The 72,089-nt window shown below is 39.2% G+C and overlaps 1 long non-coding RNA gene across 1 annotated transcript; it reads right to left on the bottom strand.

Moving 5' to 3' along the window:
- Positions 1-37,150: 37,150 nt before the first annotated feature.
- On the bottom strand, positions 37,151-47,922 carry LOC148002603 (uncharacterized). Its single transcript, XR_015633463.1, has 3 exons — positions 47,842-47,922; positions 40,321-40,501; positions 37,151-39,028 (listed from the first exon to the last, which is right to left on the bottom strand). It is a non-coding gene; the product is annotated as an uncharacterized LOC148002603 (long non-coding RNA).
- Between the last annotated feature and the right edge of the window lie 24,167 nt (positions 47,923-72,089).

Genomic DNA, 72,089 nt, shown 5'->3' with positions numbered 1-72,089 from the left:
TAAAGCAGAGAGAGAGAGAGAGAGAGAGAGAGAGAGAGAGAGAGAGAGAGAGAGACAGAGACAGAGAGACAGAGAGAGAGAGAGAGAGAGAGAGAGACAGAGACAGAGAGACAGAGAGACAGAGAGACAGAGAGTAGAGAGAGAGAGAGACAGAGAGAGAGAGAGACAGAGAGAGGGAGAGAGAGGGAGAGAGACAGAGACAGAGACAGAGAAAGAGAGAGACAATTCCCAGCAGAATAAAGAAAAGGAAGAGGAGAGGGGGATCTGGAGAGCTATCTCAGTTAGTAAAGTAACTTCCAAATAATCATGAGGGCCTCTGTTCCATCTCTAATACCTAGGTAAAAAGCCAAGCATGGTGGTATTATTATAATCCCAGAGCTGGGGAGGCAGAGACAGGAGGATCTCTGTGCTATCTAGTTAGCCAAGCAAGCACAGTCTGGGATCCTCAGATCCCCATGAGATGCCCCATGTTATCCCAAAAAGCAAGATAACTTGTCTTAAGGCAAGTATCCAAGGTTGACCTTTGACTTCTGCGTGCACATGTCCACATGTGTACCTATACCTATCCTAAGTGTAACTGTCTACACACTCACTTGCACACTCACTTGCATACAAAAGGACAGGGAAAGTAGTTCTTAGTTACTCATCTTTCCCAGATGTCCCACAAGCATTTAAAATTCACCTGATTTAAAGGAACTCATTTCTAATTCTATTTTGGTAAATGACAACTCCACTCAAGTACCTGATGCAAAACATGTAACAGCCTTTTTCTTCTTTCCCCCATATTTATACATTCTTGTTAACACATGGTTTTCAGAAACGTCCCATTTTTGCCGTGTTGAGACTAGAAGCCAGGCCTCGCTCATGAAGGCAAGTACTCTACCCCTGGTCTACAATACCAATACTGTCCTTAGCAATAAACGATGTCAGCACTACATCATACATCGCATCCCCTTGTTAAAATAGACTCTTTTCTCACACAATACATCCTGACCACAGTTTTCTCTCCCACCACTCCTCCCAGCTCACTTCAAAGTCCCCTTTACCCCAGATCCACTCCCACTCTGCCTCCTTTTCAGAAAGGAACAGGTCTCTGGGACATGAGAGGCAAAGATGACAAAATAAGGCATCAGCCACCTTCATATCGAGGCTGGACAAGGCAACCCAACAGGAGGAAGAGTCCCAAGAGCAGGCAACAGAGTCAGAGATATTCCCACTCCAACTCTTAGGAGTCCCACAAAACACCAAGCTAATAATCATAACATATAACACAAAAGACCTATGCAGGCCCATGCAGGCCTCAGGCTTGCTGTTTCAGTCTTTGTGAGCCCATGTGCACCCTGTTTGTTTGATTCAGGCAATGTTCTCCTGGTCTCCTCCATCCCCTCTGACTTCTATGATCTTTCCACCCTCTCTTCTGCTGAGGGTCCCTCATCTCCAAGGGGAGGGACCCAGTGGAGACCTCTAAAATTGAGACTCTTTCCACACAATATCTAGCTGTGGGTCTCTGCCAAAAGAAGCCTCTCTGATGTCAACAGGGCAAGGCACCAATCTACTAGTATCTGTTAGATCACACATCTATTAGAACACACATCATGTCTTCATTGGTTGCCTTCTTTGCAATTATACCAAAGTTCCTGGACTATAGGCATTTCCTACTGTTTGAAAGTTTCTGAACACATACATACACACAAACACACACACACACACACACACACACACACACACACACACACTCACACACACCTACCAGTATCCTCCTTTTCATATATATATATTCTAAATTGTGTGCAGCACTTGTAACATAGTGCCCCATATTTTCAGCTTGTGTAATTTCTGCTCCTCAAGAAACTCTGAATATTTTACAACTGACAAATTCTTACTAGATCTTTTAAAAGTGAGCTGACACATCATCTCTTTCCTCTTGACTTCAGTCATGCCTGGCCTGTGTAGATATGGGTACTCCCTCTTCTGTGAGTAAATACACCTCCTCAGTGATGGCTGCAACCTTCATCACCATGTCTTGAAATTGTCACTTAAAGCCTCCCCTTCTCTATCCAAAATTTGCAGAGAAGGTGGCTTTACTTTCCTTCTATTTATCCACATAACCTTAGTATATTGAATAGTAACTAGCACACAATAAACTTTCCATACATGTTTTATGAATTAATTAGCCAAGTCAGAAAATCATGTGATCATACACCCCACTCAAGTGTCAAGTTACAGAAAGATGAAGGTAGAGAACCCTGAAAGCAATCCACACAGCACTCCACTAGCAACTTAAAATGGAAGGGACCCTCTAGCTGATGCTCTGAGGGCCAGTAAACACCACAGTGTAATGCCACCTTTTCTGGCTCTGTAGCCATCTCCTAAAGTAACTGAAATGTAAATGCAACTATTGTAAAATGACTCTAATTCAGCGGCTCTGGATTACATGTGAAATGTTTGATGTGTGTACGTGGTTGATTTGTGATTACCTATTTTTAGAAAGCAGTGGGTTTCTTGTGCTTAAGCTTCACAGTCACTGGAAGCCCTGTCGCACTCAGCAGGGACATACTGCATCCTGAATAAATAAAGGGAGCCCAACTCTACAGCTATGACCCTGAAACAAGGGTATATATTTCATCTAAAAACCACCCACCGTCCCTGCGGAGACTCACAGGAAAGGTGCTCTTCTTCTACCGCTAGGCAAAGAAGAGCTTGTTTTCTGTAGGGGCCTTGAGGCTGCCATGACAACTCCCTTTTACCTGTATGTGCTTTTCTATTTTCCCCTACTGTGCAAACAGGTTTTACTAAAGGATATCTATAGTCGTCCATACCTGTTTAGTCAATCTAATACCTAATAGAGACTAAAAATACCTGGATTCTAGCTCCAGTTATTAAAACTGTCATGTTACCATGGTCCCAACCGTATCTACCCTATTTTCTAAAATGTAGCAGTGGGGGAGAATCTAGGCTAACATGGAGGGAAGCTAATAAGACAAACACTTCTATCAGGATATATTTACGAGTTTGCATGGCACATTTAAATTCAGAATTGGCAGAATGGTAAAAAGACTTAGAACTGGGCTTCACAACTCTTTTACACTAAAGTCATGGAGGGTAGGGAGTATTTAGAAACACAGATGCTGTTCCCTGGACTATATTAGAGTTAGGCAGCTAGAAACCCCATCAGGGCAGAACCAGGAAAAACAGAACACAAAGACAAAATGTACAAAATGACATTCCATGAGAGATAAAACCAAACCAAGGGACAGCAAAAGTCTGTTAGAAAACACTAGAGTAAGGTATCAGAAGAGAGACAAAATGGATTACTCTATTAATGCGGGAAAAGCAAGGAGTAAAAGGCCAGAAAGAATTAAGGTGAAAGTGAATGAGTTTCCTAACCCAGGTTAGAATATTCACATTGATGATTTACAGTCCAAGACCTTTGTGTTGTGTTCTCTGTTATTCTTAATTGAGCTCTATCAATTGATATTTTTTATTTCTGAGACAGATTCTCATTATGTAGGCTTGGATGGTCTGGAGTTCACTATGAAGACCAGGCTGGCCTTGAACTCACAGAGATTCTCATGCCTCTGTCTTCTGAGTGCTGGGATTAAAGGCATGTGTCACCACACCCAGTTTTCACTTACGACTTTCTGATTAGATTTTTTTTTGTTTGTTTGTTTCTATGGTTAAAGTTTAAAGGCCTAGGTCTTCCTTAAATACATCAGGACACACACAAACACACGCGCGCGCGCGCACACACACACACACACACACACACACACACTGTCTAATAGGGTATCTAATTATCTAATATTCTAATATTCGGGGTTGATGGAGCCATACATGGGAGTGTGTCCAAGACTACTGAATGAAGGGCCTTCTCTCTAATCTTGGGCAGGCAGAAATGAGATGTTTTCTTTGTTCTTCTAAAACCAGCACACTCACTTGTTGTTGTAAAAATATAAAAAATAAAAATGTTGTCTTTTATCCCATTCTAGGTCTGGCACTGTGGTGCCCCAAGATATCTGTTAGATATCTTAAGTCTCAGTCAGCAAAGCGTCTCACCCACTCTGCTCCACCCCATATCACACTGCCAAAGGCCTCTCTCTCTGAGCCTGGCAGCAATCTCTCTACCTATCTAGTTCCCAAGGCAGGTTTCCATGCCAGAAACACACATCCCAACTCCGTGGTGGCCCAGACCAGCCGCCCCACACTCCATTACCCTTAAATCTACACACAACACAATAACCTTTGACCCAATTGATATGATATAATTGCCCACCCAAACAAAGCCAGTACCATCCATTCCTTAAGAACATTAATAACAACCTGTAAATACACAGAGAGGAATCTTAACGTCACCTTCCAAGTTGTCTACCGGCTTCTCTCTCTCTCTCTCTCTCTCTCTCTCTCTCTCTCTCTCTCTCTCTCTCTCTCTCTCTCTCTCTCTCTCTCTCTCTCTTTCTCTCTCTTTCTCCCTCTCTCCCTCTCTCTCTGTCTCTTTCTCTCTCCTCCTTTCTGTTCCATCTCCTTTGCCTTCAAACTTTTCTCCCACCCATCCTTCCTTCTCATCCAATGACAGGCCTCCTTCTATCCTGTACCTGCTCTCACCTGTATTTGACAAATTAAATGGGGAGAAGGTTCTGGTGAAGTCACCTGAGTCCTGAGTATGTGACTAGGCAGCCTCCTTGAGGCAGAGGAATTAGCATCAAAATACAGATAACTCCAGGGCAAACCACAACACTTACTTCTAGGACATAATGACTAGAATTAGGTTGCAGATTTGGGCACCTGTTGACTTTCTTCTCATCCATTGAGAGTATTGGCAGTAACCACAAGTATAAAAGTATTAAACATTTTATAGCAGATAGTATATAATCTTTCATACAATTTTAAATCCATTCAGTCATTCAATAACTTTTTATTGGGCAAGTAATTTATAGCAATGGAGTGTATCATGGATATATTGCTTTACAACTATGTTTTAAAAAGATCTATGATAAATATAAACATGCATACTTATAGATATTAGTTTATGACTAATTATAACTTACAGGAGATAAAAGTATGTCAAGTACTGTTAAAAATGCAAGCATTTATTTTATAGACACTGGCAGAAGCCTGAGAATCTGTCAGAGAGACAAAGAGTTATTACCCACAGAACAGCAGGTAGCACAAGATTCATGTCTGTGCCAGCTCACTGTGTCTTCTAAGATCTCCTGCATGGCATAAGTAGGCATGGAGAAATATTGTGGGGTGGACGCTTCAGGTTAGGTTTTTGTTACATGTAAGGAACACTGAAATTAGGAAACAGTCTTCTGAAGGAGGTGAAAAGAAAACTTACCCAGTCTTTTCCCCACAGGAAGACATTGTCATTGTTCTAATGGACAACAAAGAAGGCTGCCTCTGCTCTAGAGCATGACAATGCTTCTGTTTTCCAAGGCTACAACAAACAAACATCCTTGATAGGGAGAGTAGAAAACAGAAGACTCTCAAGTTCTAATCCTCCCAAGATGTGCCTCAGTACACAAGGGCTTTTTGGAGAGCTACCTTTCAGTGGTACAATGGCGTAGGTTACTAGTAATATGGTGAATAAGAAGGAGAAAGATTAAAAAGTAGAGTAAGTTAAGAAAATCAGATACCTCTCTCACAATAAAGCCAAGAGCTGGGATGAAAGCCATGGTGTAATTACACCAGAGTAAGGGCTAACATAAAGCAGACAGGAAGGTTGACCTCTGCTTAATTCACAGAGAAGGGATAATTCGAAGGCTTTGAGTAAGAACTAGAGAACCTAAGAAATGTCTCAGAGGACACAGAGGTCATATGCAAGGGCATCTTTAGGTTGCAGGGGAGTTTGTAAAAGAACCTTGCTCCTTATAAATTATGCTGCTGAGAAGCTAATCTGCTGAGGGTATGATTAGGATAAAAAGGAAAAAGAGAAGCCCAGTTGCACTCTGTGGTTGTGCAGAGTATACATGAAAAATAGCCATTGTGAGACGTTGCGTTGTTGGAAATGCAGACAGTGGATGCTCACCATTGTCCTGGCTCTTTGCAGAGGTCTAAAGCTAGTAGTCCCTGTCAATCTCGAGATGTCAATCTCAAGTCCCTATCAGGATAAGAGAGAAGGAAAAAACTATTATCTCAGAGTAAATACAGTTGTAACCACTGGAAACCCAAGAGATTGACCCAATAAAGTCTACCTTTCCTTCACAAAAAAATCTTTGCTAGCATTCATGACCAAGTCATATTTTATCAGCTTTTGCTTACACAAAGCTACCTAGGCACTTAGTGGCAAAACAGACAACATGATAGAGTGGTGGCTACAGATGACTTGATTCCTCTTGGCTCTGCTCCACCTGTCTGGTAGTTCTTGGGTAAAATAATGAGAAAAAAAATCTGTGTAAATTGTACCATTTTCATGGCAAGAAAAACTAACAAAAACAATTGACAGAATCTTTGAAATGTTTCCCAATATTTCTAGAGGTGGGAGAATGGATTTACATTCCATGAGCTCATGTACATGGTACAGCTAAGGTCAACATCAACATCAATGGAGAAACAAATAAGTTAATAAATAAATAAGTAAATAAAAGCCAAAGGATTTACCGGGAAGAGAATGTACTTCCTAGTGATGATGTAACTTAAGACGAATAGTACTTTTCTTGTAAATTTCTTATCTCAAACTGTCAGTAAGGGGATCATCTTTTAATCTTGTTGACAGAACTAGTATAAAGCATCCCTCTGAGGTGGAAGAAGAGTTGCTAGGAAATCCACTACAAACAACAAACTGCTGTGTGCATGAGGAATAGAAGGGTCCTCATGGAAATGAAAGATTAAATAATAGACATCAAAGGATGTAAGAGAAGGAGTCAAAGGCGTGGTTTAGCAATTACCTCTGAGGGCTAGCGTGCCCTAGAAGATGGGCCACTCAGATCAGGAGAACATCCCTGAAAATAACAAGTTGGGGCTGGAGGAGCAACTGAAATTTGTTTCTGTGACTCTAACAGTTCACCAATAGCTTCTGGCAGACGTGAGTAGGCAGAATTCTTTTCTTTCTACCTGAGTCAGTCAGTGGCCATCTCATAGCTGACTGTGTTCTTGAGGTTCAGCACTCAGCATATAGCTATATGCACAAGTTCTTTCACTCAGCATGCCTGAGCAGAGCTACCCTTAAGTGGATGTTTGCTACACAACCAGGGTTGTCCCACAGGCAACAGAAATGTGAGAAAATGTAGCCTTTATTGATGGAAGGATCCCTCTTTTATCCTTGGGTAGAGGCAATAGAAAAAGCAGATTGACAACAAGTGAGTCATAATGTACCTAGGAGACTACTAATCCTTCAGAGGTGACGTTCACTTTAAACTGGGGCACAGTGTCCTAGTTCATTACCCAGGTGAATGAGAGGGCTGTGTAGCTAACCATTCAAATGTACATCAGGGCTTGATGATGCAGACCTAAAATCCTGACGCAGGGAGGCTGATTCAAGGCAATCACAATTCAAGGCTTGCCTGGGCTACAGAATGAGTAAAAGTCCAAGCTGAATAAGACTTCATCTTAAAAAGGAAAGCAGACTGGGGATGTAACCCCGGTGATGGTGGTGGTGGGGGGTAGAGTGTTCATTTAGCATATATAAATTGTCGGTTTAATTCCTACTATCACCAAAACAAAGACTGAAAATCAAAGGAATAATAGAACATGAGGAAATTCTCCCCCAGAATGCTTGCTTTAGTTCTTGTCTGGTCCTTGTCTAGTGTTAGATTCCCAGGATTATACTTTAGGCTTGCAAGGGATTCATTACTTGTATTAACACCTTATTCTATCATCCCCACCTTAGGTTGAAAGTTCAAAGCTGTTTCAATTGCCCCGTTATTCTAATTAAATCCCAGTGTTTTCAAAAGCAAAAATGAAGACTGCATGAACTTGCACCTTGAAATTAGTTAAAGCTACATGTATGCATCATTGTGCGGGGGGTGGGGGGGGAAGTATCATAATGACTAAACCCATTGTTCATTGTGTTTCTTCGATTCTTTTACCTTTTCTCAAAACAAAACAAAAAAAAAAAAAGAGAGAGAGAGCGAGTACCTCCGTTGACCCCTCAGCCATTTAAATGTCATTACTATTCTACCCACAAGTGCATTTTTGACATTCTGAATGAATAGATTGCTTGTGTGCCCGAATGGGAGGGGGAACGACAGGAAGATGCTCCAGGAGTGACAGGGAGCATTGGAGAACATGGTAAATGGGATCATCTGAGCCATATTTGTGAAAGGTTCAGAAGCAGAGCTATAGATCTCTGTTCTAACAGGTAAAATCCAAAAATCTCAGTGGCTTCATAGAAAGATATAAAACCCAAATGGCTATGAGGGCTACCCCTCATAGGACACTGTATGAATAGTTCATATGAGGACCCACACATTGTCTTGGGGCACCTTCCTGATACAGGATTAGATCCTTTTCCACTCAGTCCGTGCACAAAGAGAGAAACATCGCTGAATCCTAAAGAGCATATCAGTTTTGTATGCCTATCATCTAAGTCATCATACCTTCTACTCAAGAACAGCATGTTGAGAAAGAATAGCACAGGAATTTAATGAGTAAATCCCTTCCTATAACTGGCTAGTCCTCAAACTAAAACTGCAATTTCAGGGGCTGAGATGATATTCAGAGAGTCAGATAGCTGTGTAATCACGAGGACCTGACTGAATCTCCAGTACCCAGTAAAATCTCCATACCCAGTAAAAGCTGGGTATGGGGGACTTGTGACTACAGCATTGAAGGATGAAGATGAGTAGACCTTCAGAGGCCCCTGGCCTTCCAGTCTCTGTCTATCTGGGGAGTACCCAGGTCAGTGAGAGACCCTTGTGAAAGTTATGGATGCAATACACACAACACATTGCAACACACACACACACACACACAATATAACATTCATACACATACACACACACAAACTCACACACATACACATACATACAAACACACACAAACTCACACACATACACATACACACATACTAACACACACACAAACACAGGCACACTCACACACAGCACACATGGCATAGTACACCAAGCTCACACACAGTGAAATTTAAGGCATCTTGCTCTAACATTCCAATGCTCATAAATTGTTGCCTAGCACCTTCTTTTTCTCCATCTTCCTAAGCAAAGCTGCTGCCCAAGAAGATTCTGCAGCGCTCAGAGATGCTGATGTAAAGCCTCCATCCCTACTCCCATGCCCTGCCCTCCCAGACGGAGTAAGGGAAGCAAGGAATTTACTTTTAGGTTGGGATCCAGAACACTGGCTTACACTGCCTCCCTTTCCAGTTTCCTCCACACTTGTAGTATTCAGACCTAACATCTTCCTGTTTTCTTAATCTACAACATAAGCTTATTTTAAACACCAGTGCCCACCCTCAGGGGTTTCTGAGACATCCTATGACGAAGACTGCTTGCTAACTTGAGATCATCAAATGGGCTTAAAAATAGTCTTACTGTCCCACCCATACGTTTCAAAAGAATAGGTACAGGGATACTCTTGTGTGAGATAAAATTGGTGCCTATCCCCTGCCCAAAGCTTCCCCTCCAGTTTTAATTACTTCCTTCCTTCCACTGTTTTTCAGACTATCAGAATTCTATCAGTCCTAAGCATATGGAGAAGTGGGCACCACCGGATGGCTATTGTCAGTCAGGAAATAGCTACCATTCAAACACTGTTTGCTAATGATCACATTTAATGCGATAAAATGGATGTGAATATTAACTTTGAACCATCTCGGCACCATCTCAGATTTTAAAGACAGACTTGGAAACTGACAGCTTTGCACAATCCCCGTTCTTTCTATTTTCTGTGATTCTGACATATTCACATTCCACTAAATAGGAGTGAACACCATCTTCCACCCACACACCAGGCGTTCACTTTATATATAGCTATAGATACTCGATGCAAAACAAAGAAGAAAAATGCTCATCTGAGGTAGAACTTGTGGCAGGCTGCTGAGGAGACAGGGGCCCAAGCTGTCTATATTTCATTATCAGCCCTGGTCTCCTCTCTACAAAATTTCCTGGGTAGAGAAATTTTATTTGTTGCATTTCAGGTTCCTATTTGCTCTTTAGTTTATTCATTTCATGTTTGTTAAGTGCTTCATAGATACTTCATACTATAAGTTGTAGGTACCTAGGAAAAGGGCATGGTTCTTGTACAAGGGATTCAAATGTCTGGATGCTATTATACAAGTGTGAAAAGTAGCTGTTCTGTCTGGGGAGAGAGAGCTGGATGTGTACAGTTTTTCAGAAAGTGTGATTCAGATAGTAGACTGTCTTACAAACCTTTATATCCTGTCATTCCTTGATCCAGAAAAAGCTGAGATCACAGAGGTTCTCAAGGTTTCATTTAAGGGGACCTTATATGCCATGCACAGCTCTGAGGACTGTGAATGGAGAATCACAGCCTCAGTTCTCAAAACCGCTTTCCTAGTCAGCACTATAGTGAAGAGCACAGAGGAGTGCACCCATTCCAAAATACACAGATGCTTGAAAACTTCTCCCTCAGATCCTTCACACAGAGTGACAGTCCTGGATCCAAACCATCAGGGTCTTCACATCTCTTTGGGTTCTCTTCCTGAATACATTGTACATTCTACATTTTAGGAAAATTTGAAGAATATTGCTCTTAGTTTAAATTTCCATTCTCCATTTCTTCACTTATTTCCCTTAATTTTCTTTCTTTTTTAAATGTTACTTGTTTTAATTTTTACTTTGGAGGTGGGGGGGGGGTGATAGGTGACCGTGACATATGTGTAGAGGCCAGATTACTTGTGGGTGTTGGCTCTCTCTTTGCATCCTGTAGGTTCTGAGGATCATGAAAGTTGACAAGCTTCATGGTAAGTGACTTCACCTGCTGGACCATCGTAGCAGTTTTCATTTCATTGTCTTATTGACTCACAAGCAGCCAAGGCACAGACTCTGAAAAAGAAAGAGAACCTCACAGTGTGTCTTGGATTTCCTGTAGGCATCAAAGGACTGGTTATGAGAAGGAAAACCTTGAAGGCCTCCAGTTCACATGCTCTCTCCAGAGTAGGCCCATTTTAAACAAGTCACACTCATTTCCAACTCACAAAGGGACTCCACACTTTCTTTCCGTTTTGGTTATAACTAATTCAGTGATTTTCATAACTGACCTATAGCCATTTTCATCTCAAGCAATTCAGTCCAACTGGGCCTGGTAGATAAAGTCTGTGACCCAAACTACTTGACAGGCAGAGGCTAAAGAATCTCTTGTTCAAGGCTAGCTTTTTCTGTAGAGTGAGATAAAGGCCAGCCTGGGCAACTTAGCAAAATCCTTTGTCAAAATTAAAGTAACAGGGGAACTGTGATACAGAGTATTTGTCTACATGGTAGAGTATTTATCTAGCTTCCACAAAGCCTTGGGTTCAATCGCTAATACCATACACCACACTTGCACGTACACACATGCACACACATACACAAAGGAACAAAAGAAGACAAGCTGACCTAAGACCTATCCATTCCTGGTCTCCAAGATGCACATTGTCCATAAACAATGTCAAAACAATGATCTTTTATAGTCCAATACCCAGTAATAAAATGCACTTCCTGCTCCCAGTCCCGTCACTTCCACAGAGATCCTCAATTATCCTGGGAACATTTTAAACTTGAAAGACCCCCACAAAAGCTGTCCAGAAAGACACCATGAGACACTGGACCTTTCTTACCACCGACTCACTATGACTGCTCTCGATTATGCTCATGAGAATAGACTAGGCACCTTCTTTCTTGGTGATATATTGGGCTCCACTGACATCAGTGGCTATCTAATAACCTATGGTGAAGTGCACAAGCTGTCAGCTTCCAGAAACCCCATAAATCTGTGTTTGAGGTTTTTTGCTATTGTGATAATCTTTTACACTAGTTTCCATAGCAAAGTAGATGGGGAAAGTTTGTTTTTCAGGAAATAGTTCCATTTCCCTTTTTCTCCCTCACCCTGGCTGACGCTAATCAGATTGAAGGAGAACATGCTGGTTTAAGCACTGTTGAGGATGGGAAAGTCACGTAGAAACCCAGCCTACATTGATATTACATGGCTATCAGTAACTACTTCTCCTTAAAGTTCCCCTGGCTGCTATTCTCTAAGTTGGTTCTCCAGCATTATGGTACATGCAGCTTTCTTCCCAATAACCTCATAGATACTGAGGCGTGACACCTACCTCTATCTCCACTTCTTTTCTTGTGCACTCTATTTTAGCCATCAGTAAGAAGCCCTGAAATGTTAACCAGTGTGGGAAATCCTATAACCACAAACTCTGCAGCTGGACATGCAAGGGCTCTGTGACACAGCATTTACCCTCAGCACTTCTTAGGCTCACGAGCCCTGTGTTGTGTACGGCTGCAATGACTCACTGAACTGAAGACTTAAATGCTCCCCAGCGTTAGAAAAACAGTTCTCCCACAAACCTCAGCTCCTCACAGTCATATCCCTCAGAAGCAACAATGAAATTTTGATTTCAAATCAACTATAAGAGGTTATTTTTAATTGAAAATAGAACCCATCTCCCTAGCTGTATTTACTATGTCACCCAGGCTTTAGAATGAGATCATATTTTCGTGAGAGAGCCAGATAAAGAGTCTAGATTGTTTCATGGTTCTTAGAGGGAAACCAGTTAGGGTCAATTGACTGGGGAACTTTATAAAAATCACATCAGCATTGCTCCACTGATGGTATGCTAACCACAAGAAACACGCTCAGTTGTGTGTGACTCCTAGTCCAGATGTTATGATGCTAGCCACCTATCTTCTACTCTAGACCGCAGCTCGCAGCTTGTCATGTCATTCCAAGGAGGAAGGGATGACTTCTTTCCATTCTTCTAAACCACTGCTGGCCATAGAGCCCCACCTAGAATCAAGAATAAACAAGAGAGTACTTGATGCTAGTCCATACACGCCATGGATGGGATATAGCAAAAGTTTCAGGCAGACCCACATATTTCCATTATTACCCATGCTGCCTATATGTGATGAGATTACTCATCATTTTCTGGTCCTGCTCAGACTCCTCACAGATATCCTCAAGCCAAGCTCCTTGCAAATCTCCACTTGGTATCTAGGGACTGATTTGGGAGTTGTGGAGTTGAGAGAACTGCGGAATGAAAGTCCTAGGTGCAGATGGAAAGGGAGACCGTACTCTTCAAAACTAGCCATGGGCTCAGGCCCCAAGATATGGGTAACCCCAAAACTCCTCTGGCATGAAGAGAGTAGCTATCTGGAAAGAATTCTGATTTAACAAATTTCATAGACATTTCCACTTGCTCCTTCATAGCAATGGAGAGCCTTCCTATTTAATATCAATATTCATCCTTAGTTTTGACAGACTATTTCTTAATACCACTATATCAGAGATGTGAATCTAGGCCAGAGTGCTCCAACTTTGACCCACACGAGAAGTGTCCAGGGTGCATCGCCCAATACACCACAGTCTCTGACCACCAGATTCCTGATTCAGCACATCTGGAAGAAAGAACAAGAGTCTGTGCTTCGGCTGAGTTCCAAGTGACAATCATGCTGGCCTGGGATACATCTTAAAAGTCATAACTGTGCTTCCTAGAAATAAAAGTGACACATTTGGATTTGTAATCTCTTAAAATGTAATATTCTTTTTATTTTTCCTTCCCAACAGCAACTTCCATGGCTTCAAATCAGTTAAATGGTCCGTCAGTGTGAGAAAATATAGCTTGCTCTTCCTCCAGCGCAGGATGGGCTGTTAACTTCAGAACACTTAATATAGCTGCTCTCACTCTTTCCTCTCACTGGGCCACATCACTCTTCATAATGGTTTACAGGAGATAGCAAAATAACTATTAATTGTAGAAACACTCACTGTCCACTTCCTTTTACGTGCATCTGGAAAAGAATTGTAATGAAAGAAGGATTGGGAGACTGGAGGAAAATGAAAAATCACTTAGAGGCAGGTTCGTCCCCATGCTAAATAGTACCCACATAGTAATAGTGGAGAGAGGTCACAGGGCAGGCAGCTGATGAGAATGGCTGCAGCAGGAGAAGCAACAGGATGCAGAAGCCTGTCTAGTGGGTGACATGAAAGTGGGGCTGGTGGAAAGAGTGACTCTAGACCTTAGTCTTAGAAGTCACTCACTATAGTAGTCACCTGCTAATTACTACAGCCATTCACTAATATGTGAAAGAAGACAAGATTGTTGTGTGGAGGGAACCCTCAATGTTAGTAATTGCTCAGAACTTCCAAATGGTAAAGTCTTATCAGGGAATTGTGTCTAAGAAATAAGGGATTAGGACAAGTTTGAGGCTATAGGTACAAGTTACTCACAGAGGTTGTTGAAAATAATGCACTGGAAGAGAAATCCAGAGTTTGGAAGGCCATATGATAGGACAGAGCATTAGTAAGCAAGAAGGCAAGCAAATAAACCCACAGACAGGTCTGAAAAGGAACATTAAAGAGAAAAAAACAGAGAAAAGAAATGTTTTAGATGGTGTGGGAAAAGCACCATTGGGCAGGAAAATATATATTGTCTATTGCTATACACAAATGATTTGAAAATGGTGGGTCAATAAATCTGGAAGTTAGGTCATCATGAAGTTTTATTGACTCACAACAGAGTCATTTACTTTCCGTGGAACAGAGAGAGAAACTGAGACAAGGAAGAAGGTAAGTGTACTAAACTCCTCAAAGAGTTCAGCCGTGAAGTGAGGGAACTCAGAGAGCGTAGTTTTAGCAAGAAGGATTTCTCCATGAGAAGCTTAAACATGCTTATAAATTAAAATGAACAATAATCCAGGTAAAAGAATATGAGAACATGGAGGAAGAGGAAAAGAGAAAAATAACTTCTTTCTGAGCAAAAGTATGGTGCTCTTTGGGTCTAGAAGGAGAAGAAAGGCGGACAGCACAGATTGATCTAACATGTAGAAAGCTGGGGTCAACGGATGAGTGTTTGCTCATTAAATAGAAGACAAAGATATTTCCTAAGAGCGAGAGTATCTCTATCAAGTAGTTTGTAGAAAGAGAAGACATTTGAGTGAAACTGTGGGCCATGGTAGAATCCACCTAAGGCAGGTGAAAAAATAATGCCAGGGTAACACTGCTATCCTATGTAGCACTGGGTATGACACCATTGTTTTCCTCAACAATGTTCAATAGTCTGAGGAATAGAGCAATAAGGATGAGTTAATGGATGGTTGTATCCTCTGCAAAACAACAGGGCTAGGAACTTAAGGATGTTGCAAAGACTATGGACTATAGAGTCCAGGGTACTTAGGAAAGTGTTGAAAGTTATGGATGAACTAAGAAAGCAAAACATTCAGAAAGTTGAAGAGTAAGATACCAAGATGTTAAGAAACAAGAATAACGTTTAGTAGTTGATATATTTACTTTATATATGTAAGTATATCAAGTATATAAGTACTTGATATACTTACATAACAGTATAATCTTGATATTATTTAGTATCAATTTACTAAATCTATATAATGACCACATGGACCATTATTATTATAGTTACAGCCCAATTTGTAGTTTCTTCAAATTGCAAGTACACTGGAGTTATGGCAACGATTAAATCTAATGCGCAGAGAAATGCAGTTGCCTGTAGTCACACAATATTAAGTGAAAAACCTGGGAAATAAACTCAGGCTATTTGGCTACAGAGTGGCGATCAATACTGGATCCTGCTTCCTCTTGATGTTTTCAATTTCAGAGCTGCTCTGGGCAGATAGCTTTTAAACTTTGCTAAGATTTAGGTTTAACCAGCCCAACCCAGGCCAAAAAAAAAAAAAATCTCTGGGAGTGAGATACAGAGATCAGTGGTATTCGAAGCTCTCCTGATGATTGCAGTGTGCGGATAAGTTTGATAACTATGATGAGTAATCAGAGTGGACAATATGAGCCAAAGCAGTACAAGAAAATGCTGTCACTCTAGTGGGAGACCTGCTTGAAGTCAAAGCGGCCAAGACAATTAACTGGTGTAGGCTTAAGAATGGGAAGTGTGTTACTGTGTTTGTTGAGGTGACAAAATATCTGTTGGGAAGATGAAGAGAAGGAAAGAGAGACGGAGGAGGGAAAGAGGAGGGATGGAAAGGAGGAGAGGAAGGCAAGGAAGGAGGGAGGGAGGGAAGGGAATGAGGGAGGGAGTAAGAAAGGATTTATTTAGCTCATGGTGTGGAAGATAGTAGCTCTAGTCATGACAGCAGTGTGAAGCAACCCTTCACATTGCATACACACTCAGGAAAGAGAGACATTAATTCTAGTGCCATGCTCACCGCTTCCTTTTATTCTGTCAAGACTCCCCTCCCAATGAACTATGCTACCCACACTTGGGGTTGGGTTCACATAAAACTCTCTGACAGGTATTTACAGAAAAAAAATCCCTAAGTGATTCTAACTCCTGTCTAATTGACAAAATTAACCATCACCAGGACTAAGGCCAAGTCCAGATGGCAAACATCTTAGAGAACAGTAACAATAATTAATGTCTGATTTTAACCCCTGTCTCAGCATGCAGTAGAAAAAACTTGTCAGAATGAGAACCTGCATTTTAAAAGATGAAATGGTTCTTTTGTGTCTCACATTCTGGAACAAAGGTTTATCCATCTACCCTTATGCTTTCTCCACTCATACAACCTCAACTGAAGCTTGCCAATCGAAACCCACTATCAATGGCTCAAATCCCCAGGTATGGAAACCTAAATATCGGTCTAAAAACCCAGGGCAGGTTACAAAACATCATGGAACTAAAACCCAACTACAGATTGCCAATTCATTTGTTTAATTATAGCAGAAGTGATGTCTATAATACAACATACTGTTTTATATACCATTTGAGAAGAATGCATTTCAATGATGGTATGAAATACTATTAATTCAAAGACGATTCTTGATCCTAGAAGTATTAAAATGTTGGTTTCAGAAGAATTGATGAAATTTAGATTTTGAGGGGAAAATTAGCTATACAAAAGTAGGGGGAGGGGAGTACTAAAATACCTGATCTTATAAGGAATGATTCCAAATTTGAAAAAAATATTTTATATAGTGTGTTCAGAGAGATTAAAAAAATTATAAATTTGCAAAAAGTAAAAAAAAAAAACCCAAACCCTGCTATTTCAAAATAAACTACTCTATAAGAAAGAGTCTTGAGGAATTTCAAGCATAATTGCCTTATATTTATTATATTTAATTTTTTTAAATAAAGGACTCTTGCATGAAGTATGTCCTGCAAAGGTCCATACACTTGAATGCTTGCTCTCCAGGATGATGGAAGTTTTAAGGGATGAGACTTATTGAAAAGTACTTCAGGGAAGATAAAATTGTCATGGATGGATTCATGCTTTTCTCAGAAGACTGTGTTGGGTCTTACAAGTTAGACCTAAAGTAGTTATAAAAGAGCAACTTGTTGTAAAATCTCCTCTCTATTTTTCATAAACATTCTCTCTGTGTATGCATTCTCATTGTGTGATACATGTGCACACGATCTCCACAGATGACAAGCACCAAAGTCTTAGACATAAAGACCTACCAGCAATAAACTTTGTGTATAAGTTACCCAACCTCGGGCATTTTCTTATAGCAACAGAAAATATATGAAGAAGTGGGATACCGGTTTCTAACTGGCGCCCATACCTCGCTGGTCCCCGCCCACAGCTCCCTGCTCTCAAACCCCGTGGGAGAGAGAGAGGATCGCCCAGAAGTGTGGGCAGTCCTGAGACTGCAGGGCAGGAGAGACGCCACTTCTGCCCATCTTTCCCCACATCCTTGGCCCAAGAGGAAACTGTATAGTGCCTCTGGGCATGGGAAGATTGCAGCAGTCAAGCTGCAGGAGCCCTGTGGTCCAGACTGCTCCCAGATCTGAAAGGACCTGGTCAAACAGCTCGCTGTACCCAAATCCCATAGGAGGGAGAGCTAGACCTTTAGAGGGCCAGACATGCCTGGGAGAACAGAGGAGACTACTTTCTGCCCACATTTCTGACTCTAGAGGAAAAGACCTAGCACCATCTGGGCGCCATGTGAACAGGGACCTAGGAGAAGTAGGGGCAGGCCCGTCTGGTTCCCACCCACAGGGAGAGCTGACACCCAGTAGACAGGAATGACTACATATCTGAGAGCAGAACACTCTGTTCTCATAACTGGCTGAAAGAAAATAGGAAAACAACTCTACAGCACTCCTGACACACAGGCCTATGGGAAGGTCAAGCCACTGTCATAAATAGCAAAACAAGTAAAAACAGAGACAACCTGATGGCGAGAGGCAAGTGCAGTAACCCCAGCAACAGAAACCAAGACTACATGGCATCATCAGAGCCCAATTCTTCCACCAAAGCAAACACTGAATATCCAAACACACCAGAAAAGCAAGATCTAGATTTAAAATCACATTTGACCATGATGATGGATGAATTTAAGAAAGACATAAAGAACTCCCTTAGAGAAATGCAGGAAAACACAAATAAACGAGTAGGAGCCCTTAGAGAGGAAACACAAAAATCCCTGAAAGAATTATAGGAAAACACAATCAAACAGATGAAGGAATTGAAAATGGAAATAGAAACAATAAAGAAAGAACACATGGAAACAACCCTGGATATAGAAAACCAAAGGAAAAGACAAGGAGCCATAGATACAAGCATCACCAACAGAATACAAAAGATAGAAGAGAGAATCTCAGAAGCAGAAGATTCCATAGAAATCATCAACACAACTGTCAAAGATAATGTAAAACGGAAAATGATACTGGCCCAAAACATACAGGAAATCCAGGACACAATGAGAAGATCAAACCTAAGGATGATAGGTATAGAAGAAAGTGAAGACTCCCAACTCAAAGGACCAGTAAATATCTTTAACAAAATCATAGAAGAAAACTTGCCTAACCTAAAGAAAGAGATGCCCACAAACATATAAGAAGCCTACAGAACTCCAAATAGATTGGACCAGAAAAGAAATTCCTCCCATCACATAATAGTCAAAACACCAAACGCAAAAAATAAAGAAAGAATATTAAAAGCAGTAAGGGAAAAAGGTCAAGTAACATATAAAGGCAGACCGATCAGAATTACACCAGATTTCTCGCCAGAAACTATGAAAGCCAGAAGATCCTGGACAGATGTCATACAGACCCTAAGAGAACACAAATGCCAGCCCAGGTTACTGTATTCAGCAAAACTCTCAATTAACATAGATGGAGAATCCAAGATATTCCATGACAAAACCAAATTTACACAATATCTTTCTACAAATCCAGCCCTACAAAGGATAATAAATGGTAAAGCCCAACACATAGAGGCAAGCTACACCCCAAGAAAAGCAAGAAACTAATCATTTTGCAACAAAATAAAGAGAAGACAAGCACACAAACATAATCTCACCTCCAAATATGAAGATAACAGGAAGCAACAATCACTATTCCTTAATATCTGTCAACATCAATCGACTCAATTCCCCAATAAAAAGACACAGATTAACAAACAGGGTATGTAATAAGGACTCAGCATTTTGCTGCCTACAGGAAACACACCTCAGAGACAAAGACAGACACTACCTCAGGGTGAAAGGCTGGAAAACAACTTTCCAAGCAAATGGTTGGAAGAAGCAAGCTGGAGTAGCCATTCTAATATCGAATAATATTGATTTTCTACCAAAAGTCATCAAAAAAGATAAGGAAGGACACTTCATATTCATCAAAGGAAAAATCCACCAAGATGAACTCTCAATCCTAAATATCTATGCTCCAAATACAAAGGCACCTACATACATAAAAGAAACCTTACTAAAGCTCAAAGCACACATTGCACCTCACACAATAATAGTAGGAGATTTCAACACCCCACTCTCATCAATGGACAGATCATGGAAACAGAAATTAAACAGAGACATAGACAGACTAAGAGAAGTCATGAGCCAAATGGACTTAACAGATATTTATAGAACATTCTATCCTAAAACAAAAGGATATGCCTTCTTCTCACCACCTTATGGTACTTTCTCCAAAATTGACCATATAACTGGTCATAAAACAGGCCTCAATAGATACAGAAAGATAGAAATAATCCCATGCGTCCTATCAGACCACCACGGGCTAAAGCTGGTCTTCAACAACAATAAGGGAAGAACACCCACATATACATGGAAATTGAATAATGTTCTACTCAATGATAACCTGGTCAAGTAAGAAATAAAGAAAGAAATTAAAGACTTCTCAGAATTTAATGAAAATGAAGGTACAACACACCTAACCTTATGAGACACAATAAAAGCTATGGTAAGAGGAAAACTCATAGCTCTGAGTGCCTGCAGAAAGAAACAGGAGAGAGCATATATCAGCAGCTTGACAGCACACCTAAAAGCTCTAGAACAAAAAGAAGCAAACACACCCAGGAGGAGTAGAAGGCAGGAATTAATCAAACTCACAGCTGAAATCAACCAAGTAGAAACAAAAAGGATTATACAAAGAATCAAGAAAACCAAAAGCTGGTTCTTTGAGAAAATCAACAAGATTTTTTAAACCCTTAGCCAGACTAACCAGAGGACACAGAGAGTGTGTCCAAATTAACAAAATCAGAAATGAAAAGGGAGACATAACAACAGAACCAGAGCAAATTCAAAAAATCATCAGATCCTACTACAAAAGCCTATATTCAACAAAACTTGAAAACCTGAAGGAAATGGACAATTTCCTAGACAGATACCAGGTACTGAAGTTAAATCAGGAACAGATAAACCATTTAAACAACCCCATAACTCCTAAAGAAATAGAAGTAGTCATTAAAAGTCTCCCAACCAGACAAATAACCCAATTAAAAAATGGGGTTCAGAACTAAACAAAGAATTCACAGCTGATGGTACATCTACACAATGGAATATTACTCAGCTATCAAAAACAATGACTTTATGAAATTCGTAGGCAAATGGTTGGAACTGAAAAATATCATCCTGAGTGAGGTAACCCAATCACAGAAAAACACACATGGTATGCACTCATTGATAAGTGGCTATTAGCCCAAATGCTTGAATTACCCTAGATCCCTAGAACAAATGAAACTCAAGACGGATGATCAAAATGTGAATGCTTCACTCCTTCTTTAAAAGGGGAACAAGAATACCCTTGGCAGGGAAGAGAGAGGCAAAGATTAAAACAGACACAGAAGGAACACCCATTCAGAACCTGCCCCACATGTGGCCCATACATATAGAGCCATCCAATTAGACAAGATGGATGAAGCAAAGGAGTGCAGGCCGACAGAAGCCGGATGTAGATCACTCCTGAGAGACACAGCCAGAATACAGCAAATACAGAGGCGAATGCCAGCAGTAAACCACTGAACTGAGAATAGGACCCCCGTTGAAGGAATCAGAGAAAGAACTGGAAGAGCTTGAAGGGGCTCGTGACCCCTTATGAACAACAATGCCAAGCAACTAGAATTTCCAGGGACTAAGCCACTACCTAAAGACTATACATGGACTGACCCTGGACTCTGACCTCACAGTTAGCAATGAATAGACTAATAAGATCACCAGTGGAAGGGGAAGCCCTTGGTCCTGCTAAGACTGAACCCCCAGTGAACTAGATTGTTGGGGGGAGGGCGGCAATGGGGGGAGGGTGGGGAGGGGAACACCCATGAAGAAGGGGGTGGGGATTAGGGGGATGTTTGCCCGGAAACCGGGAAAGGGAATAACATTCAAAATGTAAATAAGGAATACTCAAGTTAATAAAAAAAAAAAAAAAAGTCTCCCAACAGAAAAGAGCCCAGGTCCAGATGGGTTCAGTGCAGAATTATATCAGACTTTCATAAAAGACCTCATACCAATACTATCCAAACTATTCCATGAAATTAAAACAGATGGAGCACTACCGAATTCCTTCTATGAAGCCACAATTACTCTTGTACCTAAACCACACAAAGACCCAACAAAGAAAGAGAACTTCAGACCAATTTCCCTTATGAATATTGACACAAAGATACTCAATAAAGTTCTTGCAAACCGAATCCAAGAGCACATCAAAACAATCATCCATCATGGTCAAGTAGGCTTCATTCCAAGGACACAGGGATGGTTTAATATAAGGAAAACCATTAACATAATCCACTATATAACAAACTGAAAGATAAAATCCACATGATCATTTCATTACATGCTGAGAAAGCATTTGACAAAATTGAACACCCCTTCATGATAAACATCCTGGAAAGAACAGGAATTCAAGGCCCATTCCTAAACATAGTAAAAGCCATATACAGCAAAACAGTAGCTAACATTAAACTAAATGGAGAGAAACCTGAAGCAATCCCACTAAAATCAGGGACTAGACAAGGCTGCCTACTGTCTCCCTACTTATTAAATATAGTTCTCAAAGTCCTGGTCAGAGCAATCAGACAGAGAAAGGAGATCAAAGGGATATAGATTGGAAAGGAAGAAGTCAAAAATCACTATTTGCAGACAATATGATTGTATATTTAAGTGACCCCAAAAGTTCCACCAGAGAACTACTAAACCTAATAAACAACTTCAGCAAAGTGGCTGGGTATAAAATTAACTCAAATCAGTAGCCTTCCTTGACACAAAAGTGAAACAAGCTGAGAAAGAAATTAGGGAAACGACACCCTTCATAATAGTCCCAAATAATATAAAATACCTCGGTGTGACTTTAACCAAGCAAATAAAGATCTGTATGATAAGAACTTCAAGCCTCTGAAGAGAGAAATTGAAGAAGACCCCAGAAGATGGAAAGATCTCCCATGCTCATGGATTAGCAGGCTTAATATAGTAAAAATGGCCATTTTACCGAAAGTGATCTACAGATTCAATGCAATCCCCATCAAAATTCCAATCCAATTCTTCATAGAGTTAGACAGAACAATTTGCAAATTCATCTAGAATAACAAAAACCCAGGATAGCTAAAGCTATCCTCAACAATAAAAGGACTTCAGGGGGAATCACTATCCCTGAACTCAAGCAGTATTACAGAGCAATAGTGATAAAAACTTCATGGTATTGGTACAGATACAGGCAGATGGACCAGTGGAATAGAATTGAAGGCCCAGAAATGAACCCACACACCTATGGGCACTTGATTTTTGACAAAGGAGCCAAAACCATCCAATGGAAAAAAGATAGAATTTTCAGCAAATGGTGCTGATTTAACTGGAGGTCAGCATGTAAAAGATTGCAGATTGATTCATTCTTATCACCCTGCACAAAGCTTAAGTCCAAGCAGATCAAGGACCTCCACATCAAACCAGATACACTCAAAGTAATAGAAGAAAAAGTGGGGAAGAATCTCGAATACATGGGTGCTTGAGAAAATTTCCTATACAAAACCTCAATGACTTATGCTCTAAGATCAAGAATCGACAAATGAGATCTCATAAAGCTACAAAGCTACTGTAAGGCAAAAGACACTGTTGTTAGGTAACCAACAGATTGGGAAAAGATCTTTAGCAATCCTACAACTGATAGAGGGCTTACATCCAAAATATACAAAGAACTCACGAAGTTAGACCGCAGGAAGACAAACAACCCTATTAAAAATGGGGTTCAGAGCTAAAGAAAGAGTTCACAGCTGAGGAATATTGAATGGCTGAGAAGCACCTAAAGAAATGTTAACATCTTTAGTCATTAGGGAAATACAAATCAAAACAACCTGAGATTCTACCTCACACCAGTCAGAATGGCTAAAATAAAAAACTCAGGTGACAGCAGATGCTGGCGAGGATGTGGAGAAAGAGGAACACTCCTCCATTGTTGGTGGGATTGCAAACTGGTACAACCACTCTGGAAATCATTCTGGAGGTTCCTCAGAAAATTGGACATTGCACTAATTGAGGACCCAGCTATACCTCTCTTGGGCTTCTTACCCAAATATGCTCCAACGTACAACAAAGACACATGCCCACTATGTTCATAGAAACCCTATTTATAATAGCCAGAAGCTGGAAAGAACCCAGATGCCCTTCAACAGAGGAATGGATACAGAAAATGTGGTACATCTACACAGTGGAATACTACTCAGCTATCAAAAACAATGACTTTATGAAATTCATAGGCAAATGGATGGAACTGGAAAATATCATCCTGAGTGAGGTAACCCAATCACAGAAAAACTCACATGGTTTGCATTCATTGATAAGTGGCTATTAGCCTAAATGCTTGAATTACCCAAGATGCACAGAACACATGAAACTCAAGAAGGATGACGAAAATGCAGATGCTACACTCCCTCTTTAAAAGAGGAACAAGAATACCCTTAGGAGGGGATAAGGAGGCAAAGTTTAGAACAGAGACTGAAGGAACGCCCATTCAGAGCCTGCCCCACATGTGGCCCATACATATACAGCCACCAAACTAGATAAGATGGATGAAGCAAAGAGGAGCAGTTTGACAGGTACTGGATGTATATCTCTCCTGAGAGACACTGCTGGAATATGACAAATACATAGGCAAATGCCAGCAGCAAACTACTGAACTGAGAACGAGACCCCCGTTGAAGGAATCAGAGAAAGGATTGAAAGAGCTGAAGGGACTTGAAACCCCATATGAACAACAGTGCCAACCAACCAGAGCTTCCAGGGACTAAGCCACTACCGAAAGACTATACATGGACTGACCCTCGGCTCCAACCTCATAGGTATCAATTAATAGCCTAGTAGGGGCACTAGTGGAAGGGGAAGCCCTTGGCCCTGCCAGGCTGGACCCCCAGTGAACAGGATTCTTGGGGGGAGGGTGGTAATGGGAGGAGGATGGGGAGGGGAACATCCACATAGAAAGGGAGGGGGAGGGGTTAGGGGTATGTTGGCCTGGAAACCGGGAAAGGGAATAACATTTGAAATGTAAATAAGAAATACCCAATTTAATAAAGATGGGAAAAAAAAAACAGAAGTGGGATACGGTAGAATTGACTTTTTACCTTAGGATTTTAAAACAATATATAAAAACAGTAGAAAATAGCATGGAAATGTTCAGTTATGAAGCCATTAGGGGTTGTATCACACAATGCATATTTTATAAAGAACAAATTTGGAGGAGAAGAATAAAATTTAAATTAACGCAACACATCATCATTTAGAACTGAAATGGATCTTCTTAACTCAGTGCTAGCTCAATGTGGAGCAGGAGAGTAAAAGAATTCAAGTTTCAAAGATGGAAGAAAAGTTTATTTCTAAACTTTCGAGAACAAAGGTAAGAAGGTATTATTAACAAAAGCAATGATCAAATCGTCGCCACCTAAGACACCAAAAGACAATACAGGAAATACTATGAAACTTGTCCACACTGGTGTCCATGTATGTACCCATACATATGTATATACACATGATATTATACATATATATATATGTGTGTGTGTGTGTGTGTGTGTGTGTGTGTGTGTGTGTGTGTGTGTGTGTGTGTGTCAGCACAGTACAGGGGGAAAGGGAGATATTCTCAGTCATACAAATACTTCTAATCTTTTACCCAGTATTTCTGAAAAAAAAAATAGTATTTCTAGGGTAAGCAGTAAAAACTGAAAGAGAATCCAAGAAAGATCAGCATAAGGGTTTCTACAACTGTGGAATTAAACTAGATATGACAAAGCTATGAAGAGATAAATCCAGAAAATGGGTTAAGAAACATCAAAGCAGGTAGTTAGAGGACATTGAAAAACAATGTTTTCAGGAAGAAAATGAACTCCTGTTACATACAGAGTACAAGTAATTTTGGAATTAAGTGAAATTGTATTATTCTTTTCCTATAAAAGTCCACAAATGCTGAAAGTTTTAATATCTATTATGCGTGAAAGTACTAAAGAATTTTTATATATTTATAAACAAGTTAAAACAGAGCATGATTTTGACCATTTCAGCAACAATTCCTCAGAGAGTTCTGATTTTGATACAGGGAAAATATTAACATTTGCATAGGTTTCTTCCTGCTGAATTATGTTAAATGAATATTTATACAATTATTTAACTTTGTTTTTTTAAAGATAAACTCTATAAAGCAAAGTATAGATAAGCAATAAATATTCATTATTTATCTTACATGGTAGAAAATAAAGAAATAACCTAGAGTAGATATATGCAAATAGGTTATAGATGGCTAATATATCTACATATGAATATATATTAAATATATTTTCATAAGCACTTACAGCATTCATTTAAAATACACTGTTTGAAATTGCAAAAGTAGCCCATGAAAGAGCTAAACTGTTAAATTGAAGCTGAACGAGGAGAAGCCTAGTTGTGTAAGTGGGCTGAATTCTTTGGTTCCTAGTCGAAAAATAAGAACGCTATTGCTATCAGTAGAGATCATTAACCAGAAATTTAAAAACAGAAACCTCTCAACTCAGATTACTTCTTGGGAACAGGACTGTGGGAGAGGGAAAGGTTTGTTCTTATTTCATAACTACATATCACACTTGGGCTTTCACTACCACCACTTTTAGGATTAAAGAAAAGTGAACAGTCAAGGTGATAGCCAAACAAATTCATAAAGCTGGATGTTTTTCTTCCTAGACATCTCCCAGCTCCCCGCAGAGGAAAGGTGAGCCTTGATCACCCAGGCACAGATAATCCATAAACCTCATTACAGCCAGGAACTTCCATGTCCTCTCCATCATCACAATAGCTGATTTTATTACCCACAACCACCAAAATAGAATTGATTTTTACTCATTTTGCCACAGCCACCTGCTGGGCTCTTGTGAGAAGCAAAATGACCAAAAGACACACTGCCACAGGAAGAAAAGAACAATCTAAAGACACCACTGGCTTCTGACTTGAAAATAGTCCCCGAATAATGGGAGCTGCTCCAGGGAGCATGCCCGCCACCATTCAGGACTCTGTACAAATGGAACGCGGTATTTCTTTGCAAACCCGGTAGGAATTTACCCCAGTCTATAGCATAATGAAGCCAATTTTCATACCAATGTTAGGGGAGACGTAATGTAAAATTTCACACTGTGGTCCAATAGCTCGGTCTGGGGACAAAACAGAAGAGATGAGCTGTGAAGGCAGTCTGTCAAGTGTAGGGCTTGAAAATCTTTTCATGGTCGAGGCTTTAAGGGAAATTAGTAAATGAATTCACGAATGATGTTTTCAGCTGAGTCTTGGGTAATCTCTGATGCAGATCTTTGTCTTGAACAAATACCAAATGCCTCCCTCTCACTGTACCTAATTGTTTAGTGATCAGCTGAATGGGGTATTATGGGAAATAACAAGAAATCCTACCGGCTAATATAAGAGTCAGACAGGGGAAACGTACCAGCCCATCTGCTAACTCTGGCACTCATTAACCATACTGACATTTACGAAATGGCAGCCAGGTGCCCAGGAAGGTAGAAAAGGAAGGAAGGGTTTGGGTTCTTTTTTTTAGCGCGCCCCCTCTCGATGCATGTTATAGAAAGGGATTAGGGGAAATGGCCAATCTCGGTGATTACTACTTTTATGTACCAAGTTCCTGTCTTCATTCCCAGACCTGAGGAAGCAAGTGCGTGGAAATGTTAAGAAAACATTTTATCCCTATTCTTAATGATTAATACTTCATAAACTTGAGAGTCTTCTCTCAAAGGAACGTGATATTGAGTAAGCCTGTTTTTAGCAATTAAATGATGGCTATTCGCATCTGTTTTTCTGTTTCTGTTACTTGATAAAAATTCCAAATCCCAGACTGTCTGACGTGAGGCCCTATGCCTGGAAATCTTGTTCCATGTTACTGTGTGGGGAAATTCTTCCATAGTAATTACTGAAACACGTGCACGCGAACTACATGACAAGGGAATGCTAGTACATCGATGGCAAGAGGAACAATATGGGCTGACACTGGGATCATCCTGTTAGTGTCTGCGATTTCTGATCTCATTTTATAGTTTTAGAGATGAGCTAGGTAAGCTGTTATTCTTTACATCTAAAATACCACAGGGTAGTATGTGTATTTTGAAAGATTTCCATTTTCACTGTGTGTGTGTGTGTGTGTGTGTGTGTGTGTCTGTGTCTGTGTCTGTGTGTGCGTGCGCGCGTGTATGTGTCAGGCTTGCATGTGTGTATTTGTTTGCCATATGTGTGCACATGCCAAGTAGAGGCCAGTGGTTTGTCAGATGTCTTCATCCACCATTTTCTACTTTATTTACTGGGACAAGGTCTCACTTGGAACTGGAGTCTTGGCTTGCAAAGCTTGGAAGAGATACTTGGTAGTCTAATGTGTAACTGTAATTTAATCCAATTACAAGTCCAGCCTCCAGGTTCCTTTGCACTAAAGTAACAGAGTAACTCCCATTACAAGAGAACATGTAGAGTAATACATGACGAAATACTAGATGAGGGAGATTTTGACCAAAGACAAGTAATGGCAAGGAGAAGATTAGAGTGTCCCATATGGTCCTACCTCATTTAGAGGCATTTACTGAGCACACACAAACCAGTTAGGTCCACAGCATAGTGTAAACTAACCTTGACGACAAATGCTTGCAATCTCAGCACTCAGGCAGTAGGAGCAGAAGATCGGAAGTCCATGGTCACCCTCAGCTACATTTGACAACTTTGGGTATATGAGAGCCTGCCTCCTGTCCCCTTTGGTTGTGAGGAATGATGGAAAATGGGGAAGACAAGAAAGATGTTGTTCAATCTGAATTCATTACTTCAGAATGAAGAAGAGAGCAAAGAGGATGGATTATCTCAAGCTAAAATCCTTGACTAGAGAAATCAGTCGCATCCTGTCTACCATAGTGACAACCCCACCAATTCACAGCCTTGTTATCGGTCCCCACCCCCTTTTCAAAAGCCTTCTGATTGTATTTATTCTCTAATTAACTTTTTTTCACTTTTTTTTTATTAACTTGAGTATTTCTTATTTACATTTCGAATGTTGTTCCCTTTCCTGGTTTCCGGGCAAATATCCCCCTAGTCCCCCCTCCACTTCTTCATGGTGGTTCCCCTCCCCACCCTCCCCCCCCTTGCCGCCCTCCCCCCAACAATCACGTTCACTGGGGGTTCAGTGTTAGCAGGACCCAGGGCTTCCCCTTCCACTGGTGCTCTTACTAGGATATTCATTGCTACCTATGAGGTCAGAGTCCAGGGTCAGTCCATGTATAGTCTTTAGGTAGTGGCTTAGTCCCTGGAAGCTCTAGTTGCTTGGCATTGTTTTTCATAAGGGGTCACAAACCCCTTCAAGCTCTTCCAGTTCTTTCTCTGATTCCTTCAACGGGGGTCCTGTTCTCAGTTCAGTGGTTTACTGCTGGCATTCGCCTCTGTATTTGCTGTATTCTGGCTGTGTCTCTCAGGAGCGATCTACATCCGGTTCCTGTCAGCCTGCCCTTCTTTGCTTCATCCATCTTGTCTAATTGGATGGCTGTATATGTATGGGCCACATGTGGGGCAGGCTCTGAATGGGTGTTCCTTCTGTGTCTGTTTTAATCTTTGCCTCTCTCTTCCCTGCCAAGGATATTCTTGTTCCCCTTTTAAAGAAGGAGTGAAGCATTCACATTTTGATCATCCGTCTTGAGTTTCACATGTTCTAGGCATCTAGGGTAATTCAAGCATTTGGGCTAATAGCCACTTATCAATGAGTGCATACCATGTGTCTTTTTCTGTGATTGGGTTAGCTCACTCAGGATGATATTTTCCAGTTCCAACCATTTGCCTACGAATTTCATAAAGTCATTGTTTTTGATAGCTGAGTAATATTCCATTGTGTAGATGTACCACATTTTCTTTATCCATTCCTCTGTTGAAGGGCATCTGGGTTCTTTCCAGCTTCTGGCTATTATAAATAAGGCTGCGATGAACATAGTGGAGCACGTGTCTTTTTTATATGTTGGGGCATCTTTTGGGTATATGCCCAAGAGAGGTATAGCTGGATCCTCAGGCAGTTCAATGTCCAATTTTCTGAGGAACCTCCAGACTGATTTCCAGAATGGTTGTACCAGTCTGCAATCCCACCAACAATGGAGGAGTATTCCTCTTTCTCCACATCCTCCCCAACATTTGCTGTCACCTGAGTTTTTGATCTTAGCCATTCTCACTGGTGTGAGGTGAAATCTCAGGGTTGTTTTGATTTGCATTTCCCTTATGACTAAAGATGTTGAACATTTCTTTAGGTGTTTCTCAGCTATTCGGCATTCCTCAGCTGTGAATTCTTTGTTTAGCTCTGAACCCCATTTTTAATAGGGTTATTCATCTCCCTGCGGTCTAACTTCTTGAGTTCTTTGTATATTTTGGATATAAGGCCTCTATCTGTTGTAGGATTGGTAAAGATCTTTTCCCAATCTGTTGGTTGCCGTTTTCTCCTAACCACAGTGTCCTTTGCCTTACAGAAGCTTTGCAGTTTTATGAGATCCCATTTGTCGATTCTTGATCTTAGAGCATAAGCCATTGGTGTTTTGTTTAGGAAATTTTTTCCAGTGCCCATGTGTTCCATATGCTTCCCTAGTTTTTCTTCTATTAGTTTGAGTGTATCTGGTTTGATGTGGAGGTCCTTGATCCACTTGGACTTAAGCTTTGTACAGGGTGATAAGCATGGATTGATCTGCATTCTTCTACATGTTGACCTCCAGTTGAACCAGCATCATTTGCTGAAAATGCTATCTTTTTCCATTGAATGGTTTTGGCTCCTTTGTCAAAAATCAAGTGCCCATAGGTGGGTGGGTTCATTTCTGGGTCTTCAATTCTGTTCCACTGGTCTATCTGTCTGTCTCTGTACGAATACCATGCAGTTTTTATCACTATTGCTCTGTAATACTGCTTGAGTTCAGGGATAGTGATTCCCCCTGAAGTCCTTTTATTGTTGAGGATAGTTTTAGCTATCCTGGGTTTTTTCTTATTCTAGATGAATTTGTAAATTGTTCTGTCCAACTCTTTGAAGAATTGGATTGGTATTTTGATGGGGATTGCATTGAATCTGTAGATCGCTTTTGGTAAAATGGCCATTTTTACTATATTAATCCTGCCAATCCATGAGCATGGGAGATCTTTCCATCTTCTGAGGTCTTCTTCAATTTCTTTCTTCAGAGTCTTGAAGTTCTTATTGTACAGATCTTTTACTTGCTTGGTTAAAGTCATACCGAGGTACTTTATATTATTTGGGTCTATTATGAAGCGTGTCGTTTCCCTAATTTCTTTCTCGGCTTGTTTCTCTTTTGTGTAGAGGAAGGTTACTGATTTATTTGAGTTAATTTTATACCCAGCCATTTTGCTGAAGTTGTTTATCAGCTTTAGTAGTTCTATGGTGGACCTTTCGGGATCACGTAAATATACTATCATATCATCTGCAAATAGTGATATTTTGACTTCTTCTTTTCTGATCTGTATCCCCTTGACCTCCTTTGTTGTCTGATTTCTCTGGCTAGAACTTCAAGAACTATATTGAATAAGTAGGGAGCGAGTGGGCAGCCTTGTCTAGTCCCTGATTTTAGTGGGATTGCTTCAAGTTTCTCTCCATTTAGTTTAATGTTACCAACTGGTTTGCTGTATATGGCTTTTACTATGTTTAGGAATGGGCCTTGAATTCCTGTTCTTTCCAGGACTTTTATCATGAAGGGGTGTTGAATTTTGTCAAATGCTTTCTCAGCATCTAATGAAATGATCATGTGGTTTTGTTCTTTCAGTTTGTTTATATAATGGATCATGTTGATGATTTTCCGTATATTAAACCATCCCTGCATACCTGGGATGAAGCCTACTTGATCATGGTGGATGATTGTTTTGATGTGCTCTTGGATTCGGTTTGCCAGAATTTTATTGAGTATTTTTGCGTCGATATTCATAAGGGAAATTGGTCTGAAGTTCTCTTTCTTTGTTGGGTCTTTGTGTGGTTTAGGTATAAGAGTAATTGTGGCTTCATAGAAGGAATTTGGTAGTGATCCATCTGTTTCAATTTTGTGGAATAGTTTGGATAATATTGGTATGAGGTCTTCTATGAAGATCTGATAGAATTCTGCACTAAACCCGTCTGGACCTGGGCTCTTTTTGGTTGGGAGACCTTTAATGACTGCTTCTGTTTCCTTAGGAGTTATGGGGTTGTTTAACTGGTTTATCTGTTCCTGATTTAATTTCGGTACCTGGTATCTGTCTAGGAAATTGTCCATTTCCTGTAGATTTTCAAGTTTTGTTGAATATAGGCTTTTATAGTAAGATCTGATGATTTTTTGAATTTCCTCTGAATCTGTACTTATGTCTCCCTTTTCATTTCTCATTTTGTTAATTTGGATACACTCTCTGTGTCCTCTCGTTAGTCTGGCTAAGGGTTTATCTATATTGTTGATTTTCTCAAAGAACCAACTTTTGGTTCTGTTGATTCTTTCTATTGTCCTGTTTGTTTCTACTTGGTTGATTTCAGCTCTGAGTTTGATTGTTTCCTGCCTTCTACTCCTCCTGGGTGTATTTGCTTCTTTTTGTTCTAGAGCTTTTAGGTGTGCTGTCAAGCTGCTGACATATGCTCTTTCCTGTTTCTTTCTGCAGGCACTCAGCGCTATGAGTTTTCCTCTTCGCACAGCTTTCATTGTGTCCCATAAGTTTGGGTATGTTGTACCTTCATTTTCATTAAATTCTAAAAAGTTTTTAATTTCTTTCTTTATTTCTTCCTTGACCAGGTTATCATTGAGTAGAGCATTGTTCAATTTCCACGTATATGTGGGCATTCTTCCCTTATTGTTATTGAAGACCAGTTTTAGGCCGTGGTGGTCTGATAGCACGCATGGGATTATTTCTATCTTTCTGTACCTGTTGAGGCCCGTTTTTTGACCAATTATATGGTCAATTTTGGAGAAAGTACCATGAGGAGCTGAGAAGAAGGTATATCCTTTTGCTTTAGGATAGAATGTTCTATAAATATCCGTTAAGTCCATTTGGCTCATGACTTCTTTTAGTCTGTCTACGTCTCTGTTTAATTTCTGTTTCCATGATCTGTCCATTGATGAGAGTGGGGTGTTGAAATCTCCTACTATTATTGTGTGAGGTGCAATGTGTGTTTTGAGCTTTAGTAAGGTTTCTTTTACGTATGTAGGTGCCCTTGTATTTGGGGCATAGATATTTAGGATGGAGAGTTCATCTTGGTGGATTTTTCCTTTGATGAATATGAAGTGTCCTTCCTTATCTTTTTTGATGACTTTTAGTTGAAAATTGATTTTATTTGATATTAGAATGGCTACTCCAGCTTGCTTCATCCAACCATTTGCTTGGAAAGTTGTTTTCCAGCCTTTCACTCTGAGGTAGTGTCTGTCTTTGTCTCTGAGGTGTGTTTCCTGTAGGCAGCAGAATGCAGGGTCCTCGTTGCATGTCCAGTTTGTTAATCTTTGTCTTTTTATTGGGGAGTTGAGGCCATTGATGTTGAGAGATATTAAGGAATAGTGATTATTGCTTCCTGTTATATTCATATTTGGATATGAGGTTATGTTTGTGTGCTTTTCTTCTCTTTGTTTTGTTGCCAAGACGATTAGTTTCTTGCTTCTTCTAGGGTATAGTTGCCTCCTTATGTTGGGCTTTACCCTTTATTATCCTTTGTAGTGCTGGATTTGTAGAAAGATATTGTGTAAATTTGGTTTTGTCATGGAATATCTTGGTGTCTCCATCTATGTTAATTGAGAGTTTTGCAGGATACAGTAACCTGGGCTGGCATTTGTGTTCTCTTAGGGTCTGTATGACATCTGTCCAGGATCTTCTGGCTTTCATAGTTTCTGGCGAAAAGTCTGGTGTGATTCTGATAGGTCTGCCTTTATATGTTACTTGACCTTTTTCCCTTACTGCTTTTAATATTCTTTCTTTATTTTGTGCGTTTGTGGTTTTGACTATTATGTGACGGGAGGAGTTTCTTTTCTGGTCCAATCTATTTGGAGTTCTGTAGGCTTCTTGTATGCTTATGGGTATCTCTTTCTTTAGGTTAGGGAAGTTTTCTTCTATGATTTTGTTAAAGATATTTACTGGTCCTTTGAGCTGGGAGTCTTCACTCTCTTCTATACCTATTATCCTTAGGTTTGATCTTCTCATTGAGTCCTGGATTTCCTGTATGTTTTGGACCAGTAGCTTTTTCTGCTTTACATTATCTTTGACAGTTGAGTCAATGATCTCTATGGAATCTTCTGCTCCTGAGATTCTCTCTTCTATCTCTTATATTCTGTTGGTGATGCTTGTATCTATGGCTCCTTGTCTCTTCCTTTGGTTTTCTATATCCAGGGTTGTTTCCATGTGTTCTTTCTTGATTGCTTCTATTTCCATTTTTAATTCCTTCAATTATTTGATTGTGTTTTCCTGGAATTCTTTCAGTGATTTTTGTGATTCCTCTCTGTAGGCTTCTACTTGTTTATTTATGTTTTCCTGTGTTTCTCTAAGGGATTTCTTCACGTCTTTCTTGAAGTCCTCCAGCATCATGATCAGATATGATTTTGAAACTAGATCTTGCTTTTCTGGTGTGTTTGGATATTCCGTGTTTGCTTTCGTGGGAGAATTGGGCTCTGATGATGCCATGTAGTCTTGGTTTCTGTTGCTTGGATTCCTGTGCTTGCCTCTTGACATCAGATTATCTCTAGTGTTACTTTGTTCTGCTATTTGTGACAGTGGCTAGACTGTCCTATAAGCCTGTGTGTCAGGAGTGCTGTAGATCTGTTTTCCTGTTTTCTTTCAGCCAGTTATGGGGACAGAGTGTTCTGCTTTCAGGCGTGTAGTTTTTCCTATCTACAGGTCTTCAGCTGTTCCTGTGGGCCTGTGTCTTGAGTTCACCAGGCAGGTCGCTTGGAGGTGGAAGGTTGTCTTACCTGTGGTCCCGAGGCTCAGGTTTGCTTGTGGGGTGTTGCTTATGAACTCTCCGAGGAGGCAGCAAGCAGGAAGATCTGCTCCGCCCTTTCCGGGAGCCTCCGTGCACCAGGGTTCTAGATGGCATTTGGTGTTTTCCTCTGGAGTCAGAGATGTGGGCAGAGTGTAGTCTCCTCTGGTTTCCCAGGCTTGTCTGCCTCTCTGAAGGTTTAGCTCTCCCTCCCGCGGGATTTGGGTGCAGAGAACTGTTTATCCAGTCGGTCCCTTCAGGTTCCGGCAGTGTCTCAGATGCAGTGGATTTCCTGCTCCTGTGCCCTTATCCAAGGGAACCCAGAGGCCGTATACAGTTTCCTCTTGGGCCAGGGATGTGAGCAGGGGTGGGCAGTGTTGGTGGTCTCCTCAGCTCTGCAGTCTCAGGAGTGCCCACCTGTCTCAGTGGTGAGCTCTCTCTCCCAAGGGGTCTGGGAGCAGTGAGCTCTTTTTTTCACTTTTGAGATTATAATTACACCAATTCCCCCTTCTCTTTCCTCTCACCGAAACTTTTCATATAGCATTTCCTTGCTCTCTTTCAAATCTGCGACCTCTTTTCTTTAATTGTTGCATATATATATGTGTTTGTGTATACATATGCCTATGTATATTCATAAATATATACATATTCATAAATGCAATTTGGTCAGTCTGTATAATTACTTGAATGTATGCTTTCAGGGCTGACCATTTGTTATTGGATAAACAATGTTGTGCTCTTCAGTAGGGAACACTACTCTTCCCACTCTTCACTCCTTAGTTGCCTGTAGTTCTTTCTGTCCCGTTGAGGCTTCCTGGGCTTTCCCTGTCCACTTTGGCATGGAGGCTTTGTTACCCTCACTCAGCTCATGCTTAGGCAGTCATCCTGGTGAGACTTTATGAGTGCAGCTTCTGATATTACCAGGAGACACAGTCTCACAGCAAACTCCCTGATCCTTTGATGCTTACAGTCTTCCAGTCCCACTTCTGCAATGTTCCCTGGGTCTTAGGTACAGGAGTTGTGTTTTAGATGTATCCCTTGAAACTAGGCTTCACAATTTAGCATTTTTATTGGCTGTGGTGTTCTGTAACATTCCACGTCTGTTGCAAAGAGAAATTTTCTTGGTGAGACATGAGCACACCATTATTTATGGGTATAAGGACAAGGATTTAAGATGTAGTTTGGGATTATGCTAGTTTAGAAAAGTATTGATCAAATGTTCTTCTCCAGTATCCTCTAGCCCTGGGCAGTAGTCTAGGTCTCCAGTGTCAGGCATGGTCTTCCTCTTGTGAGTCTTCAGTCTAACTAGAGATGCTAATTACCACCAAGGCATGCATGCCACTATAATACACTTAGGATTGTTGGGTTATGCTGGTAATTGATTGGGTTCATGGGTATCATAGCTTGATAGGACTGTTGGTTGCTTCCCCCTTTGAAAGCCTGCATGGTACTTCTAGCACCATGAAAGCTAGTCTTGAGGGAGGGGAGAACTCAGGTCAGTTTTAGCTAAGAGCTCTGTATCTGAAGTACATTGCATCTTCAGCAATAGGAACTTATCTTCCTTCTCTGTAGATTGTTTCCAGATCTTTACAGTAGCATGCTTCAAAATCTTAGATTTGAAAAATTAGAAATCTGAAAAATTAGAAAGCTACAGTTGGTCAACTTTATCCCCACCTCTTACGTTAGCCTGCATCCTTTTGTGTAATATCCAATTTGCTCAGCCACCTGAGCTATGATCTTCTCTTTGCATTTGGTCCTCTTTTCATCCTTATCTAGTGTTGGCTCATATATTATGCCATATTGTACTACAATTCTTGTATCTCAAAGTAGGATTGCTTAACACATAACTTCATATTTAATGTATTCAAATTTGCATTTCATCACTTAAATTGTCCTTTGTTGACATGTCATCTAAATATCTAAATTATGAGAGCCAAGATTAATTCTCAGAAAGGTCTGATGCAGATTTTAAAGCACAGAGATGTAACTCACCTCATTATCCATGGAAAAGAAAACAGTTTTCCCTGCAAACAATATGTTGATTGTTTGATTATTTTCACATTTGTTAATACAACTCTTGGACTATTATCTGTGGTTGTCTTTTCAAATAAACTTTGAATTTTTCTGGTAAGTTTCCTATGTAATTATACCTGGCTTCCCCCCAACCTTATTGAAAGCTATGGCCTCTTTTTGCTCTGCACCGGAATCCTGTGTAAGAGCAATGATCAGAGATTAGGTACCAGTTGTGTGTTTGGGGATCCATCACTTTTATAACACTTCATCACTTGAGCGATTCCTTAAACTGATTTGTTCACTTACAATGATATCTGAATATTGAGTTTGTGGAATTCTTTAAATGAACACAAGACTCAATTTTGTTTATTTATTTGTTTATTTTGTCCATGGACTTGCATAGAGAACACATGATAATACATTGTCTTCTCTAGCACTACTTAACATCAAATGTTTAGCAAACATTTTCACAGATGTTAATAAACTTTCAAGACCATGTGTTTAAACTACTAATTTACAATTTATCCATGCCAGAATTAGCTATTTTTACTGAAATACACGTACCTTGATCCTTAACCCAAATAACAAATTATAATTAGCAGTTTTACTCAACTTTAAATTTACATTAATAATTCTTAAGTAGGTATAAAGTAGTGAGAACTTTCCGAAAAAATACAATATATACTTTAAAACAAATGAATGAGTATATAATTAATGTGTCTTGTGTCATTGTATCAAATTCATAATGACATATTACTATTTGTGTATGAAATACACCATCAAAAGGCTGATGTACTGAATGCTGGGTTCCCCGATGGGGAACAACTGAGAGGTGACTGGATCAATAGAATCATTCGTAGCTTAGTGGACAATTAGGAAGCAGGGTATGATTGACAGAAGCACATTACAAAACTCAAGATTATGTTAAGCATATCTTCTTCCAGGTTCCCTCTTGTCTGTTTCTCTACTTCCTGTCTATCATGAGGTAAGTAGTTTTTCTTGACTGTGTCCTTCAGTCATGATGTCTGCACCTTAGTAGGACAGACCTAAAGCAAGGGAGTCAACTAGCTATGGATCAAAACATCTGAAAACATGGCCCAAAACATGGCTTTCCTGTTTTAAAATTGTTTTCTCAGGTATTTTGATATGAAGATGACAAATAGAACTTATAAATTGTAACTTCTAAGTTTGCTAATAGAAAACTTTTTTGTGAACATAAGAAATTTAAAATAGTAAATCTGAGTCTCACTAATGTGTTCCATATTTTATTTTTAGTATATGATAGAAAAAAATCTGAAGGACAAAAGGCCATGATTGGTCTCCTGGCCCCAACCCATCCACGCACCAAATCCTTCTTTTTTATCTAGGACCCATCTAGTAACTTGAATTAAAAGTCTTTTATCCAGGAGGCAAAGAACTGAAGTGGTCAAAACAGTAAGATTATGCTAATGGTATGTTTTTGACAGCTCCTTGACCAGACTTAATCATTGTGGAAGCACACGGCTGATGTCTATAATAAAGTTTCCAGAAAGGTTTATCTGAGGAGGGAAGATTCCTTTTCAATGGGAGTGGTACCATCTCATAGGCTGAGGTACAGGGACTGAACAAGAAGGAGAAAGGGAGCTGAGAGTCCCTTTGCCTCACTCTCTACTTTATGATTGCAGATGCAACGTGACCAACTACCTCATGCTCCTGTCACCGTGCTTGTATAGACTAGGCCCTCAACCTGTGGGCTGAAAGAGCTCCTCCTTCCCTTTGCTTTTACTATGTATTTTGCTACATAAATGAGAAAAGTAACTACTATAGCTACCATAATAAGATGATTGCAATTAATTCTTGAAAACCCTGCTATAGCAATAGTTAACACATTCGCTAAAATGTGTGGCACATTTTTGGGTGAGTCTATAAATGGCCCACCAGTGACTAGGCCCTGACAAAATGTAACCAAATCGAGTGGTCTAATTCAGTATTGGTTAAATCATAACACTCTGTTTGAGTCACTTGCATGTTTAGAACACAGGTTATTTGTCTCTGGAGTAGTGATGGTAGGCTTGTCCCACTAGAAGGCAGACATCACAGCAAACACTGCAAGAATAAACCTTGGGCATGCCACATGTAACCCTTTCCAAACATTGGTTTTTTTGCATCTTCTCCTTTGGCTAAAGATATCAATGCACATATCCATGTGAAGGTTTTCCTGTTCATAGGACAAGGATTTTTCCGCAACTGGAACTCTCGTTAAAGATCGATTGCATGCTATTTCTGTAATGATTAAGAAAATAAATAGACATTGAGAATTTTGATTTAGGCCAAGATTATTGATTATCAGAAGCATGCCATTTGAATTTTGTTTATCATATTCCTATTATTAAATGCCTAGGATGTGTTTCCTTAAAATGTGGTTTAGTTAAAAACTAAACCAGGTATTTATTATGGGATTGGAGGAAAAATTATTATTTCATTCATCTTCTAGCTAATTGTCCTGAGTTTTGTGTATTAAATTACAGGTTTTCTAAAACATCTGTGCTTCACAAAATTCATTTGATACTCACGGTACCTATGTCTAATGATCTGAAAAGCCATTATCCAGCCAGGCATAGCAACAACACTGGTAATTCTAGCACTTGAAAGGCTGGGGCAGGACAGTCAGTCTTGGGTTCACAAAATCCCAACTCAAAATAAGTAAATAAAACGTTACTATCTGTGAATCATCTTGGGATGGAATCATGTGTGTGTGTGTGTGTGTGTGTGTGTGTGTGTGTGCGCGTGTGTGTGTATGCACACATATATGTGTGCACACTGTTTATGTGTGCATGTGTGAGCATATGTGTGCATGCATGTGTGGGCGTGTTTGTGTGTGCATATGTGTGTGCATGGGTGTGTTTGGATGTGCATGCCTGCATGCATGTGTGTGTGTTTGTGTGTGTGCATAATTGTTTGTGTATGCATGTGTGTGTATGAATGTGCATATATGTATGTGCCTGCTATGAGTGCATGCCATGTGTGCATGCCTGCATGTGTATACGTCTTTGGGTGTGCATGCCTGCATGCATGTATGTGTGTGTGTATGTGTGTGCATGTATGTGCACACGTATGCATGTGTGTGATTGTGTAGAAAGTTGTTACTTTACTGTTACGTTTGTCATCTGCCCTTGGTTTTCTACAGCTGTGGTAGTACTGACTCCCTGTGTGAGGAACACTCTGCACTGATCCCACACTCCCTCTACTTAACTGTTGAAGATCGTCCACCTGAGGTTACCTTGACAACACAAACATATCCTACCAAGTTGTTCCCTTTTTCTTTCATTAGCTCACCAGACAAGTTCCATAAGGCAGTTATGACCAGGTTCTTATAGACAGTCCCTTCAAACCCATGAAAAGCATCCTTGTATGTTTGACCTATCAAGTTAGGGACATGGAGAACGTTCCATCAAACTGACCTATTTACTTATTCTGGGTACAAGCAGCTATGAACACAGCCACTTGCTCAGTTCTTGAGTTTTCATCAAACATAACTTTACTCTTTCACACCACATGAAAATTACATAAATTACCTGACTGGTCCAATGAAGTCCCCACACCTGTAGCATGTGGACTAAGCTCCACTCTCCATTTGGACAGGGTGAGAAGTATGAATTTGCATCATGTATTTGATATGGAGATCAAATCCCCTTTATATATGATCAGTTATCAGTCACAAAACCATTCGCCAAGTCTCCTTGATGAATCAGCTCACTTTGGAATATAAATTGGGAAAATACTGATCAAGCTAAACAATGAGTTTAGAAAAATTGATTTTAACATCTTGCTATATACTAATATCATCTATGTAATGAGTGTCAGATGTACAAATAGTGTATAGTGGCTTCGACAGACTTCTTCTATGCATGAGTGACTGCTAAGCCAAGATGAAAACTTGTACCAGCTATGATCCTGAGTCTGGCCTAACCTGGAAAGGAGCTATGCTAGACGTGTACTGTAGATCTATAGGCATCAGTGTTCTAAAATTAATATGAAATTTGGTTTTGGTATTCCATTAGATACTAGTCAAAGCTGAAATGTATAAAAAGCATCGATGAGAGAAACTTTTTTTCTGAAGATACCTACTATCCAACTCACTTCACAGCATAAGGGTGTGATGTCCTCTTTCTTTACATAAGTGTATGTCTCATACTCAGTTGTGCTTGGCTTCATTCACTAGAAGTTCATTGTTTTAACAATTAAAATACACTTGATGAATGAAAGTATAATATGACATCTGGGAAGAAAGATACTGAGGTAAAAAGATAATGGTTCCTGGATATTTAAATGTTAAGCTGAGTAGGTTTTCTATTTTGCTTTTTTTCTCCCATATTTCCTGCGACAATAAATGCTGCCTATTAAACCTGTGCTAGTAGAGACTTACACATGTCTAAAAGTTGAGGTGTGTAAGTGTGAGTAAATTGTCAGATTATGGAAAAGAGGACATGAACAGTACTTTTATTTCCAATTTATGTATTTGATAATATGCCTTCCCTTTTACAGCGCTGAGCATCATGGAATGCAGAATGTTATAGCAATTCAAAATGGTGGTTAGATGTAGCAAAACTCAATCATCTGATAGGTTGTTATAGGAAGAGGTGTGGGAGTGGGGAGAGGTCAGAATCTCTGGAAAGTCCTCTTTCTGGTATCTGTAGTACACGCAGACGTTTAAACAGTATTGCAGTGAGATTAAAAATCACAAGCGACGAGAGTTGACATTCCAATGTGGGTACAGGAAATATCATAGGGCTCTAGAGTGTAGACGAACAGCAACAGGCAGCTAACAGCTTCTGAGAGAGGGAGAATTCCAGGGAATGTGCCCCCTAAATCATTATCCAATAGCAAGTGGTCAGCCTTGACATTGTATACATAAGAGCAACACTAGACAGACTCAGCAGGTTACATATTATTTGTGCATATTTATCTAACAATAATACTTTTTTGTCTTTGTGATGGCTTTTTTTTAAATTGAATTCTTTTTATTTACTTTTCAAATGTTATTCCCTTTCCCAGTTTCCCAAACATAAGCCCCCTATCCCATCTCCCTCCACTTCTTCTATAAGGGTGTTCCCCTCCCCATCCAACCCTCACCCCTTCCTGCAACAATACTTTTTAAAACAGAGGCCATGAATTTGAAAAAGAATGAAGGGAGACGACATGAAAAGAGTTGGAAGAAGGAGAACGATAGAGAGAATGTTGCTGATGTGTTCTAATTAAATTTTGAAAATGGACACACTTCAAATAATCTCAGAACTTGGTTAATTCCAGTTTTAAAAATACAATATACATTAGTGTAAACATGTTAGTAAAGCCTAAAGTCTCTGGAACTTTTCTTTATAATTAACTCTGGAAAGAAGAGATCATTAACAGCTTTTGCATAATGAAAAGTTGCGGTAGGCTACCTGGGAAGGACATCTCTACAAGGGAGTCCCCAAAAGAGGCAACAACCAGGTGAGGATCTCAGAAACATAGAGAGAGATCAGAAAAAAAATGAGATAGAAGTTCAAAACTTTCCATCTTCTTTTTTTAATATTTAATTATTTTATAAATATAAGTACACTGTTACATTTCAGATGTTTATGAGCCACCATGTGGTTGCTGGGAATTGAACTCGGGACCTCTGGAAGAGCAGTCAGTGCTCTCAACCACTGAGCCACATCTCCAGACCCCAAAAGTTTCACCTCAAAATAAACAAGTTTCTGGAAGTTCTTGTGAACCTTAGACTCTCAGTGCTTAACTTTCAAAAACAATCACCAGAAAATGGGACTGGAGTAGAAGATGAGGTTTTCTGCCACTGCTGTACACTTTTGACAGTCTTGTCCCTGCCCTTCTGACCTTCGGTGTGTAATAGCAAGAGAAAGACTGGAAGGTACCATTGTGTCCAATACTAGCTAGAGTGAGAAGCCACCATTGCCGCCACTCGTCCCCCATTCCTGAAACAATAATTGCTTTCCACTTCTTATTTTGGCTCATAGTTGTGTCTTCTGATTTGAATATTTACTATATTTGTTTTTTAAAAAGTCTATCCCATTTCAAAATGATAAACATTCTGCCATTGGATCAAAGACACCATTTCCTCATTCCTTGGGATAATTCAGCCATTTCCCACTTGTCTCAGTTACCTTCCAAGTCATCTGGCTGTTAGGAAAGAGAGAAGTAGGAGAGGAAGCTTCCCCAAGGTCTATGATCATTGACACTGATAATGGACTGGGTGGCTTGAGCTCACAGGGTGCTAGCATGACACATGGTAGCATTAGCTTCTTTTAAGGCTGGTCTCAGTAGTGTCCAACCTCCCTGTCCCCTCAAAGACATACACAGAAGTCACAAATGTCTCTCAGGCTTGTACTTTCAGCCAAATAACTAGCCTTGGAAATGAATTAACATGCTGGATTCCAGGACTATCAAATATATATGACAAACTGTTATTTCTACAAGTAGGTAGGTAAGAACATGTATGTTATAGTGACAACGGAAGGTGCTGTGTGCACTCTTTATGCTTTTTTTATTTAACAGGAACATTAAGGAGTAAAGGAATGGACTTGACTTCTTGGAAAGAAAGCAGCTGAAAAATGGCAGAGCAAAAAATGCAAATAGATTCAACAGATTCACTAGGTTTAAATTTTTGTGAAACTATATAAAAGGCTGATATGGCATTGTGTGTGTGTGTGTGTGTGTGTGTGTGTGTGTGTGTGTGTGTGGTGTTGTGTTATGAACCCCTCTCACAGCCCTTGCATTTGAATGTATAGTGAGGGATAAGCCTATCAAGAAAGGCTCAATTCCCATTTCCACCTCAAAGGACTAGAAATGGCAAGCGCCGTTTCTATTTCATTTCATGCTTATTTATTGCTGAAGAGCATAAGCAAAACAGAAGGATAGTGAGTTAGCGTGGGGGAGGGAGCGGAAGGCTTGCTTTGTCTTGAATGACTTCAGTGTACCAGTACTGCTTCGGTATCCTGCCTGTCTGATGCCCTTTGTCTTGGAATGACTAAGCTGGTAAAGGGCTTGACTGAGTCCTCAAAGGATGTTATAGCAATAACAATCTAGATATGACATTGGCTATGACAGTCTATATGACGCTGGCTTTAACAACCAGCGCAGTTCTTCTGTGGCTAACGAACGGCTAAGGTCATTGAGACATACTGTATGAGCAAGCGCCCTCCCATCCCGCTGCTTGTAGGATTAGCCTAGCTCATATATATGCTCCTTCATGCCTGGCATTAAATCTTTGCAGGAGCACATGATTTCCACCGTTGAGACATTCACATCTGTCTTAGGTCAGCACAGAAAGAATGCTTCTCTCAAAGGTCGCCAATCTCAAAATGATTCAGTCTCAGTTTACCTTTTACACTGTCTGGGAAGAATTTCCACCACTGTCTCCTTGATATTGGATATCAGGTTGAGAATTCAACTGCACAGAATAATAATTTTACAAAGCTGTCTGGAGCAGAGTTTCTGTTAAGACAGTGAGTATAGCAGAAATTTTCCAAAGGGAAAGAAAAATATATGACTTCTGGAAGTTAAAAAGAGAGGGGTGATGGAGGGATCCATCCTTTAACCCTGCAAGTATGAAATGTCAACAGAGTTATAGAGATTCATAAGAAATGGAGTTTCAGTTTGATGTGGTGATGGGTAGGGAAAGAAGGCTGAGAAATCAGAATGGTGTGAGATTCTGTTCAGTTTCCTTTAATGCCAATGTGGTCCTTTATTTTATTCTTGCCAATGTGTTTTAAATGTTTTTAATGTAGAAAATAAATATGGTTTAAAGGCACATCTAGGATCCATTACTGCACAGAACAGCGGGAGCACTGGTGTCTAACACTGCAAAGTGCATGCAGGGCTGAGTAAGGGAATCACATAGGGGTCATGCCAAAGAGTTTTTGTTTTTTATTTTAATTTTATTTTTAGTGCTTTGGCTTGGCTTTTGGAAATGAAAAAAAAAGACATTGAGAAAAATATCCTCTCTGAATGATGGACTCAGAGCTGGGAGGGTCCTGGGAGGGAGCTGGGAGGACTGTCCTCTGCTCTGACACTACAGTACAAGCACCCTTTTTCCAGGAGCAATGACAAATGGCCACCTCCTACCTGGATGGTTCCAGGGATTGTCACATAGTTAGAGTTATTAGAAAGGGCTTCCACATGCTGTTACAATTTTTCTTCCTCTTACTTCCCACTATTAATCTTCATCCTGCTCCATGGAGTTCCACAGAACAATCACATCCTTCCTTTTGAGGGTGAAAACCCAAACAACCTTGGAGAGAGAAGTCAGGGTATAACAGAGAAGTGATGGGCCTGTCAGTTATAAAGGATTGTTAAGCAATTCCTTGTGTGGCTCTAACTTTGAAAGAGGGAGTTGGAAAAGATGCTTGGTGAAAAAAGAGGAAGCTAAAAGTAGACTCCATTTCCAAGTAAAGACTCACAGGAAAACACATGAATGAAAAGTGACATCCTCAAAATATAAGTTGGAAATAAAAAAGATATTGATTGCAGGAAAGAAGAAAGAAGTACGTACTGTTTTGTTTTTAAACATGTGGATGAACATACATTGAATTTTATAGGACTCATGAGTTGTGAGCAGACATATTGCCTGGATTGGCCTTTAGTCGTTCAGGGCTTCGATTTCTGGCTTTCATTCTCAGCCTCTCTCTCCCTTCAGTCTTCTTATGTGTGTAATTTGGGAGTGGCCTGGTCCTGCTGATGTTGTTATATCACTGTGATACTTACGTTCAATATGACAAGCAATAGCTGAGGCACTATAGTCAATAGTGGAAAGCTATTTTCACAAAAGAAGAAAGTTCTACGTCTCTCTAGCTTTTCATGTTTTTCTCTTTCTTCTTCCTTCCATCTTTCCTCCCTCCCTCCCTTCCTTCCTTCGTTCCTTCCTTTCTTTCCTCCTAATTAGCAGTACCTGCACAAACACGCATAAACTGCCACTGGCCACATTCCCAAGAAAAGTGCTTTTCCTCTGCAGTGGCAAATCACTTGCCAATAGATCTTCATTGGGTGTCAGGCTTTATTGGCCTCTTCCCCATCAGTGCAGAAATGGTGTATAGCTGAATTTCGTAGTCTGGCAGGCAACCATCGCTGCCATGAATTCATCAGTTCTGTGAGCATGCCATGTCCAGATGACGTAATTTCAGAGCGTTCCCCCGTATCCACTCTTCTTAGCGTTTTTTTTCACTCAGTTTCCAGTGTTGTTACCCAAGCCTTCAGGAGGTTAATGCAGATGTCCCATTCCTGGCCTAGAATACGGAACTTTGACCAGGTTTGTCTGTTTATTGACTGCTATCCACTGTAAAACACACTTACACACAAAGAAACTTCTCTGCCAAAGGTTGAGAGGAACACTGACCTGTTGGTATGAATATATATAATAGTCATTTATTATCTTTTTCTTAGGTTTCGAAACTCAGCTCTTGGGAGCATCTCTACTCTTTTTACCAAGACTCAGGAGTTTAGGAAAGAGCTCAGAACTCAAAAAGATGACATTTTCTAACTCTATGAAGATGAGAGAGAATCAAAGTATTTGTCAGAAGCAGCCTTCATGTAAATGTCAGTGCAGAAAGGAGTTTAAAAGACCATTCTATTTTTTGTTTTTAAGAAACTTCCCAACTTGTCTTCACAATGGTCAACGTTTTACATTGTTACCAAAAAAAAAAAAAAAAGAATGCATGCGCAATCTCTTTCTATCTTTGCCAATGTTATTCCATGTTATTTGATAATACCCATGCCAATGCGTATGAGATTGCATCTCATTGTGGTTTTGATTGCTTTTTGCAAATGATTAGTGATGTCAGCCAATCTCACGCACTTATTGGCTATCTGTATATCTTCCTTAGAGAAACTTCTGCTTTAGTTCTTTGTCTATTTTTACATTATGCTAATTTCTTTGTTGTTGAATTTTAGACATTGTTTTGAATAGTGCTTCTTTTATTGAAGAATAGCATTCCATTAAGTAAACATGCTACATTGTGTTTCCATGCCTAAAGTTTTTAGAGCAAAAGGCCTTTTACAGTATTAGTATCAGCACAAAGAAATGGCTGGTAAATATCTATGGGTAATCATTACTTCAAGAAAACCACTGACTTATTCTGTGAACATCTGCAAAACACCTTCACTATATTAAGAACACTTTTAGAAGAAAAATCTTTCTAAGAGCAGGGAATTGGGTGTGATATACACGAGCATTCTGAATATTTCATACTTGTACAAATAGCATATGCTTCAGAACCTTTATTATTAGTACCTGCAAGTACATATCTTAAACAAAATTTCAAATCTATGCAAATATTATGGCAAAATCTTTAAGAAAAAATTTTAACATCTGAGCAAGAAAAATGTAGAATTTGTGCTGAAGTAATCAATGAGTCTTTTTATCTTATGGGACCTGCAAATGGGTAGACAAAGATTTAGAGAATGCCATTATAAAGTTGTATCTGATAAGTTAGTTTTACCAGAGAATGTGAAACACTAAGAATGAAAATTATAATCACTAGCATACAAAATACTTATATAAATAATAAGTAAGAGATATAAGGTATCTGAGTAGCTTTGTGATGTGACCAGTCAGATGCATGCCAACTATTATGAATAAACCATTTGCTGCATTCAAACAGAATGTACCATTGCTGTTTAATGACATGATGTAATTAAACACAGTAAGACATTTCAAATATAATAAAACCCCAAATCAATATGCTTATATAGTCAAACTGTCTCCCATTAGACAAGAAAATAAATTAATAGAACAGGAATCCTCTCTCTTAAAAAACACAAAGCTATTTTTTAAAAACAAAAGAAAAACAGAATAACAATAGTGAAAAAGGTTACACAATGAGAAACCCTGTCTACAAGCACTCAAGTGTGCGCATGCATACACAGTGCGTGCACACATACACACATACACACTAGCTAGTTCTTTAGGGGCTCACTCAGATATTCAAATCCCCGGCTGCTTTCTACTTCCTTCCACATAATCCTAATCCTGTCTCTAGTCTAAGCACCACTTGTCTCTACACTGTCTTTTCAACCTAATGGAAGACCCCAGCAGCGTTTACCTGACACACAGCACCAGGTTCCAATCTCTCTTCTTCCTGTTTCAGCGAGACTGCATGCTCACATTACAAGTGAGCAGACTCAGTTGTCTTCTGAAGATATAAGCCAGATAACACACACCCTTCTGCCCGGCGGCTATGACCTGTCCTTCAGAAGGCCATTTACCACCTGGCCCAAGCTCATCTCTTGTTTCTCTTGCCTTGGATCACAAGGTTCCAAAGACACCAGGCTTCTGTCAGTGCCTCAGCAGGTCTCAGCGTTTCCTTCAGCCCCAACTGTTGTCCATGTCCCCTTTCCCAGGATTAGATCTTTTAGATTTCATGTTCTCAGAAAGGTCTTATGGAACAGATCCAACCAAGGTGACATCCCAGCATTCCTTTATTATTAATAGTACAACAAATTATGTGTCTTGAAATTTTCCAAATTTGCAATTATTTTATTTATTTCTTAATTTTTCTCTCTACACTTCAGATTCCACAAAACTAGGCCTTTTTCACTTTAGCATCCTGAGAGCTTACCATATAAAGATAATGATAATTATTTATGAAATCAATATTTTGTGATGTCTATGTAATCTTGATTTACCCACAGAATTCTCCCAATAAGATAACTAGCTGTAAGACCTAAACCAGAGTGTATAATTTTCAGACATTTTTGTTGACTCACCCAGACAAAACAGACTCTCCTGGAGCCTCTCTGTCTGCTGACAGCCGACTCACTGCTGTTTCATAAGGTGATTGTCCTCCATCTTTCTATCCTTGAAGATAAATATTAATATAGAGAGCTGAAAACTTATTTATCCCAATAATAAAGCCAGTATCTTGATTTCTATTGGATATGGATGAAAGGCAGCAGGTTGCCTGCTCCACTGTACTGCCCAGAGTAGACAAGAACCATCTTTATATCTCTGACAACCAAAATCAAGTGGAAATAGCTAGATTAAAGTGTCTATTAACACGCACAACAACTTAAGGTCCAACTCTAGTGGAACACTGTATTTACTCAGTGAAAATTAACATCATTGGTTTTGTTCCATCTTCTGGATCTTCATATGAGTGTGTCAGATTAGTTACTTGTGAGGAAAATATTACATCTAAAGGGCACTCATCCAGGACAGTGACATATAACTTAAAGGGTCTTTTCATGAAACACGGTTTTTGGTTGGTTGGTTGGTTGGTTGGTTTTGTTTCTGTTCTTTATCTGTTTTGGAATCTTCTACTTCAATTAGCACATGAAAGAAAACAAGTCTATTTTGAATTAAGATCTGAAATGAAAAGGCATCCATTGGATAAGTAAAAACTGAGTAAAGCACATAATAAAAATGGAAAGGAATAAGAAATAAAGGTAGTGACTGACCTGATAAAGGGACTGTGCTCTTTAGGCATCATGGCTTTTACTCAATGACTCAGGTATTTCATTTTCTTTCTTTTTAAACTTCTTTCTTTGTAAATTATTTTACCTACCCACTAAGGAAGCTCATTAATTTCTAGATTATCACTTTGCTGACACTCTTAGGTCTTACCCACAGGGTTCCTAGTGAACCTGTCACAGCAATACTTTCATGGTAATGTTTATACAACACTAGGTATATAGGAAAATATGGGAGTGACCTAGGTATTCTGTCACAGTCATCAATAAGGCATATGTATATGCATTGTTATAGACATTGGAGTTCTAATATTTATAGGAAAATTGATACAACTAAAGATAATCACATTAAGAAAATTAAACCAGTCTCACAAAACAAATATTTTATGTTTTCTCTCATACAGCGTTCTTAGATTTTTAATGGACATATAGAATCAGTTATGTGTGCATGGAATTAAAGTATGGCTGTTATAAAGGAATAAAAGGGAATAATAGAACTGGAATGATGAGAAGGGATAGTGTTGGGGGAATATAAACAATGTAAAATAGATATGTATAAGGAAATATTGTTTAACAATCATATACAATGAAAAAATTATAAATATGGAAAACTCACATAAACAGTTTATAACTTTTCAAAGGAAATCCTCTTTTTCTTTTAAAATTAATATATTAAAAACTATATTCATATTAAATTATGTGTCTGAGCATATACATGTATATGCATATGTATGTACACACATGTGTTTGTATGTGTGTGATGCTCCTAAGCTTGAGATGATTTAACATCCCAATGAAGCAAAATTAGACTTCCTACACCTATCAAACACCACAGTTCACCCTTGTCATTGCTTAGCTGAGGGAAGCTGTGGCTCTCTGTCATTGTCCAACATCAAGGCACAGTATTGCCCAGCACATGACTACTCTGAGGAAAGATGACAACTTGAGACACAAAGAACAATTTCCACTTACTTATGAATGAAGGCTGAAAATGCTGGGCCATGGACATGTAGTCTCCAGCAGAAACACATACGGCTCTCCTTAATGTCCTGGTTACACTTACAATGTGTGAGTCAGATGTTTTCCAGTTCTCCTAAGTGGACAAGTGAGTCCCTCAGCCAGGTGTTTCTTGCTCTCAGTCTCATCAGCTTAGCCTCTTCATGAAGCAGAAAGACAAATATCTTCCTGCATTCTTGTTGGCTGGCAGTTAGCCTTCACGACATCTAAGATCCTTCATACCACTGAGACGTTTTAAATAAGGTACCGTGGAATTCAGATTTCTTCTAGTGCTCAGAATCTATGTTAAGCTTCGTTTCTGTAGTAAAACAGTCACTTAACACTGATTTGTGCCCTAAGGACGGGCACAATCTTAGCATGAAGGGCCAGATAGTAAACCCTATGTTTTATTGACCAAGTAGTCTCTCCTAAAATCTTTACCTTTGTTGCTAATAAAAGGAAATCAACCCCCAACCCTCAAATGGCATAAGATGCTTTATGTTCTAATGAAACATTTTTTATATGAAAACAAAATGCTGGGCTGACTGCCTGGCAGTCCATGTTTTGTATCTTCTTTAGACCATACCCTGTGCAGGAGTGAGAAGCATTTGTGGAGCCAGGAGCACTTTGTCAGAGGCGCACAATACAAGAACTACTTTAACCTGGGCCACAATTCAGTGTGCTAACACAGGCAGGGCAGAGTTCCTTTTGTCCAGGAGAGTCCTTACCTGTTTCCCAGAAGATAAAATAATGGCAAGAAGAAAGGTCAGGGTTGAGAAAACATCATTAAAAAAAATCTGCTTATGAACATGATAGAAGAGATCTCATGTATTAATAGCATTTGTAGAACAGTGTGTACCTTCTTTGGTCAAGAACACAAAATGAAAGGCTAACTTCCAATGGCCTAGAAAGAGTTCAGCTATAGATGCATTTATAAATATGCAAAGTATGCTGAGTGGACATTTATATATGCATCCAGTTTTTTCTCAGAAGTTGTTTGAGGGGAACAGTGCATAGATTGGTCCTATGCAAAGATAAAATGGACATGTGTGCTTTGCCTTCTGGGAGACATCTAAGAGAGAACAGGGTCTTCCTGGTATGGAAATTATAATCTAAATATTTTTAAAATGGCAAAAATAAAATTACATACATGTAGTATATAGATATTTAATTCTTTAGAAGTTTGTGGTCAGCATGTCACCATTTTAGAAAAAAAGATAGGCGTTGCATAGTCTAAGGTACACACATTTTTAGTTCCAATTGAGACAATATGTACCATTCTAATGAATTTAGTTTGTTTCACAGAAGGTGATTCAAAGATAGAGACATCCTTCCTCCAGCACACTACAAGCAAGGTGCTTCTAGAGTTATAGACTATAAAGTAAGCCTTACGCAGGGAGAATGGGAGGATGTGTGGTTGGATCCAGTTAGGTACCATTCTAACTTAGATACGCATAGTGTACAAAGAGTTTAAGCTCAAAAGGGAAAGCAACAGAGTGAACTGTTTGCAGCCAACTTCTAGAACGATATTCTGAGTCACTAAGGCTTAGCGGTCACCCTCTGGAATGTGGCCATCCCTTCACGTGTAAGAATAAACTTCAAAGACCCCAAGAGAAACTATTATTTCAAACATTTGCTGTGAACTTGGAAAATGAAACACAATAGAATTCAAACTCTGAAGAACTGATCTAAGCTGTTTGTTCTCATTTTAAAGGGTCACTGAACAGATCCAGTCTGGGCCCCTTAACCAAAGAACAATATGGGAAAGAATAAAAGATCTCCAAAGAGCTTGCTCATGTCAGAATGCTTGGTATGCAATGTCCTCCTGTCCACTGCATTGCTCACCTGCCCTCTTAGCTCTTTACAAAACTTTGGGGATATAGACGCTGGACATGTTCAGTGTCAGTAGTGGTAATATCTCTCATAGCCATTCTTCATTCTTTCTCCTTTGTTTTGTTTCTTAATTTTTCCCCTTCCACTCCCACTTTCTACTTTATATATCTACTGCTTCACTCTTTTCATTTTTGCTTTTGATCTCTACTCCTTAAATTTCTTGATATGTTTTTCTTTTTCCAATTTCAAGGCTATACAATGAAATAAATATATATTTCTACCTGTTATGGTTTATAGAATTTATTTCCTGAAATGGGCTTCTATTTTAAAGCTAATAGTAGTAATGTTCTACATATGTGTACACATATATAAATACATATGCACATGCACACATAAACATATGTAATCCTAGCTGCTTCACATTTTAAAAGGTCACAAATGTTCTTGATTGTGCACATGGAATATTCCTTTGTTTTTATTTTAGTATATTTTCCCTATGGACCATCCCTTCACATCTCCTCTTAACTGTTCAGAAGTAGCACCTTGACCTATGAATCTTCACCTGACCTTTCCAAAGATCAATACATCTCTACAATGGCCTTTTCTTTCATCCCTTGAAATGAATAGAAATGGATGCCAAATTTTCCTTCTGCAAGGCTAAGCATTTTTAGAAGGTGAGAGGAGTTACTGGGTCTCATACTTTTCACAATTAAACAACGTGCTGCCTTGGCATAGCATGCTGGGAAAATATATCATGCCACTGAATAGCTCTTTTCTAACACCATTATGTACTCTCCCTATCCGGTGTCCAAATTCCCCCTCCACCAGGGGAGTACAGTCCCTTTGCACAGTGCACAGTTCTAGCAACTGCTCCATTTTTTATCTCTCAGCCTATTCCTGGCCTCATTCATATGCATGCAAATGTGGGTTTCTGCCCTCTGGAGAGCTGGCAGGCACCCCGTGGTCTGAAGCCTCTTGTCCCTGAACATTAGACACTCTGTTACCCATGAAAAGCCAGCAGAGAAATGGTGTAGATAGGCAGTCTTAGAAATTCCATGTTTATTTCAGTCAATTAGCATGGTTTTTTTTCCCCTCTTCTTCCTGTCAGCACAGAAAGAAGACATGCTAAGGAAAATGTAAAGTGAATACTGATGAAAAGGCGACTTAGGGAACTGTACATTTTAGTTTGCAAAGCTAAAAAGACACATTTCTACCATCAGCTTATCTTCCACAAATGATGAGAAAGTTCTAGAAAATATTATTGGGACACGAAATTCTCTTAGATGAATCTCACCTCCCCATTGTTTTTAAATATGAATAAAGAGTGTGGTTCACTAAAACAGGTCAAGTTCTTGCCTTCCGTTGACTATACCCTTAAGGCACAGACCAATATAATTACCTCCTCATTCTGATTGAGCAACAAATTCTTTCTCACCTGTCCCAGTAACCTCGATTCATCAGGCCCTCCCTGTGCTCAATCTTCTGTCTGTCTGACGTCCATCCTGTTCAGCACCAGCCCCTTCATGCTCAGTCTTCCCTTCGCTCTATCACACAGCTCTCTTCAGCTCTCTAACCCTGGTGAGGGGTCCTTTGTCTTCATGGCTGGCTCTTCTCTCTCCTCGTATAGTCGAACTGTGAGTTTCGGTAAGAGCTACTTTCTTAGGCTTCTCCTCATTTATCATCACCTCACCTCTAACTGTCAGTCACAACCCCCATGCTGTTCATTCAGACGCTACTATCAAAAGTCAACTATTCGAACTGGCTACAAAACATACTTACCTGGATAACTAGGACCCAACACTTTAGTTTCAGTGTGTACTCAAAACTTAGTTAATTTTTAGTTCAATTTTACTTTTTAGTTCAATTCTCCTCCCTCTTGCAACATTGCAAATAGCTATTCATGTGGTTTCTGTGTGCATGTGCATATGTGTGTGGGGTGGGGCACGTGCATATGTATAAGTCACTTGTTACTTGGTAGGGACTATAGTTGGTAAAACACTGTTGTGAGGTATGCTTGTGAAGATGGATTTAAGAGACTAGTATTGGCTTCCTCTTCTAAGATTAATAAAGTTGGTCACAGTAAAAAAAAAAAGAGAGAGAGAGAGAGACTAGTGTTTTCATTAGTAGACTGAATAAATAAGACCACACTTGCCATTCAGTCTGTTGAGGTTCTAAATAGACCACGAGATGAAAGAAAGTAGATTTTCTCTCTCCTGTCACCATGGCAGCATCCATCTTTCCCTATCATTAGATAAAAATAATCTGTATTCTTGGCCCTGGGACTTAGGATTAGTTCCTCTGGTTCTCAGGACTTTGAAATGAGACTAGATTTCCTCTGAGTGATATGAAGTTTCTCCTTCATAGACAACAAATCATGGCTCTTCTCAGCAACCATAATCTGATAAGCCAGTACTTCAAAATGTCTGTCTGTCTGTCTGTCTGTCTATCTATCTATCTATCTATCTATCTATCTATCTATCTATCTATCTATCTTATCTCTCTACCCATCCAACTATCTATCTATCTATCTATCTATCTATCTATCTATCTATCTATCTATCTATCTATCGCTTCTATCCATCTGCCTACCTATTTCCTGTTGGTTCTGTTTCTCTAAGAAATGCTGACTGACTTAGACATTCTTCGTTTAAAGTTTATTTTGTTTATTTACATCCCAAATGCTGCCCCTTCTCCTGGTTCCCCCTTGCAGAGTTCTTCCCCCATGCCCCCTCCCCTTTGCCTCTGAGAGGGTTTCCCAACCCCACTGGGTATCCCACCACTCTGGATCATCAAGTCTCTATAGGATTAAGTACATCCTCTCCCACCCACCCACCAAGGCTGGACAAGGCCGCACATATGTGCTAAGGACAGATCAGCCCATCTATGCTCTTTGGTTGGTGGCTCAGTCTATGGGAGCTTCCAGGTTAGTTTGAATCTGTTACTATTTGTTGTCCTGTGAGGTTGCTATCCTCTTCAGTTCCTTCAATCATTCACCTAACTCTTCCAAAGGGGTCCCGAACTCCGTCCAGTGCTTGGCTTTGGGTACCTGCATCTATCTCAGTCATCTGTTGGCTAGAGCCCCTCAGAGGACAGCCATGCTAGGCTCCTGTCTGCAAGCACAACAGTAACAGTGTCAGGAAATGGTGCCAGCCCTTAGGATGAATCCCAAGTTGTACAGGTCACTGGTCAGCCATTCATTCAGTCTCTGCCCCATTTTTGTCCCTGTCTTTCTTTTAGACAGAAGCAATTTTGGATAGAAAGTTTTGTAGGTGGATTGGTATCTTCAGCCCTAAGAATACCCATGACACACCCCCAATGACTTAAAGAAGTTCAATTTAAGAAGGAAGTAAGGATGCTTAAATCCCACTTAGAAGGGGCAACAAAATAATCATCGGAGGCAGACAGACTTGGATGAAAGAAGGGAGAAGGAGGAGAATGGGGAACAGGAGGAGATATGGGGATAGATAGAAGAGAGGCTAAGAGAGCCAAAAGAATGAATGGAAATATGTAGCTTCTGGGAGTTGGGGGAATCTCTAGGAAGTCCTAGAGACCTAGGATTGGGGAGGCTCCCAGGACTCAATGCAAGTGACCTTAGCCATGCCCATCAGTGGGAACCTGAAGATACCACCTCCAGAAGATGGACAAGGCCCCCAGTGGAGGGACGGGGACACCAATCCACTGATGTACGCATTCTATAGCTCCATTCAATGCTATCATCCAAAGCCAACCTATTCAAGCACTAAAACAACTCAAATGCATTCTTCAAATCACTACTCGAGTTGAGTAACTACGACATTTAGGCATGTGCTTTGCATGGGCCATTCAAAGGTCCTGCATGTGCCATTAGCCTACCCTAGGTTTTTCTTCTTCAGTGTAGATCATCACTGCTGGTCAAGAAGACTGCCCTGTGAATAGAGTACTTCTCCAGTCCTTGCTAAGTTCTCTGGCTCAGGTTTGTGGCTTTTCCTTTTAGGTGAAATGCTTTGCCTAATCCATGTAGGTATTGACAATCAACTATCACTGGCAATAATTGGTGATTTTATAGGGGCTTCTCTATCCCGTTGGCCAAGAACTCAGCCTTGAATAAGGGTTATTAGGCCTGTTCTGATATCCAATTTGACTTGATTAATGGTAAGTGACTTAGCCATTCTAGGCTCTTATTTACTCATATGAAAAATTACAAAAGTATATGAACTCTCACTTAGGGTTGGATGAACACATGAAATAATACATGTGAGCTACTTAGCATACAACCGATCTCATAATGAGTGCTCATACTGTTAGCAGTTATTATCTTCACTGTACCTTCCTTTACCATGCTGGCCCCAACTCTGTAGTGTGCTTATTTGATGGATCGTTTCTTGTGGGAATGAACATTGTCACAGTCATGCACTAGAGACTGAACATAGTCTGGAGACAGGGAAGTCATGTGGGTAAATGTTATCAAGTAGATTGGTGGTATCACAGGGGCAGGCTTTCTCCCTCTATTTACCTGAAGTTGTGTCCAGGTAGAGTAAGAGAAGCATTAGTTGTGCTTTATATATGTGTGTTGAATGAACTCCATAATCCTCAATTAGGAACTTGAATTTAAGACTCAATAAATTCTTTAAGATAAGGTTTCTGAATAATAAGGTTCTAAGGCAAAGGAGATCCTGCTCTATGGTCCTTTCTCATTGTGGATCTCAAAGAGCACTTCCCAGTGGAGACTGAACAGAAAGGGAATCACTATGGGTGTGGTTCTCACTAACTTAGGCCCTGTCTTCTACTGTATGTGGACAGGAGGTTAGACCATCCAACAGCAATGCTTCCACTGCACGTTATCGTGCATTTCCATTCAACAACCAATGTATTTCTATCCGGAGGGAATTTTAAAATGCTTTTAGATGATTTACATGTAAAATTATACAAGATTGCTAAAATTATAATAATAAGACAGTTATTATCCTTAGATATCTCCTTTATTCTTTTATATTTTTTAAAGGATGGGGAATGGCAAACACTTCTGTAAGAAGCCAAGACTATAAATATTTCAGGCTCTGTTGGCCAAAAGGCAAACACAAGGATATTGTGTAGGTGTGCAGATAACAGAGAGAACAACCTTCCATGTATATTTTATTCATAGAACAAAAAGGCATATTTAAGAACACTAAAATTTGAATCTCCTAATTCCTAATTAACTTTAAGATGTAAACAGATCTTATACAGATAAGGAAAAGAGGAGGCTAGCGATATGGGTCGGAATAGTGGATCTGGTTGTATTTTGTCAAAATCTCAGAAAACCGACAGACCAAACTTATGAACTCCCATTCCTACCCTCAAAGGGAAATAAAATTTGCCTTCAAATGTCTCTGAATCAGGTTCCAATGGTCTAGTGGGTTTGTTACATTATAAACACAGTCTATTTGGACAGAGTCAAGTGGGTTTCAAGTCACAAAGCTAACTAAATTAAACCAGCAGGTACGAAATACACAGGGAGGAAAGGGGACATTCACGGTGACTAAAAGCAAAGGAAAGGTAGTGGGGCTGCTGGCTTCAAGGAGACTTTGAAGCCGTGTCAACAGGTAGTGTTTGTGTATGATTTAGTGAGGCCTGTCTTCTGCTGGCTTCCCTGTGTGTGCAGATATCGTCCTCAGCCACCAGGAAAAGCTCCTCCACATGTGGTGGAAAATATGGCTCTACGTAGCTTGAGGCTCACACTGTGCCTCACACCTTTCATCTCAAGAAAGGGTCTTCTCTATTTTTGGTTGAGGATTCACCCATTCTAGAGTAGATGAGGGTAACAGGGGCTGTCAGTCCTTCATCTACATCCCCTCAGGCCCAGGTCCATCTTCTAGGCTTACCTCTCAGTGTGACCTGTCACTCACTGTAATCAGTGCCTCCATCCCTCTGTCAGAGGACTTTCCCTCAGGCAGCTGAAACCAGCTTGGATACACGTGCAGAGGTCTAAAAATGCCTGGAAATCTGTTCCTGGCAGGTGTCCTTTAAACAATGACAGACAGGTATGGAAATAAACTCCTGGCCGCCTTGTTCAAAAGTGAATTGTAGCCTGCCCTTCATTCAGAACTTTCCTATGGGAATGAACCCAAACTATCTGTTCAGCAAGGAATTAACATAGCTGGAAGAAACTGCAAAGCCGTAGGGAGGAGTATTCAAGGTTGGGTGACCGTCGGTCGGCATTTGAGAATGTGGACATCAGCAAATTGCCCATCATTCTCTGATAAAAGTCACTGTGTCTAATCCATTACCACAATGTATTTGATGCTGAATACCTGCTTTTCTTAGGGCACCTGAAATTTGGGTATGTGCTGGGCTAATGATAGGACTGGCCCCAGGCTTTAAAAACACAATCACTGAACCCTGTACCTCTAATGAGCTTTCCTGTTTGGCAACATTCATAATTTGTCACAATTCCTACATGGTAGAAATTAAATGTATCCTGTGGAACTCCTCCGGAAAGTAGCATTAAAAGCATATAAGCTCTATTTTTAGCCCCATCCCATATTCTTTTTTTTTTCTGATGTCACTTGGAAACCAGCTACTGCAATAAAGTATAGCAAGTGAGCATTTGAACCCTGGCTGGGTGGGCTGACTCGCATCAAGATTCCCTTTACAGGATAATCCCTTATACCATACCCTTGCATAAATCAAATGTCTCGTCTTCTCCCCACCTTCTATCTACACCTTTTGAAAAGACACATTTCCTAATAAATCACTTTCACATCAATCTTTATGTCATATTCTTTCCAGAGGACTGAATCTAAGATAGATTCCAATGATCTCAACTGCTGTGCCCGGGAGAGTGAGGTACTGTGAGGGTGTAGATCTTCATACTTGAAACCAGGACAAAAGGGTAGGTTACCCAGAGTCAAGGTGTTGTGTTTTATAAAAATAAAGAGAGATGGAATATGTTTAGTGGATTGCAGTCAGGTGTGTGGGAGAAGGGACGCCTCTGTGAGCCCATGCTGAGGACCAGCCATATAACAGTATAGCATAAAATAGAGATTATTCAAGGCATGGGGAGGGGAATTGAGAGAAAGGCAGAGAGAGAGAGAGAGAGAGAGAGAGAGAGAGAGAGAGAGAGAGAGAGAGAGAGAGAGAGAGAAGTAGAGGCTAGCCATGAGCACATGGAGAGAGAAGAGGGAGGGAAATGGAGAGAGAGAGAGAGAGAGAGAGAGAGAGAGAGGGGGGGGGTGGGAACAGGAGCAAGAGGGCGAACAAGAGCAAAGCAAGGGAGACGGGGAGGATCAAGCAGCCCCTTTTATAGTGAATCAGGCACACCTCGCTGTTGCCAGGTAACTGTGGAGCGGAGTCTACATTAAATGCCAACACAAAAGGAGGAGCTAAGTGCTAAATACCCTTAGATAATAGCTAATCCACATATAATATGGCTCTTTCCCCAAGATATAAAGTGTTACAGGCTGAAATACCTTGGTTTTTTTTTTTTTCATGGAATAATCTTACCTGGAAATGCCTTTTGTATCCGTTATTGGTCTTTTTTTTTTCTCCAAAAAAATAAAGTGAGATATTATATCATCTAGTGTACTTGCTGGCTTTGAGTCAACCTGAAACAAGCTAGAGTCATCGGAGAAGAAGGAGCCTCAGTTGAGAAAATGCTTCTGTGAGATCCAGCTGTAGGACACTTTTTTAATTAGTGTTCAACAGGGAGAGGGCTCAGCCCGTGATAGGTTAATGCCATCCAAGGGCTGGTGGTCCTGGGTTCCTCAACAAAACAGGCTGAGTAACCCATGAGAATCAAACCAATAAACAGTACCCCCTATGGCCTTTGCATCAGCTCCTACCTTCAAGATCCTACCTGTCTAATTTCCTTCCTTCAATAATGAACAGTGCTGTGGCAGTGTGAGCTAAGTAAACCCTTTCCTCCCCAACTTGCTTTATGTTCATGTGGTTTCATTGCAGCAATAGAAATCCTAACTGAGACACCTAGTGTCAGCAAGGAGTTTAGAAAGGAATCAAGGCCTTATTAGTAGGAATATTCTCATTTGTCAAGCTCGCTGGAGTGATTCTCCTTCCTCATCCAGCTTCTCAGCATCTAACTCAAGCTTGCACTTGGAGAAATAAAAAAGGTCCTTTGCATCAGAAAGTTTTCAATAAAACTCTAAACTTAAATCCATAAAATTTAAAGATACATTAGAATGGATCTACCAAAGTAAAATTTCATCTTGTGTTTACTGATTTGGAAAAAAGTAACACGCTATCTTACAAGGACATTGACATGTAGATAGATACCTCACACCTGAAGTGGCTTCTAGATGGTCTCTTATTCTCTCACCACTCAATGGACTTATCTGATTTTTCTCATGGATTTCTTTATACTTTTTTTATGAGAAACTATGGTCATAAAATCAATGCATTCACACTCAAAACGACTCATATATACAAAATGATATAAAAGTTATTCACACTCTCAGCTATCCAGAATAATTATTAGTAAGGCTTCTCAACAATGATTTCCATATCTATCTTCTTACTACCAACACTTCACTTATAAGTTTTTACACTTAAAAATATGGCACAAATGTCTTCCTAGGTTGTAACAATTATATGGAAAATAGCCTTATTGTTACACTGACTTCATCGTATTCACAGTTGATGTTACCACCCTTCATCATTTGCTATTCATTCTTAAACATTTCTTTATCAATTGTGGCACTTAGGTTGTTTCTAATTTTCCCCAACAATTACAGAAAAGCATCATGCTACATGTTCCTCCATGAATTTCTGAGAGGTTCTATAGAACAATTTCCTATAAGTTGATTGGTCAAAAGAAAGCATAAGCACATTTAAATTTTTGAAAATACTTTTGAAGTTATATTGAAAGAAGCTACATATATTTTAATGCCTTCACTAAAGTACAAGTGTACCAGTTTTTCTGTGTGCCCTCCAATGCAGTTCTTAAAACAAAAAAATATAGTTTGAATTTACATGATTTGAGAAGTTACTTGAAGCATCTTTTCAACTGTTTGTTTACCTTATTATCATTCCATCTAAATTTCCTAAGTGAAAATTAAATATGCTAAAGTTTTTAGTAATAAGATTACATCATAACAACAATGCCAAGCAACCAGAGCTTCCAGGGACTAAGCCACTACCTAAAGACTATACATGGACTGACCCTGGACTCTGGACTCTGACCTCATAGGTAGCAATGAATATTCTAGTAAGAGCACCAGTGGAAGGGGAAGCCCTTGGTCCTGCTAAGACTGAACCCCCAGTGAACATGATTGTTGGGGGGAGGGCGGCAATGGGGGGAGGATGGGGAGGGGAACACCCATACAGAAGGGGAGGGGGAGGGATTAGGGAGATGATTGCCTGGAAACCAGGAAAGGGAATAACACTCGAAATGTAAATAAGAAATACTTAAGTTAATAATAATAAAAAAGATTACATCATAAATACTATCTGTTAACTGTATACATTTTTTCTCATTTTTATTTGTTTGCTTTCAATGTATACTTAAGTTTTCTTTCAAACTTTAAAATATTTGTAAACTATTCATTTTGTGACTTCTGTGTTTATTATCTTGTTAGAAATGCTTTCCCAGAGGTACATTACTAATATATTTTCCTGTTTATAAAAAAAATAAAACTGTTACTAAAATTGGTATAGCATTTGCATCTTTCTATTTGTGTCACTTTGTTCCTTCTTTGATGCTCCCTCTTTAAAAACGTGTGTCCCCTGTCATTAAATTCCACTTAATCATCACTTAGTCTAGCTAAGTACATTTCTTTCCTTTCATGTTTTCTCAAAGCCAGTCTTCCATTCTCATAAATTTCTTATCTGAATTTCACTCAATTTGCCTAATTGGTTCCTCTCTGCACCTAAGGCTTTAGAGAGAGAGAGAGAGAGAGAGAGAGAGAGAGAGAGAGAGAGAGAGCATGCTTTTCAAGTACAGACTCATTAGTTACATGCAGAAGATGAGTTCCTGTTCCTATTCACATAATGCTCTGCTTTCCAGCTCAATTAATGGGGACCATGTTTCTCACCCCATCACACAAAAATTCCAATTTGCACTCATGCCTCTTATATCCACCTTCAATGAACCAGATATGCCAAACTCTTGAAGCACTGGCTCGTTCCACTTTTCCTCCTCACCCCAGTAGGCTTCCCCTCTTGGCTTCTTCACTTGTATTAATGATGTCTGGTTACCCACTTTAGCATGTTAGCTTCCTGGTCTGTCACAGAAGGCTATCAAGGACTGGATAGCTTAAATATGGAATATACTCTCTTAAAGGTTATGAGAGCAGAAGCTAAAAGTCGAGGTGGCAGTAGATTGAAAGCCATACTACTCTACGCTCTGTTTTCATCTTCCTGTGGTGATCAGTCGTTGTCCATCTACGTCCATTTTTTTTCTAAGAAAACATTTATGCTGCACTAGGGGCCAACCCTACTCCAATAATAATGTAATTTTAAATAAATACATTGTCAGTGACCCTATTTCTAAATAAAGTCACATTCCAAAATACTAAAGGGTGTAACATCCACATGTGAACCTGGGGAGTGGGGGTGAGAACATAATCTCTAAGACCCAGATGTAATTGTTGTCCGTTCCTCCAACCACCCAAATGCTCAAAACATCAGATCATTTCAAGTTGGATACAATATCCCAGTACAGTCCTCAGCCTTAAATCCAATGCTCCATTACCCCTGAACTAGTTAGTAAAATGCGTTATAGAGTTAACCTTAAACCCTTAAATACAGTGATCCTGCTAACTTACAGTTTCTAAATTTTCAGTGACTTTTCATTTTCTGTGAATGAAATTCAAGTCACTTACCCTGACATTTCAGGTACTGACTCTTAATTTTGTCTTCCTTAAAATGCTGAAGTCTGAGAAAAGAAAGGGGTCATGTAATCTTTTTGTAAAAGAAAATTTAACTGGGTTGTGAGAAGACTGAGAGATGAAAATGGAAATGCCAGTTCTGGGAAGTGTGGCTGAGGGAATTATAGCTGAAAAAAAGTGAGGGTTGATCCAATGTGCTGGAGAATCCATAGAGAACAGATTTCAGATATATCCATTTGATGGGTCAAGTTGGTGAGACTTGTAGTTAAGATCTCAATTTCTTATCCTTCACTGGCCAAAGCTTGACCCACATTCAAATGTTTAAGCAGTATTCTGCAGGAAATGACAAATGGAATAACAGCTCAAGATCAGAGAATAAAATATCTCTAGTCCAGCTGACCTATGTCAGGCCACACCTTTGTGTAGATTTTGTGACAATGACTAGACGAGACAACAAAATGTATAGAAATTAGAGATGAAGCTACTGGGAAAGAGGTCCTTTCCAGTACAGAAAAGAGTGGGCTACCTCCATTAGGCAAATTTCTAAAGTTTTCTTGGTCACTATCAAGACTGATTACACAGAATAAGTTATTAGTATTGGTCAGATCCTTATATATCATAATATAAAATGAGGACATGGGGGCTGGGGATTTAGCTCAGTGGTTAGAGCGCTTACCTAGGAAGCGCAAGGCCCTGGGTTCGGTCCCCAGCTCCGAAAAAAAGAACCAAAAAAAAAAAAAAAATGAGGACATTATCTGGGAAACCAATGAGAAAAAACAATGTGCTGGACTTGGAGAATACTTTTTTGAAGAGGCACAGACACATCGAGATAGCTTTGTTCATCAAATTAAGTCTGGCTATTAATTAGGAATTATCTAAAAGTTATTTCAAGGGTCAAAATATGCTAATGAAAGTAAAGAAAAGAAATAGACTTATAAAACATTTAGTTATGTATTTAAGATGTGTGATGCATTTGTGTTTGTGTGTGTACATGTGTGTGTATGTGTGTGATACATGTGCATATGGGTGGAGGACAGAGGTCAATGTTGGGTGTTTTTCTCTGTCATTGCCACCTTATAGTTTTGAGTCAGGATCTCTCACTGAATCTGGAGTTCAGTAATAGCCTCAGCTAGCTGTCAACCAAACGACATAGTTCTGTCCCAACCCCAACCCAGCACTGCGTTTATATGTAATTACTGCCATGTAATTTATATGTAATTACCACCAAGCCCAGATTTTTACCTAGACACTGGTGATCTAACTTGAGTCTTCCTGTTTAGATGACAAATACTTTATCAACTAAGCCATCTCCCCAGCTTTAGATAAAATAATTGAAGTAATGTTTATATTTAATAGTAGATAAATAGTGATAAAAGTAAATCAAAGAGAGGAATCAAAATAGTAGCGTGTTACCGAAGACAAGAATTTTAAGGAGTCGGGTGCTGTAGGACTGTGAAGAAGTTCAATGAGCTGAGTGTGACCTTTTGCAATTACAGATTGCTCAGACTGAGAAATCAAAAAGGCTTCTTGAAGAAATATTCTAGTGATTTGCTGAAACATGCCTTGAATGTTTCTCAAGGACACAGTGCTCTGTGTCACCTGAAACTCCATGTGTCTGCTCAAAAAGAACATATTTCAACTGGAGGTGTAGGACATATAATAAAAAACATCAACATTATAAAATTGTGTATACTTAACACTTTAGAAGGTTAGAGAAAAGACAGTTGATTCTGTAATGGTGTCAGGATTCTGACAATGATGGAGTTAAGTATAAAATGCTTCTATTGTTGAGAGGTATTTTGGGCATGAATACTGCAGTTTATTTATTGTTCACCGCCTGGATTGTTTATAGTTTGGACTGTTACAGAAAAAGAAGCTACAATCATCAGTGTAGTACTAGGGTTTTATGTAACATTTTTATTTCACTGAGATGAATGCCTAGGGGTGCAATTTCTGGACCACATGGTAGTTACACAGTATATTTAAGAAACTTCAAATTTGAATGACAATAAAGGTATCCGTATTGTTTTGTATTTATACCAACTACTAGTGACCTATGTTTTCCAAATCCTTGCATACATTGAGTCTCATTACATACAAACACACACACACACACACACACACACATACACACAAACACAAATATACTCGAGCACACACATACACAAATATATATTATGAAGCTACATTCTGGTAGGTATGTAGTGATATATCCTGATCTAAATAATTATTTCCATAATAATCATCATAATTAATCATATTACAAATACCTTGATTTGTAATTTAATCTATGTAAACTTTCTTTGGTAAAATGCCTTCCGCGTTTCTTCCTACCGTCTGATCTCGTTATCACTTTCAGACTAGAGAATGCTGAGTGCCATTGTCAACTCTTCAGTCATTTTTCAAAATATTTGATAATATTATTGAATCTTGTACCATTAAAAGCTGTAATTTTTCTTATTCAAAACACAGTAGTATTTGGTAAATAATAGCACACGCATTCTACTTATTTAATGTTCTTTTCAGAATTTTGTATTGTTTTACTTCAGATGGAGGTGAGTCTGCCTCCCTAATGCTACATGCTGCTGTGACTAAAATAATCTAATATCCTTAGAGTACTCACTCTTATGAGTGAAATTAAAGTTCCTTTTAAAAGTCCTATTCTCAAGACAACTCTCAACAAAGCTATCTGTAAGACAAGAGAAATAGCAAGTACAGACTACAGAAAATAAATAGCATTGATGCCCCCAACAAATGGCAGTACTGAGTGGGATTGTTTTGTTCTTCGGTGGGGTAAATATTATCTTTACCGAGATTAGAAATAGCCTAGATACTTGTCTGCTCTTACATTCACTCTATGGGCACAGTGCAACTTCCTTTTTGTTTCAGCTTTAGGAAGAAAAGAGGAGGTAACCTCAGAGAGTAAATGACACTCACACTGGATTAATGGAAGGCTACAAGAAAAGAACCACTGAAATGAATACCTGAGTGTCTTAGAACAGACCAGTATCAGATGACGTCAATTGGAAATTATCTAATTGTTCACATCTACCAGTACTCCCAGTCATATAGTGCCAACTCTCATTCTTCAGCATGTAGAAGAGTTCTGACATATGGTGGGTTGTTGAATAGGAAACAAACCAAATAGTAAGTGTACCATAATATTGGAATAATATCTAGGAAGTATGTTTCAGTGGTATTAAACTAAGTTCAGTAATATTTACACTACAGGAATATACTGACCTATAAGACCTGAACAAATGAAAAGAAATTTAAGAAGAACAAAAGTACAAATAATAAAGTTTTTCCTGACCACTCTAGTTTTAAATTTGTCATTAATCTACTAACTTTCTGCTATGTGTTTTATGCTCATTTAGTTGTGATTATTACCTAAATAGATATATAGATAAGTAGATAAGATGCCAAGTCAGCACCTTTTGTTTTGTCTGCTGCCATACTCCAAGTATCTTGAATAACACTAATAATTAATAAGCACATAACAGACATTTGTCAATTGAAAGAGTAAGAATCCAGATAAGCATGCACATGATGCTATAGAACCATATTAGAGTCATATTTTAAAAAATAAGATAACAGTTGGGAGGGGAAACTACGGCTGATGGGTGATTTCCACATTTTAGTCCCTGTGCCTACACTATGTTAGAAGTTGTAAAAACATGAACATAAGTACATATTACTTTAAAGTTGTATTTCAGTAAATTAACACTAGATACCATACTGGTATATTAGAAGGAAAAAAAAATCTGAGGTACTGTTGTTTCCATTCTTACAACAAAGAAAAAACTGAAAATAGATTAGTTTTTAAAACAGGTTTATTAAACAAATGATGTTGTAAGCAAATTTTTAGTCTGATGTATGAAGAGAAAGAGGTTAAATACAAAGGCTCACAGCTAAATTTTCCATTATATGTTGTCTGACTTACAATAAAAAATACACAAAACATAAAAAGGCAAGTTAAAATATAGTTATGAGAGTGAAAGTATCAACACCAGGTTCAGATGCCATCCAGAATTAGAACTATCAAGCAAACAGACAAACATGGGTTTACTATGGGTTTAGTATAGTTGGTATACTAAAGATTTAAATAAAAAAGTAGAGACAATGCAGGAGCAGACTGGCATAGCAGAAAAAAGATGGAAGCTTTAAAAATAGTAAAAACAAACCAACAACAATGAGAAAAATGAAGAAAGGTTCTGATAGGATCGGTGGTAGATTGGGCAGCTGAGGACAAGGGGAATGAATTAAAAGATATATTAATAAATATTGTCAGACTAAAATCAAACTAAAATAATTTACAGAAGTAGAACAGAATGTTAAAAGACATTAAATAGTTTCCAAAGGTATAAGCATGATTGGCTAGAATACCAAAAATGAAAACTTCTTTGAGTTAATAACAACTTAGGACTTTAAAAATACTGATAAACCACAAAGTAAAGATCTAGGAAGCACAAAGACAACCACAAAATATACATATCAAAACGTACATGTGGTTATGTGTTCTTGTGACAGAGAGCCAAAGAAGATTTTGAAGGTCAATGGTGTAGTGAAAACATCTTACTTACAAAAGAAAAAAAAATGATTTCAAAATTTGCTACAGACTTCTCCACACAGACCATGTAAGCAGTAAGAGAACAGAGTGTATTAAAAGCACCAAAAATGAATGAATGGCAAACCTGGAGTTCACTATCCCATGGAAGTATATAAAGTGTGGAAAATGAAGACATTTGCAATCAACAACGAGAAAGAAGATTCCTGGCTAGAAAGCAGCAATATATAAGCGGTGAGGAGTGGTGAGGGCTACAGTGCTGGCTTTGTAGATCACTTACCTGGCATTCATAAGTGCTCTGGGTTTAACTCCTACAGCCACAAATAGTTTAAAATAAGATGTTACAAGAATTTCTTCTGGGAAAAGAAGAATGTTATAGGTCAGAAACCTAGAGAAAAGAAGACATGTGAAGAAGAAATAACGTATCATCAAAGTTTGTTTTTTCTAATTCTTGGTTAATCAAACTGATGGCCCTTATAAGTAAATTCTGTGATGATTAGAAGAATGAATCGACAATACACTGTGAAAAGATACTTTCCTTACTTTTAAAGCATTATGGTGGTGTATATTGGCATATCTAGAATCATTCTAAATGTATATTTTAAACTTACAGGGAAATACTAAAATATGACTTGTGTAGCTTCTATGGTCAGAGGAAAAAGAATAAATCATATAAAATATTCAATTATACTCGGGGAAGGAAAGCAATAGAGGAAGAAAATAAAAGAAGCAAATAAGACAAAGGGTAGGCAACACAAACAGGCGTCAACCTAACTTTATTAATGAATGGAGCATGAAAACAGACAAAGAAACAAAACCTAGCTTTTAACTACTAATGCTGTATTACAAACTCACCCTAATTAAAACACACACACAAAGGATTCTTCTAACCAAATAATATCATTCAGAAAAATATAAGAAAGCGAGAGGACCTGTATTAATCTTAGACAAAGAGGAGCTTCAGGAAAAGGAAAGCTATTACTGGCATTACAAACTATGAAAGGTCAGCTCTCTCAGAACACACAGCAATCGTTAAAGTGTATGTACCTACATGTCAAAATATGAGAGGAAAACCCTGATGGAACAAGGAGAAGAAGACAAATCCACTGTTCCAGCAAGAGAGCCAACACCCTGTTTACAGTCATTGTTAGATAAAGCAGGCAGAAAATCAGTAAGAATAGAGCTCAGCCAGACAATACCATCAGTCAACTTGAGCTCACTGACATTTATGGAAGTCCTTATCCAGCCACAGAATAAACATTGTTCTCAAGGTCTCATGGGAAACTCATTATGACCGACCATGCTCTGGCACTCAAGACACATCCTGACATGTTTAAAACAATAGTGATCATACAAAGGATGCTGTCTGACTTAAAGTGCATCAACATAGAAATCAATAACAGAAAGATGACTGAAAATCCCAAAACATAGGTTTGACACTACCTCTAAGTGACACTTAAGTCAAAGAAGAATTCTCTAATAAAAAGGAAAAAAATGAAAGTAAATAAAAATGAAAAGAAGCTATCAACAGACAATTGTAGTCTAAAATTAGCAACAACCAAAAACTGTTGCAATATGGTGGTGGCAGGTGGCTCATCAGGTAAAGTACTTGTTATGCAAGTGGGAAGATCAGAGTTCAGACTCCTAGTGCCCGTACGAATGCCAGATGGTAGTGTCTGTAATCCCAGGGCAAGCAGGAGAGATGGAGATGGGATCTCCCAGAACAAGCTAGCTGTCAGACTTGCTGAACTAGTGATAGGATGAAAAGACCCAGCTTCAACCTTCATTCATTATATACATACACACGCATTTGTCCCTGCAAACATATCAATACACACACACACACACACACACACACACACACACAGAGAGAGAGAGAGAGAGAGAGAGAGAGAGAGAGAGAGAGGATTGCAATTGCATATCCATGTGTAGAAAACTATAGGATTCCAATGAAAGAAACCAAATGAGACCTACATGTAGGAAGGAGACTGAATATTTACAGATTAAAAGACAATATTGTTAAGATATAAATTCTTCCCTGTTCATGCATCCATTCAACACAATCCAAATTAAATTATCTGCATGTAAATTGTAGCTATCCATGTACATACAGTCCAGTTTATACAGAGACTTAGCCCACTTTGTGTTGGCATAAGAGGCTATGTGAGACTATATTGTTTATAAAGATTAAGGAATTTGATTTCTTGGTTTAAGGCAGAGGCACCAGAAACTGGTTAGGAGTCTCTTACCTCACTATCACATGCAATAGACAGAAGGACAAGGACATAAGAGAGCAAACTCCCTGGAGTTGGTTTCTAATGGTATTAACACATTTACGGTAGTCGACTCTATGACTTATTACCAACTGTTATGCCTGGTCTTCTAACAGTTGCATTGGAACTAAGGTTCCAACATACAACTTTGGGGAGACATATTAAAAGCATTGCATTTGAAAGAGCAAAGACTGCCTATCCAATATAATGTTGAAAAAGAAGTAGGTTAGAAGGTCAATAGTATCTAATCTCCAGATGCAACATAAAGATATAATGATCAAATGCTGGGAATTGCTAAGGACATAGATCAGTGAAATAGGAGAGTCCAGATAAAGAAAGCCTAACTACCTTGGCAAACAGTCAATTGATCTCTGATAGAAGCACAAAGTCACTTCAATGCCAAACAAGTAGTTTATAGCCTTTTCATTTCAACATTGGATATCTATTTGCATAAGCATTACCAAAACATGCAATTTTTCAGAAAAAAATCAGCATGGAATATAAATTCAATATAAAATACACAGATTGAGAATTTCTGGAAAATATGAGAAAAAGCTCTAAGAGACGTTGAGCATAATAAATAACTTTCAGATAAAGTACAATAGTAAAAAGTCATTAAAGAAAACACAGACTGATGAGTGGTTAGTGAATAAAGGTCCTTGCCAGTGAGCCTGAAAACCTGAATTCATGCCCTGGTACTTAGTGATAGAAGAAGAAAAATGACTGTTAGAAGTTGTCCTATGACTTCCACAAATATGCTGTGCCACATGTGTCCATGTGCACACACACACACAAACACACACATACATACACTCTAAATAAAATGAATGAAAGGTTTCTTAAAGAAAAGAATAACAGGATTTTATTAAAATTTAAATCTGCTTTATAAAAGACATTAAGAAAATTAGTCTTAAAAGTGACAGACTTGGATGTATACTCATAAAGTACACAAATGTTATAGGCTTGGTATTCAAAATATAAATACAAATTGTAATACATGCCAATAAGAAAACAATGAAATTCACAAAAGATACAGACATTTCTTCAGAAATGGAAAATATACATATGAAAAGAGGCACAACATCATACATCATGTGAGAACTATAAATTGAAACAGTAATGAGACACCTTAATTTACTTATTTAAATGGATAAAAATCCAAACACAACACAACACTTGCAAGGATATAGAACAAGAAGTCTGTGGTCTTTGGAATATTACCTGATCTTTTTTTTTTTTCCCACAAAGTAACTCTTACTGTAAGATCCAGCAACTGTGTTCCTAAACTGACTTGAAAGCTTATAGTCACGCAGCTGTTTATAGAAACTTTATTCCTAAATTCCAAAGAACACTTGTTAAGAGTTAACAAGTAAGAAAAATACAGTATTGTTATGCAGTGGATTAGGCAATGGTAAAAGCAAGAATATATGAAGATACCAGAGGATCTGTGAGTGCAAGGTTCACATGGCAAAATGAGAACAGCCAGTTAGACAACATTACACACGTCACCGTTCTACCTACATCACTGAGGTGTAGGCAGTAAAAGCATGGTTGGCTAGTAGGAGTTTGAGGGAAGGAGGAAAGATTGACTAGATAAGGCGAAGAAGATGTTTACAGCAATTAAACATTTTTGTCCTGTATGCCAAACATTGTATACTTCTCCAAAACCTATGTAACTTTTTAACGTACAGACTAGATATTTTGAAAGTTTTAAAACTATTTGGAAAGTCAGAGTATCCCATAAAGGAAGGCTGACTAGGACAAGAGCACTGGTCTGTATTACAGGCATGTAAGGATCTTACTGAAGAGTTGAGGGAAAAGCAGTGTACAGAGCAGAGACAACAATAATGTATAGTACATTTGAAAAAGTAAGTAGAAGGAGTTTTGAAAAACTTCACCATAAAAAATTGGTGAATGACTGAGAAGATAGGTGGGTTTAATCTGGTAAAACATGACAGAATGTATGTATGTATGTATGTATGTATGTATGTATGTATGTATGTATATGTATGTATGTATTGAAATACCATGTTACCCTCTAGCTATAAAAATTTTTATATATTATGAAAATAGTTATATTTTTGGGGGGAAGTTTAGTTCTATGAGCATTGAAAGGTAATTGGAGTGGGGCCTCTCTGACTAAATGTAAAAGGAACTACACAGAAGTCCTGTGTTCTCCGCTGTCTGGATTAGCAATTCAGAAAACATTGTGCATATAGCAGATGGCAGTCGGTAGGAAGCAGGTGTTATAGTATTGGAATGTGAGTTTACAGATACACAGAAGAGGGAAGCAAGATTGATTCACGGAGTGATAGATCAGAATTGGAGACATTGGTATGAGCTCTGTGCAGCTTAATAAAGACATAGATATTCTCAGTATAGAAACATTTACTGATAAGTTCATTCTTATGAAT

Source organism: Rattus norvegicus, chromosome 11 (assembly GCF_021556685.1).
Source record: "Rattus norvegicus strain SHRSP/BbbUtx chromosome 11, alternate assembly SHRSP_T2T, whole genome shotgun sequence".
Classification (NCBI taxonomy): Eukaryota; Metazoa; Chordata; class Mammalia; order Rodentia; family Muridae; genus Rattus; species Rattus norvegicus.
This window is presented reverse-complemented; position numbering and strand designations above follow the sequence as displayed.